General features: G+C 41.1%; 1 protein-coding gene across 1 annotated transcript; it reads left to right on the forward strand.

Moving 5' to 3' along the window:
* The first annotated feature begins 1,470 nt into the window (after positions 1–1,470).
* Positions 1,471–54,354, forward strand: LOC141476635 (homer protein homolog 1-like). The gene is made up of 7 exons (XM_074165416.1): positions 1,471–1,596; positions 6,948–7,040; positions 19,782–19,924; positions 32,999–33,155; positions 41,702–41,812; positions 43,469–43,549; positions 54,166–54,354. The coding sequence occupies exons 1-7, from the start codon at positions 1,495–1,497 to the stop codon at positions 54,352–54,354; spliced, it is 876 nt and encodes a 291-aa protein (XP_074021517.1). The 5' UTR covers positions 1,471–1,494.
* Positions 54,355–72,089: the final 17,735 nt, after the last annotated feature.

A 72,089-nucleotide genomic window follows, 5' to 3' on the forward strand; every position in this document is an offset into this window, starting at 1 on the left:
TTGGGAGAGCTGTAATTGATCTCTTGGATGTTGAAGTTTCTCACTGTCACCATCCTGAGAAAATATTGCTATTCTCTATGCTACTCAAAGAATAAGATTTCTTTATCTTCAACAGAGAAGTTGGTTTGGAGCCTGTGAATTTTATTGCTGCTCTAGGATTCTACAGTAATCACTGGCTCTGAACTGCTGGGTGTAAGGCAGGGGTTATGATTTTGTGGGAGCAGAACAAAGCACGTACACACTGATGTTTAAAAAATTCCAAACTCTGTAGTGTGAGACAGTAGGACCCATATTGACAATAACCTTTGGAGCACAGTAACTGGCATGTAAGAAAGATTCTTCCTGAACTGTTCTGCTCACAGTGTATGCTGTTTTCTGGGAAGCTTTAAGGACATTCTCTTTCACACGGGTGTTACAAAGCACCTACTAACCAGTGTTTTATGAAAAAGGCTGTGAATTATTTAACAACTGTGGCTGAAACTCTTAGTACCATCAGACAGATGAGAAAGCACGCCTGCATTTCACTTCCAATACACATATCTGGTTTTATAGCTAGTCTTTCTTGTTCATGTTGGCTGGTTATAAACTGTAATAACCATCAATTTTTTAGTCAAATGGAACCCAGTGGTGTCATTATAATTCTGACATACTTTAAGTCAACTGGACAGTTCCACATCACAAATTTAGAATATATTAGACAAACTTTAATGTGATGAAAATAATGTTGAAATTCTTGGTAAAACTTTAGTTGGTTTTAGTGGAACCAGCATATAATTGAATAGTTGTAGTTTTTTGTTTACATTAGCAGAAGCCATATGCTGGAAGATGCACTTCTTCCATCCTGTACATAACGAGAACTAGAGAAGAAAAATCTTTTCTAAGAGTAGCTCTTCTTCTGTAGTTGGTGTATGACCCTGTCACTGTTAGCCATGTTTGTGTGTGTATAAAGGAAAAACAGATTCTTGCAATACAGAAACTTTAAAATAAATTGTGCTTCTTGTTTTATTGCATGTTTTCCAGTGAGGATTGCATATGCAACGGGAAGAATGCAACTGTGGAGCTTACAGTGGATCTTGAGAGGCATTGCTTTAGGGGACAGAAATACACTTGTGAGACAAAAAAAGGCTTTGCTAGTTCTTCCATTCTGATCTCATTAGCCTATGTGGATGCTTTAAAGGACATTTTTTTAGACTTGCTAACTATTAAATGACTGCTTGTAATTGCTAACAGGTGTCGTCATCCCCCCCCCCTTTTTGCTCCTTTTAAAGAATGTATGCCAATATATGCTTTCATAATTTTAGCTGTGCTTGAATTAGAAGAAAACTGTTCCCTAGTTGCAAGTTTGTCTCATTCAGTGTACACAGATACTTGTCTATAATAGTGGCATTTTCAATTATTGAGAGTCTTTTAAAAAAAATCAAAACCCCAGAACCCCTTTTTTACAACTATTACTTTTTTTTTCAGGCAATAATAAATAGCACTATAACCCCCAACATGACATTTACTAAAACATCCCAGAAGTTTGGCCAATGGGCAGACAGCAGGGCAAATACAGTCTATGGCTTGGGATTTTCATCTGAACATCATCTTTCAAAAGTAAGTATGACCAATGGCAACTATTCGGCCAGTCAAGCAGCTTAAGAGTATTTGATTCCTGCTGGTTGTATCCTGACTCAGCGCTCACTACTGTTGTTATTTAAAAATAGTTTACAAAAAAATGTTCTGTATCCACCCTTATAATGTAAAAAGACGAGACAATGTTGTTATAACACTTTGTTGCCTATGAATTTTCTTTTAACTGATTGAGGAAAGGAAGGAGATTTAAGCTACCACAGTGTATGCTATTAATGCTTTTTAGGTATTCACTTGTTAGGTTTCATTAAGTTTCTCTTTAAAGTTGTTCTTCCGTTACAGTTTTTCATGATAGAATTTAAAGGAGTAGACTATGTAGTGTTTCTTCTCTGTTTAGATCTCCTAGAAAAAAAATGCTGGTAGTCTTCAGATGCATTTTTGTCTTTTAAGCCACATTTGCTTTCACTTTTCTGCTGTATAGTGCATCAAATTACAGATATTTCAACATGTGCGGGCTTAAAGTAAAGCTAGTGGGAAAAATATTCAATGTAAAAGAAAACTATGTTTTCTTGTTGGCATACAAAAGTTGAAATTTTTACTAAAGAAACTCAGTGCCCTATGAGGCTTCTTTTCTGATCAACTTGTGCAGGAGGGAAGTACACCTTAATCCAAGGAAAGCAGTAACTCCTTTTTCTCAAAGTGATGGTATGGTACCTGTAAGCACCCTTTCTACAGTCCCTGTTGTTATAGATACTACTTGTAGATGAGTCCAGGAACCTGTAAAAGCTGATGTTGTTTTCCTCCAGATGAGGAATTCCATTTTCAGTTTAAAAACATGTTTCTACATTAAGCAGAGAATTTTCATCTTTGAAATATACAGAAGATATGGAAATCCAAATGCAATAAAAAGGAATGTATAATAAATGTTTGAGTAAGGAATAATGGTTGGCTTGTTATTAAAAAAACCCTAAATAAATGAAAAAATCATACTGCCCCTTTTGAGAAAGTAATTATCACTATCCAAGGATAAGCATGGACCTGTCAGAAAACCATTAAAAAGAGAACCAGTACATCTGCTTTATTTGGACAGTGTGATATGCTTGTAAGATTTCTTCCTTTCATAATCCAGTAGCTTTCATTTCTATGAAGCAACACAAACTGAGAAAATTCTGACTGATATTAATATTGAATATATGCATGTGCATTTGTGCACGTCATTGCTTCAGTGAACTTAGAAACTTTGTCATTTATTTAAATTGGTGTGGATGTCCTAGAGGCCCTTGCTTACCAACATAGTAATAATTTTTGTTAATATTTCAAAGGATTTAGCATAAATCCTAATTTAGTTTACCTCTCATATACTAGCTTGTTTTCCTTAATCATGAAATGCTTCTTTGGAGGCAAAGTATCATGCTGTAGTCATGCATAGCCTGTCTTTGCCTGCCTTTCAACACTGGGTTGTCCTTGCCAGTGAAAATAATTTAATTTTTTTCATCTGTCCTTTCCTTCACTCTTTCCTTGCTCTCCCCAAGTGATACTTCCTTCTTAATTACAGTTGTTTCAATCCCATTCTTTCGCTGCCCTCAAACTGATGTGTAAGAGTTTTCAGTATGCCCTTGGCTTAAAACTTTATATTGCTGTTGAAAAAATAATCTGAAAAGCTACAGTAGATATTTTGTCTTAAGTACACGTATGATTAGCAGTTACTCAGATTGCTATGATTTATGAAGAATACACAGATCTGTTGAGAAAAATGCCAAGTCACAGAGCTTTTCAGAAGCTTATGGTGATGAATCTTCAGGACCTTTTCAGCAAACTGTTTCCCTTGTATAATATCTTAATTATCAAATTGTGATTTTAACGTGAATTAAAATTGCTGATCATTGCTACTAAAATTCATAAAGGTGAAACTTTTTGTGTTATTGTAAAATTAGCAAACATTTGATGGAGGGAAAAGAAACTTTTGTTTAGATTACAGTCTATTCAGTCACTGGAGTTGGTAGATATATTGGTCTTGGAATCAGAAAAGCTGAATTAGAAACTCTGGATCTGCTGTGTAGCTTCAGAGAAGTCACATCTATCTCCTCTTTCTTGTCTTGTATCTCTGCTCAGATTACTAACTCCCACTGCTGTGCACTGACATCGTAGTCAGGTTTAATGGAGCGCTCTTTGGTACACCTAGCATTGTAGGACATGAAATCTAATTTAGGGCTCAAGGTACTACTGGATATTAGCAATAGTGCTAACAAATAAACTGTATTAATGGATTTGTTCAAAAACAGGTTGCTTCTAGAAGTTGCCTTAAAAATTGATTCTGGAACTTTTTCTGTACTTTGTTTATAAAAGTCCCTAAGTGAGTAGCCCTGTTGTATGTAATTTGTTTTGCAGTACTGTCTCTGGGCCCCAATGAAATATTTCACATTCCAGGGAGCAGAAGACAGCCGGAAAAAAAAAAAAAACAAACCCCAAAAAACTTAGTCTAGTCTGTGACTGATATCAACAGGTTAATGAAGCAATCAGAGCAGAGATAATAAGTCGTGTCTTCTAATAAACTGGTTATTCTCAGATCATCGTCTGCTTAGCTATGTCACTCTAAACAAGCAAGATGATTTCCAAAGCATCTATCAAGAGTTTGACTTTTGGACTTTTCCTTTTTGGTTCATGTGCCTTTGTCCTCTTAAACTGATTACTAGGGTAGAGCGAAACAACGGTAACCTCTTTCTGGATAATTATTGTGACAGTGAGAATTAGTGGAGCAAGACTATCCGGTATAAAAACAAAGACACTCTGGTGGTTTAGCCCCAGCTGGCACCAAAGAACCACATGGCTGCTCGCTCACTCCTCCCCCCCTCCATGGTGGGATGGGGAGGAGAATCAGAAGAAAAAGGCAAAACTTGTGGGTTGGGATAAAGATGGTTTGACAGAACAGCAGAGGAAAACCAACAACAATAATACTGATAAAAGAATATGTAAAAACAATTAATGCACAATGTAACCGCTCACCGACCAGAACGCGAAATGCCCAGCCCGCTCCTAAGTATCAATTACTGCCCCTCAGCCAGCTTCCCCAGCTGTATACTGAGCATGACTTCACCTGGTATGAAATATCCCCTTGGCCAGCTTGGTAGAGCCATCTGGCTGTGTCCCATCCCAGCTTCTTGTGAAAATTAACCCTATCCCCACTGGAACCAGGACAGGCACTCTAATCAACTTCACACACAAACAGTATAGAAGAAAATTAATTAAACATTTGTTTATCTTCATTAGACCTTTTCTCAATATGTCAGACCACAAATTCACTGCAAGATTGTTCCATCAGGAGTCAGGTAGAAGTCAGTAATACCTAAAAGATGATTCCTATGTTGAAGAATATTCCTTTTACAGGATCAGAATTTCCTAGCACGGTCCCTCTTGCTGCTGTAGTAGGAGGAACAGAACGTTTCATGATATTCAGAGAAAACTGAGGCTAATTTCTCAACCAGAATATAAATCTGTGCTTTTGATAGTATCCTCCTATATGGGAAGAAATATTCCTTGTCAGGACTGCTGTCTGTTTTGTCCCTTTGAATAAGTTGGCCTGATTTATTCCAAATAACTTAAGAGTATGCTAAATGCCAAAAGGACCATCACAGGTACTTGTGAGATTCTCTTGCAGTCTCCCTCCACAATTTTTCCATCTTTTCCTTGAATTATTAAACCTCCAGAGAATCCTTCCTTTCATACCATGAGATCTCATCTTTGTTATTTAGGAATTTTATCAAGAGCTTGCTTTTGCCTGCCTCAAGGAATTCTAGTAAATTTGTGAAAATTTCCTCTACGTTAGCCTAGTTGGCTTTTTCTTAGAATGTTATCTTTTTTTTCTGTCTATTTATTTTATTTATATATATTTCTACCATATATATAGAGAGAGAAAAAAAAGTAGAAAAAATAAAGTGGAAATATATATATTTCTACTTTCTATTTCAGTTTCTACCACTGTGATACAGAAGATCATATTTACTGCCTTGTATGTCTTCAGCTGTTCTAAACCTCAGCATCATGTTTTCTCACCAATCCTCTAGTCCTAAAGCTGATTTAAATAATAGGTTGCCCATCAGATTTTGAGGTCTATCTACAGCTCTTAAATGAGTATCATCCAGTTCTGGTGATCTGTTGCCAATTGTATTATCTGTTCTGATACCTTTGTTGATGCTGAATTAGAATTTCAGGATGGTATATTTTGTCTTTTTCTATATTTAGGAAATACATGCTTTTAAATAACCTGAAAGCTGAAATATAGGATACCAGTGCAGAGAAATGATACTTCCTCAAATACTAATAGCCTACCAGGAGAAGTAGTTTAAAGACAATAAGGTTTTTTAAATCTTGCATAGCAAGTGAAGTTGTGATTGAAAATAGTTGAGAAAATTGTCACACAAAGGTAGCCTTCATCCCTTCTAAATACATGCAGTGCAAAACAATTTCTTTGTATGCTGCTGCTGGAGAGATTTAGCAGCTGTTGGTGAAGTTTCCAATGTTTTCACAAAATCATTTCAGTCTTAAGCTGATCATAATAAGATCATGTTCTGTATAAAAGCAGTAGCAAGCAAAAACAAATGCTTGGCTACTATAGCAATTAGTGTAGTGTCAAGCTACAATTTTTCTCTAGCCAGAGAATCTAGGCCCTCTTCTTAATAAATTGATTTAATCTATCAAGTTTAAGGGTGCATGCATTTTTAAATTGCTGCTTTAGCTATTTTCTGGAAGAGGTATGTGTAGCAGAGAAATCAAGCTTCATATGGCAGTTCAATGTAAAATTCTTTAATTTAGTGTTCAGTATACGTGAGTTTAGTTCAATGAATTTGTTCTTTAACTTGATTGATGTCAATAAACAATCAAGAAATTAACTTGATTCAGTATTCCCACTGCTGCTTTCCTAATTAGCTACTGAAATTATAAATGCTGTTAAAATTTTGGAAGAAATTAGTATTGTTTCAGTCGTGAAAGAACGAAGCCCATTGAAGGCTCTAGGCTAATAGTGACCACAGTAGACTTCATTCGTTGTCAGGAAGACAGTAAAACCTGAATCTGAAAGCAGCTGTGCAAGGCAGCTTATCACTATTATTAGCCATATATAAGGTGGTTTTTTTCACACTATCAGCAATAAATTAAACTTTGCTGCATCATAATTCTCCTGTCATATAAACATTATGTCTGAAAGGTATGTCACTGTGTAACTCTCTTAAATGAGTATCTAATAAGGAGAAAAATTAAAAAATTCTACTGACAGAATTTGACTTTGTAAAATATTAAATACAGCATTCTGTTCTGCATGTAATATAACTACTTCACGCCTATTCTTTATCCTTTTTTTAAAAAGACATATGTACCTTCAGTTTGCAGAAAAATTTCAGGAATTCAAAGAAGCTGCACGACTAGCAAAGGAAAAATCCCAAGAAAAGATGGAGCTAACAAGTACACCCTCTCAAGTGAGTCTTATTGTTTGGTTCAAGCCTAGTGCTTCATAGTCTGTGCTACTTACTGTATTTTACACACATGTATTAAAAATGAACAGGATACTTCACAGTTTCCCTGAATCCTCTCAGCAGTCAACTAGGTGTCAAGAAGTCTAAAAATGCATTAGTATACATTGCAGACGTGTCAAAGGAGCTTGTTTTAATATAAAATTGGCCTTTTGTTTATTCCCATCCCTTTCTTCGAGCTTTCCCCAGAAAATGTTATGAGTAAAGATGGTGAGCAGTTACGTAAGTAAATCTATAGTAAAGACCTTTTGTGTTTTTTCTTATTGTATCTATGAAACTTCAGGCGATACACTGTAAAGGACTTTATATAAGAATCATTACAAGAAAAACTGAAGTTAAAACAGCAAACTGTTTTTACTTATTTCCTCCTGTTCTAGTATTCACTTGGGAAATGTGTTGAAGGAAGATGATTCACATGTGGGTTCTGGAGTTTTATTGCAGTTTGCCATGTTGTAAAAGAAGAGCTTATAAAACACATCTCGAAACATAAACTGGGTTAATATAGGACTAACAGGAAGAGAAATTAATATAGTCATATTTACATTAGTCATGCCTAAAATTAATTTACTTGAAAATGGATACTTTGAAGTTGCTTTGAAAAAAGAATTTGCATGAAACTTTTATGCCTCTCTCCTCCAGTGTTTCTGACTCTGTGTGTAGCTGTTTGCTTTATTTTAAGCACTAGTGAAGACAAAATTAATTCCTTCTTTTGGAGGATGAAGCAACTTTAAAAGTACAGCAGGGATTCCTGAGCTGAGTACCATTAATGCACCTGAGTCTTTTTTTTTTTCAAATGACAGATGCTTTCCCACATCTCTCTCTCCAAGGAGACAAGGGAGAGAGAGAAAGGGACTTATAAGTTCAGGAAAACTAAACTACTTTCATGCAATATTAATAATAAAATAAAAAGGAAATAATGAAATATATGCAATATATACAAGAATATATTAAGATCCCAGGATGACTGGGGAAGTCCCAGACTGGACTCAGCGATGGACAGGAACTGGATTCCGGATCTGGAGTCAGGAATGCACAGATCAGGACCAAACAGATGAACGGAGTCCTCCTCAGATGCTGGCCATTGAAGAAAGAGAGCTGAACCTTTGATCCCTTGGCTTTTATACTGAGCATGATGCAGGTGGGATGGAATACCCTGTTGGTCAGGTTTGGGTCACCTGTCCTGTCTGCTCCTCCCCACAGGTGTGACCTCTCAGTCACAAGCCCATTTATATGTTGCATCTCTTCCTTGATGACCTGAAGTGTCATGGGCCTACCAAGCTAAAAACAGTTCACCTTTATGTTCCCAGTCCAAATCTGTCTGGAAAGTCTTAGCAGCCTGGTCCACTCGCTGATTGTTTGGATCTTCTTCAGTGGTCTGACTAATGGGTACATGGGCATCTACATGGCGTACTTTCACAACTAGTTTCCCTAGCCGGTCAGCAATATCTTGCCATAATTCAGCAGCCCAAATGGGTTTACCTTTGCGCTGCCAGTTGCTCTGCTTCCATTGCTTTAACCACCCCCACAGAGCATTTGCCACCATCCATGAGTCAGTATAGAGATAGGGTATTGGCCACTTTTCTTGTTCAGCAATGTCTAGGGCCATCTGGATAGCTTTTACCTCTGCAAATTGACTTGATTCACCTTCTCCTTCAACAGCTTCTGTGACTTGTTGTGTAGGACTCCACACAGCAGCTTTCCACCTTTGATGTTTTTATACAATAAGACAAGATCCATCAGCGAACAGAGCATACTGTTTCTCATTATCTGAGAGTTCATTATATGGTGAGGCTTCGTCAGCACGTGTCACCACCTCCTCTGGTGCCATTCCCAAGTCTTTGCATTCAGGCCAGTTTGTGATCACTTCTACAATTCCTGGACGATTTGGATTTCCTATTCGAGCTCGCTGTGTGATTAAGGCAACCTATTTACTCTAGGGAGCGTTGGTGGCATGATGAGCAGAAGGAACTTTACCCTTGAACATCCAGCCCAGTACTGGTAATCAGGGCACCAGGAGGAGCTGTACTTCAGTACCAATTACCTCTGAAGCAGCTCTAACTCCTTCATATGCTGCCAAGATCTCTTTCTCAGTTGGGGTATAGTTGGCCTCAGAGCCTTTCTATCCCCAGCTCCAGAATCCTAGGGGTCGACCTCGAGTCTCCCCTGGTGCTTTCTGCCAGAGGCTCCAGGTAGGGCCATTGTCCCTGGCTGCAGTGTAGAGCACATTTTTAATGTCCCATTGTGTTCGGACTGGTCCAAGGGCTACTGCATGCACAATCTCCTGTTTAATTTGCTGAAAGGCCTATCGTTGCTCAGGACCCCATGTAAACTCATTTTTCTTTTGAGTCACTTCATAGAGAGGTTTCACAATTTGACTATAACCTGGAATATGCATTCTCCAGAAACCCACACCACCTAAAAAAGGTTTATGTTTCCTTTTTGTTAGTTGGTGGAGTCATAGCTGTTATTTTGTTAATCACATCCATTGGGATCTGGTGATGACCATCCTGCCATTTAATTCCCAAGAACTGGATGTCTCATGCAGATCCCTTGACCTTACCTGTTTTTACAGAAAAACCTGCTTTCAGAAGAATCTTGATTATTTTCTTACCTTTCTTGAAAACTTCTGCTGTATTACCCCACACAATGATGTCATCAATGTATTGCAGGTGTTCCAGAGCTCCACCCTTCTCCAGTGAATCTGGAACAGTCCATGGCAAATAGTAGGGCTGTGTTTCCACCCCTGGGGCAGTTGATTCCAGGTGTACTGGACACCTCCCCAGGTGAAAGCAGACTGTGGCCTGCACTCTGCTGCTAAAGGAATAGAGAAAAAGGCATTAGCAATGTCCATTGTAGCATACCACTTGGCTGCCTTTGACTCCAGTTCATATTGCAGTTCTAGCATGTCTGGCATGGCAGCACTTCATTCAGGGCACTATAGTCCACTGTTAATCTCCAGTCTCCATCAGACTTTCACACTGGCCATATAGGGCTGTTAAAGGGTGAGCGAGTCTTGCTAATCACTCCTTGGGTCTCCAGCCGATGAATCAGTTTCTGGATGGGAATCAGGGAGTCTCAGTTAGTGGGATACTGTTGTTGGTGCACCATGGCAGTAGCAATTGGCACCTACTGTTCTTTAACCTTCAGCAATCCCACCACAGAAGGGTCATCTGAAAGGCCAGGTAAGGTAGACAGCTGTGTAATGTCCTCAGTCTCTACAGCTGCTATACCAAAAGCCCACCCATACCCTTCCAGGTCTTTGAAATAACCTCTCCTGAGGTAGTCTATGCCAAGGATGCACAGAGCATCTGGGCCAGTGATAATGGGGTGCTTCTCCCATTTATTCCCAGTTAGACTCACTTTGGCCTCCAATACAGACAGTTTTTTAAGACCCACCTGTTATTCCGGAAGTAGTGACAGATTCTGTTCCTTTATGATTCAATGGCAATAGGGTACACTGTGCACCAGTGTCTACCAGGGCTTTATACTTTTGTGGCTCTAACGTGCCAGGCCATCAAATCCACACAGTCCAATAAACTTGGTTGTCCTTCTCCTCCTGGCTGGAGGCAGGGCAACCCTAATGTTGAGAACAACATCTACAATTAGCAGATGAGTTCCTACCTGGACCAGATAACCACTTACTATGGAATGGAGCAGCCACCCTCCTGCAAAAATTCTTTCTTCTATCTTACCTTGCAACTCAAGTAGGTGTGCCTGTAGGACCGGGGAAGGGGTTTTTTTTAATCCCACTTACTCATTGTCCTCTCCATAGTTGGAGAGGCAAAACCACAGGATATTTCAGAGCTAGTTCTGTTTCTCTGGAGTCGGATTCATAGGAGGGCATCTTTTCTTACTGACTGAGACGTGGGTCTGTTGAGGGGAAGAGCGGGATCCTTTCTACATCCCGGACAGTTTTTCAGTTTATCATTGTTAGTCATTTCCTCATTTTGCTCATATATTGTCTTGGTCATTTTCTCCATTTCCTCCATCATTTTCTCTGTTTTCTCAGCCAGTTTTTTCATGGCTGCCACAGTAAGGGGATGAGAGAGACTGTCTTCATACTATTGTACCCTGTTATCCACTTCATTTACAGTTGGTCCATCAGATCCTCCCCAGACCATTGTTGACAAAGTGTGAGAACACACTGATGGTGCACTCTGCACAAGCTTCCTCAACAAAGATTGTTGGCACGGCATTTCACCAGGGTCTATAATTATTTGCCAGTTGCTATAAATCACCTCTTGCACAGCCAGTTCTCTCACGTACTTAATACCTTTCACCAGTACCCCTCCAGCGCGAGGGGAGGAATGAGAGGAGGAACGAGGGGAGGAATGAGAGGAGGAACGAGGGGAGGGCAAGCAGGCTAGGTAGACTAGAAGCCCTCACTCTCCCAAGAAAACATCCAGAGATGGTCTCCACTCGGTCCGAAGCCACAGTCAAAAGGAATGTAGTGACCCAGACTGACCTGCTGCAGAGACATGCAGCTGTCCATGTGACAGGCTGCATGGAATGTCTGAGCCTGTCACTGTTGCAGGAGGACAGCAAAGACAATGCCTGTGTGCGCTGCAACCAGGTAAATGATCTGCTCAACCTGGTGGCTGAGCTTAAGGAGGAAGTGGAGAGATTAAGGACCATATGGGAATGTGAAAGGGATATAGATTGGTGGAGCCACACCCTGCCATCCTTAGGGAAAAAAAAAACTGGTGGAGGCTCCACAGAGGTAGAGGATCCCCTGCCCTCTTGTCATCAGGCAGAAGTAGGGGAACTAGGAGAGGATGGGGGGGGAATGGAAGCAGGTACCTGCTCGGAGCAGCAGGAGAGTCCCCTACAGATCTTCCCCGCCTTCCCAGGTGCCCTTACAGAACAGATACAGGCCTCTGGAGATAGACGATGAGGGAACTGAGGGTGCTGATAAAGCCCCATCCAGGGAATTGCCGAAGCAGCCAGCTCCACGCATTAAGACTGCTTCTGTGAAGAGTAAGAGGAGGGCGATAGCTATAGGTGATTCCCTTCTGAGGGGAACTGAGGGTCCCATATGCCGGCCAGACCCTTCCCACAGGGAGGTCTGCTGCCTCCCTGGGGCCCATGTTAGGGATATAACCAGGAAACTTCCTGGTCTGATACGGCCCTCAGATTACTACCCTCTCTTGATCTTTCAGGTAGACAGTGATGAGTTAGAGAGAAGTCTGAGGGCAATGAAGAAAGATTTCAGGGCCTTGGGACGACTAGTCAAGGGTTTGGGAACACAAATCGTGTTCTCCTCTGTCCCTCCAGTTTTGGGGACTGATGAATGGGTGAACAAGAAGACCAGACAGATCAATGCCTGGCTCCAAAACTGGTGCTACCAGCAGGACTTTGCGCTTTTTGATTGCGGTTTGATTTACAGGACACCGGGTCTGCTTGCGAACAATGGGAAAACCCTATCCCGAAAGGGGAAAAGGGTACTAGGCCAAGAGTTAACAAAGCTCATGGACAGAGCTTTAAACTAGAAGTGAAGGGGGAAGGGGATAAAACCAGGCCCACTGGTAATGAGCCCAGGGGTAAAGGGCCAAGGATGGGGCTGAAATTGGGAGCCCAGCTCAAGTGCATCGACACAAATGCACGTAGCATGGGCAACAAACAGGATGAGCTGGAAGCCATTGTGCAGCAGGACAGCTATGACGTAGTTGCCATCACAGAAATGTGGTGGGATGACGGTCACGACTAGAATGCTGCGATGGATGGCTATAAGCTCTTCAGAAGGAATAGGCAAGGAAGGAGAGACGGAGGTGTGGCTCTGTACATTTGGGAGTGTTTTGACTGTATAGAGCTAGATTCCAGTGACGATGGAGTGTTTATGGGTAAGGATGAAGGGGAAGGCTAACAAGGGGGATTTTGTGCTGGGAGTCTGCTATAGACCACCCAAACAGGACAAGGAGGCAGATGAGGTATTCTATAAGCGGCTGGCTGAAGTCTCGCAATCGCCAGCCCTTGTTCTGGTTGGGGACTTCAACCTACTGGATATCTGCTGGAAATATAACACAGCAGAGAGCAAGGAGACTGGGAGGTTCCTTGAGTGTATGGAAGATAACTTCCTGACACAACTGGTAGGAGAGCCTACCAGGGGAGGCGCTTCACTAGACCTGCTGTTCACAAACAAAGAAGGACTAGTGAGAGATGTGGTGGTTGGAGGCCATCTTGGTCTTAGTGATCATGAAATGGTCAAGTTTTCAATTCTTAGTGAGGTAAGGAAGGGGGTTTGCAAAACCTCCACCTTGGACTTCCGGAGGGCGGACTTTAGCCTGTTCAGAACCCTGGTTGAGAGAGTCCCTTGGGAGATAATCCTGCGGGGCAAAGGGGTCCAGGAAGGCTGGACGCTCTTCAGGAAGGAAATCCTAAAGGCCCAGGAGCAGGCTGTCCCCATGTGTCGCAAGATTAAAGGGCGGGGAAAATGGCTGGCCTGGTTGAACAAAGAGCTTTTGATGGGACTTAGGGAAAAAAGGAAGGTTTACCACCTTTGGAAGAAGGGACAGGCAAGTCAGGAGGAGTACAGAGATCTCGTTAGGTTATACAGAGAAAAAATTAGGAAGGCAAAAACCCAGCTGGAGCTCAACTTGGCCACTGACATAAGGGACAACAAAAACAGTTTTTATAAATACATCAACAATAAAAAGAGAGTCAGGGAGAATCTCCGTCCCTTACTGGATGCGGGGGGAAACATTGTGACCAAGAACGAGGTGAAGGCTGAGATACTTAATGCCTTCTTTGCCTCCATCTTTAATAGTCAGACCAGCTACCCCCAGGGTGTTCAGCCTCCTGAGCTGGAAGATAAGGGTGGGGAGCAGAACAACCCCCCCATAATCCAGGAGGAAGTAGTTAATGATTTGCTTATGCACCTGGACACGCATAAGTCCATGGGGCCGGATGGGATTCACTCAAGGGTACTCAGGGAGCTGGCGGGAGAGCTCACCAAGCCTCTCTCCATCATCTATCAACAATCCTGATCAACAGGAGAGGTACCAGATGACTGGAGGGTGGCCAATGTGACGCCCATCTACAAGAAGGGCCGGAAGGAGGATCTGGGGACACAGCAGGCCTGTCAGCCTGACCTCGGTACCGGGAAAGATCATGGAGAGGATCATCTTGAGTGAGCTCTCACAGCAAGTGCAGGGCAGCCGAGGGATCAGGGCCAGCCAGCATGGCTTTATGAAAGGGAGGTCCTGCTTAACCAACTTGATCTCTTTCTATGACCATGTGACCCGCCTTCTCGATGCGGTGATGACCATCCTGCCATTTAATTCCCAAGAACTGGATCTCTCATGCAGATCCCTTGACCTTACCTGTTTTTACAGAAAAACCTGCTTTCAGAAGAATCTTGATTATTTTCTTACCTTTCTTGAAAACTTCTGAAACAGATGACAGATGCTCTCCCCCACCTCTCTCTCTAAGGAGAGGAGGAGAGATAAAGAGACTTATGAGTTTAGAAGAAACTAAACTACTTTAATGAAAATATTACTATAATAAAAAAAAGAAAATAATTAAATATATACAATATATACAAAACCATATTAAGCTCCAAGGATGACAATCACATCACTGGCAGGCACTGGGGAAAGTCCCAGACCGGACTCGGTGACAGACGGCAACTGAATTCCAGATCTGGATTCAGGATCGCATGGATCGGGATCAAAGGCAGACGAACAGAGTCCTCCTCGGACACTGGCCATTGAAGAAAGAGAGCTGAACCTTTGATCCCTTGGCTTTTATACTGAGCATGATGCAGATGGGATGGAATACCCTGTTGGTCAGGTTTGGGTCACCTGTCCTGTCCGCTTCTCCCCTCAGGTGCGACCCCTCTACGCTTTTCTGCTTCCAACCCTCCAACGTGGCACACAACAATGTTAGCTGACCTTGGTTGTTATATCAATAAGCATAAGCAAGAGCCCCTCTGCATTCCTTGGTATTCACTATAAAGATAGGTCTTATCACTCTGAGAGCAAACAGTTTCTGCACAATATGCTGTTAATTTCAGAGAATTTATTTAGTTAGAAGAGGCTTAACTGAAAAGTAAAATTACCGAACAGGAAATTGGTTCTATTTTACCTTAAACCAGGACAGCCTGCAAGGCACGTAATTCCATTGTTGCCTTTCTCAGTCATTTTACAGCTCTTCTTTTCCTTTGCAGAGAGAGGGAGTAAAAGAGGAAGGAGAGATATTTTCAGTGGCCAGTCAAGACTTTGTAGGAACCTGGCTTTTTTAAGAAGCTTTGAAAGGAAACGCATTGAGAGGTAGTGTGTGAGTAGTGAGCTCTATAACAGTAGCTCAGTTAGCTACAAGCGTCAATCCCTCTGCTGTCTTGGACTTACAGATATCATTCTGCATTAAATTAATAATAGGTAGGAAGATACTGCATATCAAAACTGGAAAATATGCATGTAAAACTTACATAGAACTTGTTACATTTCTCTTGGTACTGCTTTAAAAAATGCATTATTTTTCTCAGGTAATAAACCCATGGATCTTACAGTGACAAGCCACCCATAGTCTATTTTCAGTTACAGGCTTGCCTATGCACTGAAGTGCAACACTTTGATCTGGAGTTCACTGAGCAGCATGAATCAATAGGCTGAAAACTATGTGGTCTGCCCCCCCCCCCCTTTTTTTCTCCCCCCTTTTTTTTAAACTAATGTTACTTATGTTCAAGTACAGAATCAAATAGTGCATGCTGTGGGGTTTGCACCCTCACCCCATCAGTCTTACAACCAACTGGAGAACTGGAGTCTGAACCTCGGTTGTTTTTTTTTTTTTTCTCTAAGCAAGAATCTGTCTTCATTTTTCAGATATTGTGATCCTGGTCATTTCAGATTAAGACTCCTGTTAATTTCTCAAATTGTATGTTGAGTAAATTAAAAAAGTCAAATAAATCAAAATAATCCACCTCTTTCTTCTGTGATTCTGAGACCCTCCTATACTATTAGGAATAGCTATTGCCTGAAAAGTTTTAGTATCACAACATTTCTATAGTGCAAGGAAGGGGGTTTTGGCTAAATCACCATGGTTTTATCATTTTATGGTATCTGAATCAGTAGCGGGCAGCTGTATGCAATTGCCAGTCAGTACTGAACAGAGCTCTATGAAGAACAGTGATGCCAGGGAAGTGTATGGAATACTTAATGAGAAAACAGTATAATACTTAATAAAAAAAAGAAGCTGGAATTGGTTTGGTTTGGTTCGTTCATGGTTTTAGAATCACTTATTCCTTCTTTTCTTCTATTCCATATTTAGTCACCATTAAAAGGTGGCTTGATCTGTGCTGTGAAGTCTGCTTGTTTTACTTTAGAGACTCTTTTGTGAGTGCATGCATTTTGTTTATAAGATTTTGAAATTTAAGGCATCTTTTGAAGAATACCCCTCTGTTATGCTTAGTTTGTATATCGTAGGCAACTGTCATTTTTATACTGCTTGTCATCACAGTCCTAAATACTTATTAGCAGGGCTAAGGCTCCTTTAGACAGTGCAGGTCTCTGAAAAACTCTTAAATAGCAGACTCTCACATTTACTTGTCATGTTGAAAAAAACTAAACCTTAGTCCATGTGTAAGTCCAGGACTGGCAAGTGACTTAAAGTTCAATATCCCCCCAAAACCTATATATGATATAATAATGGCTTTATACCATAGGAGAACTGTTAATCCTTTCTTCTCAAATGTATGAAATACCTATTTGTAGCTGTTATGAGTGGGAAATATCAAACCTTAAAATATGTCATTGGTTTACAGGAAGACTTTTAATTTAAGCACCGTTTTTTTTCCATATAGGGTCTGCACAGTTGGATCTTAGTTAACTTGCTATTCCAGTTAGGAAGGAGGGATGAAAATCTTTTTCAGCTGACCAACTCTGTAAAATTTGAAGTGGATATGTGAAAGTATAAGGATATGGAATAAAAACTTCATTATTTATGAATGTCTCACAAAAATGTTTCTAGAATTCTTTTATTCTCTCTAAATAATATAAAATGTGAATATATTATTTTCAAACAGTTTTGGTCTGTGTAAGTGGTTTTTTTTCTGTTGTATTTGGTGCTTTATTCATAGCCAGTTTCATAATAAACTATTTACCAGGCAGGGATAGTTGTGTGTGAGAGTACTGATTAACCCATATAGAAGAAGAAATACATACTAGAATCTGATGCTTCTCTTGTACATACAGATCAGCCCCTCATGAATTTGCAGGGAGTGAAACTTTAGGTATTACCTAGACTGTGATGTTTGTCTGCATTAATTTTTGGCACTTGAATTTCATTCAAATTAGATGTCTGTTAAAGTACTTTACTGAAAAATAAGCCTAGCTGGAACTTGCACATTTATTTTTCTTCTGATGAAATAATTTTTATGCATTCATATTTAAAATATTTTATAAATCTCTGGCTTTATGTATCTAATAATAGTGCTGTAGGAATTTTAGCTTAAAGATAGAAGCAAGACAGATTTTGTGAGATGTGGTATATGTTTTTTAGAACATCTAGTGTAGTTTGGGAAGAGGAGGAAATAACAGAAACTCTTGGGTCCATAATGCCTTTCATTAATGGCAGTGGAAACTGTTTATCAAATCAGAGGATAATATTAAACAAAACCACATAATTTGTATAAAATAATTCATGTGCCTGATTATCTTGTCAACTCTGCTCTCCTTTGACACTTAATCTCAATTCAGTTTCAGTTCAGTAAAATTGTTCTGTAAAAATCAAGATTTAATTTTGACTTCTGAAGTATTAACACTTAAGACAATAGTTTTGAGTATAAGAGGATTCTTTCCAAAAGTAGGTAACAATTTACATTCATAAAATAAATAATTTACATTATAAATAACAGTTTATATTTGTGTAATAAATCAGTGTAAGCTAATTATTTTCTGCTTTTTAATCAGTAGGAATTTAATATGAAGTGCAGAATGGAGACACTTGTGCATGTGCATTGTATAACTTGATGAATGCTAAATATAATAGAACTTGAAGTCATTATTAAAATGTTTTAATATAACTCCATATTACCCACTAATTCAAGTTGTAGAGTGAGATATGTCTACCACTATGTGAGAAATACAGTAGAATAAAGTCAAAATGTTGACAATTGTTGTGCTGCAAATGCTTAATATAATTTAAAGTTTAATGAAAACGTTGAACGACAATATTTTTGGTTAAGTGACATGAGTGCTTTGTGGAAGGTGATGATGACAGCCAGATCTTATTTTCTTTAAAATAATTGAGTTTTTCCATCTGGTCAATTCTCAAAGTCAATGGCAACATTTCTTATAGATATAGGATCAGATTCAGTACTGGCTTTCAAAAAGCCTTATCCTTGTAAACTAGTTGAAGGCCACAAGTGGAGGCTCAAAATTAGACCCTGATCTTTTAAGATCATGATAATCTTCAGACACTTTGCAGTTTCTTCTGAGATTGCTATTCTTCAGCTTTCTATGCAGTGTCAAAGAGCTGGGAAGAGGAGCTGCTGGCTTTCCAGACACTGTGCTTGTGCTTCAGTTTAATAACATTAAATAGCAGTTTTATCTCTTCTCCATGCAGATGGTAAAAGTCTGTGTGGCCATAGGAGATGCTTAGCTTTTAGAAATACTGTAATTCACCTAGTCCTCTGCTGTATAGACGCCCCTCCATGACGTCCATTGAACTCTATTCATGAAACTCTTCTATCTTAGAGTTAAATGTTACCACTTGATTACTAAAAGCATACTAAGACATTTTAAAGTTGAGATGAGCTACTTAGCTTATATGACTCACTTATCTCCTGCAAAAATCATTACTTGAAAAAGTATATAATAGGAAAGAAAATATTAAAATTAAACCACATACAGGGGCTGAAAAGCCTATAATGTTCTAACTTAGGATGTGGGCTACATCACGTGTGTACTTTGTTTTTTAAAAAGGAAGTACTTTTCAGTGAATAGAAATTGGAAAATAGTGTTTGTTGGCCAAAACATAAATGTACACATTGGCGTGATGAAGGTTGATTAAAACTGCACCAGTGCCTTCTGATAGGAAGACAGCCAATAAGCTTTTCAGGTGTCCGGTTGTGTAGTAGTAGCTGCCTGGGTATAACTGGAGTATTTGCCTTCCCAGATAATACCATGATCAACCAAGAGCTAGGCCAGGCTAACATGTCTACAAAAGTTTTGAGGACTGTGCTGAACAAATTTTCTTTACAGCTGGTTCATAGGTGAAACTGAACGCACCACCAATGGCCCTTCCACTGTTCACTTTGGTTAATACACAAAATGAAAGCTAGATTTTGGAAAAAATATCAGAATTGTTTGCTTCACCGTGTTAGAATATAAAGTAAGAGATAAGAATCCTGAGTGTCAATAGTTGCCTGTTGTGTAGGTGGCTGAGGGCTGAATATAATATCAGGTAAGAGAGAGAGGTCTGTAATAAGCAGGAGGCTGGATACTTGGAAATAAATCATAGATCAGTTGTGTTTTGTGCAAGATAATGTGAATCCTATAGTAATACGCTTCTAAATTAAATTCACATGATGAAATATGACCATGAGGCATGCTGGAAATCTGTGAGCCTCACATTAACACTGCCTAAAGTTCATATCTCATTTAAGAATTAATATTAGTGCTTATATACACATAGCCTTCCTGAGCAGGTCACTTGGTAATTCTAATGTGTCATTTGTTTGTTTTACTTAAGGAATCAGCTGGAGGGGATATTCAGTCTCCTTTAACGCCAGAAAGTATTAATGGGACAGATGACGAGAGAGTGATGCTGGAAGTGACGCAGAACTCAGAACCAAGAGCTGAAACAACCCAGAACGCATTGTCATTTACCCATAGGTACAGATTCCATTCCCACATCCTGATTAAGTGATACTTATCTCCATCCTCATTAAAGGGACCATGTTGTGACTTCCACCTAGCAAACTTAAGAATTAAATTCCGTGATTAAAATAAAAGGATTGGCTTTCAGATTTGCAGTATAATCTTTGTTTTCACCAAAAAAAAGCATGAGGAAATCTCTTTGAATAAGATTTTGGAGGGTATTATTTTATAATCAGTTGAGTGCAAGCCCTTGAACACTGGCTAGTGCAGGTGTCCCTTTAACAGAAAGCATTATTTCAATGTTTGAGATCTTAGTAAAGTTAACTGCTTCTTAGAATATTCCAATTAAATTATTTTTGCACACATTTTCTTTAAATGACTGATATGATTGGATGCTAGCCTTTCACTGATGAGTTGTTGGAAGAAAAGAGACTCTTGCAACACTTTTGCATTTTAAAATTTAAAACAGCCTTTAACTGAACAGTTCTCTGACAGTTGTAAACATTTTTCAACTTTTTTTTGAAGCATGAGAAGTGTAGTTCTGCTTCAGACTAGGAATACTGTACTGTGTTCTTTAAGAAAACTAGGACTTTTAATTTGATGATACAAATAATGAGTTAAGATGGGTATATCTCGCCTATTAGAAATGATTGTAAATGGGACACTCCAGACAGAAAATGCTTTCAGGTACTTTCTGACAGTTTTTTTGTATAGAAAGAAAAGAATCCTTTTGTGTGTGTGTGAGTGTCAAGGAACACTGTCTCAATCAGAGGGAAAAGACCATTTAAAAAAATTTATATTCCAAAAGATTCCAGTTATCTCCCAGGCACCGTTATGTTTTTCAAGTTGATGATATAACTTAGTTTGGAAATCGCTGCTTTGATTGGATTTAATTGTTAGCTGTAATGAAGGCTCTCTAAAACGGCACTATGTAACACATGCATGAAAGAGATGGAAAGTGAAGCCTCCAGGACTGTGTTAGTGCTGGTTAAATGGGCATGTTTTTGTTGAGGCATTTCATAATATTAAATTGGCAACTAGGTAGACATACCTAGTTGCTTGTGCTGGCTGGAAGGGTGCTCTTTGCAGGAAGTCTGTTTGCCCCTGATTTAAAAAAAAGAATAAATAAAAAATTAAACAAAACCTTACACCCCGATCATTTGAGACTCCCTGGTCTTTTCATGTGTCAGGGGTACAGAAAGGGATTGTGCTCCTCCATGTTCCCTGCCCTTTTGATGATGCTGTGTATTGGTGACACTCCATGTGTGATGGAGAGGAGTTGCCACACTGAGCCCTTTCCCTGTGTGCCCTGGTAACTCCTGCCGATTGCTGAGCCTGTTCCGCACCCTGCGTTTCAGCAAAGTTAAAGTTTAGCCAGTGCTTCTGGGTGAGAAGGATAATGCTGAAAGGGCATGTGAGTGTTGTCTTGTGCATGACAATGCTTTTTACGTATTTGCCTTTACTCCTGGAGCTGTTGATCAATCGCTAGGTGCTTTTCAAAAGAAAAGATGGTGTGATCTTCCCTCCAATGAGTTCAGCTTGTAGGGGATACGAGAGTCGCTGAGGATGGCCATGCTTCACTGAAATAACACTACTGTAACAAGTTCATTTCTTCCACAATTAGGAAAACTATATTCTGCTCTGGCATGACAGTACATACTTACCCTGTGAAGGTCCAAAAGGAGTGGTCCTCAGTGTAGGCTGGAGCACAGGGAAAGGCACGTGTGGGGCCACCTGGCAATAGCCCAGGTAGCTTTGGGGCAAAGGTTGAAGCTTCATGGGCAGGATGAGGTGCCACAGCACCGCACAGCGAGGATGGCTGGTGAGGTGGGAACTGTGTTGCTGCCGAGAGAGTTGGCAAGATTAGCTGAGTGCAGGCACCTCTGCGGCAGAGGACAGGGGTAAAGGTTTGAAGGGGGTTGTTGTCAAGACAGTGATCTAGGGAAGAGGTTTTCGTGTCTGTATCAACTGGAAGGGTCTCAAAGGAGTTAACAAGGTCAAAATGAAAGGTGCGGAGGTCATGCTTTAGTCTACATCTTACTACTTGTCACTTTTAATCTTCACACGCTGAAAAATGTTCGATTTCATTTTGTTTTAACACATCCTCTCTGGCCAGATATGTCCTCTTCTGCAAGCATTTTTCCTGTGCTTTGTATGTCTTACTGTAGATAGTTGGGGGCTGTTATTTCAGCAGAGTAAGTGTAGACTATTTTGGTATTTATAGTTATTTTCTCACCCAAAAGCTGAAAAAAAAGCATTACATGTTTATGCGTGCCTGCCCCTAACTTTTACCCATGTCTGCAGGAAGTAGGTTAAAAATTTTTTAGCAACTTTTTTCTCTCCAAATGCCTTTTTATGGTCAACTTTTTTTAGGTGGGGAAAAAATATAATCACAAATTAAAGAATGTGGAAAATATTTTTTATAAAAATAAGATGTCTGAGGAAACTAATATTTAGTTAAGAAAATACACACTTTTAAGTCTTACTTATTTTAAATATTAGATTTTATTAACTAGCTTTTCTTAGAAAAAAGCCTTCCTGGACTGGCCATCGTTCAGAAAATCGGACTCAATCAGAGTCTCAGCCAAGCCATCTGAGGATGTTTACTTCTCTTAGCTTTTAAAAATCTAAACCTGGGGAAGATGGATTTCATCCACTAAGCTCTCTTTACCAGGTCCATCCTTAAATTGTACCTCCTGCCAACATTATGATCTAGAGTTGCGCTTCCTGTTTTCTACGGAGGCAACACAGTTTCTCGTTCCCTGGCATTGCTGCCGTGGCTCCCTGGTGGACTGTTTCATTCACTTGTCCTATTCTCTAGGTGATGGTTCCTATCTAGATAGCATAAGCCCCCAGAAAACCAGAGTAAAAGCTCATTGTTCAAGTAAAAATCCAAAGTTGCTTTATTTTAAGCCATTTCAGAATGTGCCTGAATGTACAAACAGTGTTCAGGCTCCATCTGCAGAAGTTGTGTTATTGAAAATAATTGTGTCATGTTGATTATTTTCTGTTGCATTTTAGTAGGCAGACCCCTTGCAGTGGAAGTTCAATAGCATTGACCTACTTCCTGCAGACATGGGTAAAAGTTAGGGGCAGGCACGCATAAACACAGAAGTGGAATATTTTGTCTGTCAAAAATATGAACTACTTAATATATTCTATTTTTGAGGGAAGAGTTAGCTTGAAGAATAAAACAGGGAATACAGTTAAACAGAGATCAACAGCTCCTGTAATTTTACATCAGGTTTATGCTTTAGGGAAGCTTTCGTAACCTAGTGTCACATCTTTTGAGTTCCTTTAACATCACTGTAGATGCCACTGACATTTTGTAGTACAGGCAGAAATAAGTTTGCTTTGATCAGTGTTTTGATCATATAACAGGGGACTCTGCTGAGATGAATAGAACTTTGGTGAGATGTGGACAACTAGCAATTCATTAGCAGCATCAAAGTATTTCACAGTGACACCAAACAGCCATCAAGTTTTGCCAGTAATGAAGTAGAATATATGAGGGTTTTTTCTTTTATCAGTTCTTAAGCTATTTGGCAAATGAAGGAAGCTGGAGCTGGATGAAGGTGCTGAAATAAAATATCTGGGATGTCTAGGACTGTTTTCTCAAGTACACAATAATGAAACATTACTAGTGGTCCATTCATTGTGAAGAACTTCAATTATAGGGTTGTTGCATCTGCATATTTTACTCTGTGGTACTGCGGTATAATGAATTTTCTGTCTTCCTGTCATGAAATGCAAAAGGTTCCATTTCGAAATTAGAGTAGTGGAAACCGTTCGTCTGGGAGACTGCAACCACATTGGAAATTAGAAAGTAATTTTATTTAAACAACATACCTCAGACAAAAAACCAAAACAAAACCCTAAAATTGAATTGATCTTCATGCTTATATTAAGTTATCTAACTGCAGTTTGTTAAAGGAAAAAAAATAGAAATAAAAGGGTTTTTTTTTCCTTCTCTATGGTAAGAATAGGTGTAGAAATAAGATATGGGTTCATTGTCTGAAGCCAAATTCTTTTTTATTTAGGCAATACATTCAGATTAAATTCACCTGAATTTTAAGAGGCTAGCTAAAATAGTTTCCTACATAAACAAATTGTGATCTGATCACTGTGTATGACTGAGACTTAACATGTTCGCTTTATTTAGGAACTACTCTGAAATTTATAACTAATGTAATTACATGACAACACTGAATGTGTAGCACCTTCTTTCTGTACTCTCTAGAGATTTTAGTATTTTTGTTTAATTCTACTTTAGCAGTTTAGGAGTCATTTGTGCTGGGCTTAATGTTCAGCACAGTGAGAGGCTCAGGAAAGTTGGATTGTAAACATCTTCACATTATGCTGTTTGCCCTACCCTTTTCCTAGCCTAGGTGCCTTGTCAGGGAAAGTGTAACAGAGCTCACAATGTTAGAAAACAAACGTGCTCTAATGGTGCCATGGCACATAGGCATAGCATCATGAAAGGATGGGAGCTCAGCATCTGTTCTGCTGTCTGTGAAATCACAACTAGCAAAACTTACGCACAAATTCATATTCTTGGCATCCCTGTTGGGTTTGTGATGAGTTCTGTAAACTGGAGGGGAGAGAAGCGGGGAGCAAAGCTTTATATTCTTCTTTGAAACTGTTGCTTCAATTAACTGTTGAATTGGGTCTGGTTGAACTGGTCTATAAATTATTTTTTCAACTTTCAGCTGACTTATGAGCCAAATCATGGAATCATTTAGGTTGGAAAAGATCTTTAAGATCATCGAGTCCAACCACAAATCATCTGCCCTATGCATTATTCTGAAAAGAAGCTGAAGGAAACCTAAGATCACTTAGATCCCACAAGTCTAGACTGAGTAAAGAACTAGCAACCGTCAGTGAATTAAGGGAAGGTTCCGTGTTTGGTTTTTTTCTTAAAGAAAAACTGGTGTTTTTTACAATAGGGGAGAGAGAGAAACTTACATAGGGACTGCTGTAGGTCACAGGAAAAGCACCAGTATCAGAGACTTCCCATGTATGAAATTTCTTTTTTTTTTTCTATCCATTTAATCTCCTTGTAGTAAATTTGACTCTAGGATCAACATAGCGCAATAAATTTAGACTTTTCTTGGATTCAGATTTAGTTTAAGCAAGGCAAATTTATTACTTCCATTCTCTTAAAAAGCTGAGAGAAAAAACCACGAGTGGCAGTATCCACTTATAAATGTTGCAACTCACTAGCAAGTTGTTTTGTTCAAACCTATGCAGTCAATATATGGTTTACTGTGATCACATAGTTCATGCGACTTGCTGCTTGTTTTTCAAAGTACTTCTGACAGCTCCATAGATGGTTTAGTTTGGGTTTTATATATAGGCTATTGACTCTAAGTAATTATATGGCTATTACAGGAGACAAAGGAAACTTACTTAAATTTGCCATGCTCTCACATAGCTTCTGTTCTCTTAATGGAATAAAATTATTTTGTTGTCAGCATGTAAACTAACAGTTCATCTCCAATGCTAACTGTGCGATTAATGCATGTCATTCTATTTACTGGGATAAGCAAACTGGCGATTGTAATGCAAAAATGATTTGCACCAGTAGTTATTATTTGATATTGTAAGATAACCTAATGCACTAGCTGGGCAGAGGACAAATAGTCATCATTCAGAATCTTTATGCAACTGCCTAATCACATATAAGTATTTCTGTAGGTCAATCTATAGCATGTTTTTCTGTTCCTGATAGTGGAGTTGTGAGGCCCTGCAGCTGTAACAATTGTTCGGCTAAATTCAGTGTTTGCTATGAAAGTAAGGCAGGAATCAGCATGAAGTGGTCTTAGAGACTGAGATATCCTGTGGTATCACCGACAGAAGGTTAAACTAAGATTTAAAATAAGCGCTTGCAAATCTTTCACATTCAACCCTTTCGTAACAGCTACTGTCTTCAGCAGAGGCACAACACATCCCAGTTTAAGCTATGACAGTACCTAGAAACGCAGACAGAGGTTTGTGCAGAGCATCTCCATCCCTTACATGTAGTGTATGTCAGATTTACAGGGTTGGGAGCAGTCCCTTTAGCTACCTCACTGCTCTATATGTAGTTGCAGTTGCTCAGAGCATTGCTCTGTCTGTCTACTCTGTCGTTGCGAAGTTGAGGATCTCTGCTGAGCTTGGTAGAATCAACCTGTAGATGCAACAGCCTCATGGATCACATCTATATGGCTAAATAAAACAGGCCTTGGCACCGAGGGCCATGATCTGAACCATATCTACATGTTATAGCAATGACACTGGATCTCTTCTGGGCCTATGTAGTGTGCCTGCGGCCATAAGACGCATTTACTGCTTTGTGTGTCCTTTTCCAGTTCTAAATGCCTGCAATGATTTGAGGGCTGCATTGCCACCCACTGGAGTGGTGTTCTCTTTGCACAAAAGCAAGGATGTCCATTGCATGCCCAGAAGTGTTTCAGATGGGCATGGGAGGGAGGATTGCAGATTGCATAAAGCCTGGTAGGGTGATTTTGGAAGACTGTAGAGATGGAAGGGCACTAAACCTGACTATGTGAAAACTATGCTCGGGATCTGTCTGGCAGCTGGTGTGGACCTGAGCAGTTTGGGGAGAGTGCAAACTCCCTAGTCCGTATGGTCTTCAGAAGCTCAGGACTTTTTGGCCCTGCTTTACTTAGTGGTGGAGATATGGTCACTGGGAAAAGAATTGTTCCTTGTCCTTACTGCCACAGCGTGTTTGAAGTTAAAAGACCTCTAGGGCAGTCAAATACTCCCTTCTCCTTTGTTACATTGCTGACAGAGTGTGGATTTTATCAATGTACACATAAACTATTGTTATAGGTAGAATTTTTGAAAGAAACAGAGGGTTCTGCCTAGCCAGGGGCCTCAGCAAAATTAATCCATACTAATTCAGTGTGAATTTACAGTTAAGCTGCTTTAAATTCTTGTGTATACAGATGAGTTCCAGAATGAAAGTGGCTGTAATTCAGAACATTTTAGTGTCAGGGTCACCATGTCCTGGTATCTGACTTGCCAATAACTACATCATCTAATTGCTTTCATAAAGTGATTAAGTGCCATAGGAGCCCAAGTCAATTTTACTTTCTTTGCAGCCAAATACCTAGTCATTTTAGAAAACGGGATGTAAGTTCCTAAATAACTTAGGTTGCTTTTGAAAACAAAAAAAAAATATTTGGTTGGAATATTTGAAACATTCAGCACTATAGCAAGAGCAAGGAATTATGTCTAGTGTTTAATAGTAATTTAATGCACTAAAAAACTTACTTGGTATCAGTTGCGAAAAATATGAGATACATTACAGGTGTGAGAATAAACTACTTCCAATGATATTGATAAGCAATTTCAGTAAAGGAACAAGGGCAAATCTTTTACTTTTTCAGAGTATGTGATAAAATTTTATGTCTGCAAGGTCTCACAGGCATGAGAATAAAATACTTGCAGTGATACTGATAAGCAATTTCAGTAGGGAGCAAGGGCAATTATTTTTTTTTTATTTTTTCAGAGTATGTGATAAAATGTTAGGTCTACAAGGTTTTAATGTTTAGTGCAAAAAAAGCTAGAAATTAATTAGCTATGCTTGCTCTTGCAAAGGGCTAAAAGTTGTAAGACAGTTATCAATTTTGGTTTACGCTATATGGCCTTCATGAAGAGATAACCTAGTGTCTCTTTACTATATAAAATTAAATGACTAAGACAAAACTGAGATCTTCTTAAAAGAATAAAATTAAAATAAAACTTGAGTGTCTTCAGAGAAATCAGGGATTTTCTTAGTGCTACTGTGATAATTCAGGTTAAATACAAGTCTTTTCCATTGTGAAACAGTGCACAAAAGACATGCATAAAGCTGTTGTTAACTGTGTAAGTTTAATGAGAAACAGAGTCTAAATGTCACCTATGTAAACACATCAAGTGTATACTAGCGGACAACACAAGAAGCTTGGAAACTTCATTGTTTCTTGTGGAGAAGAGTGACTCTTTTCTTTGTCCCCCACTTTAACTTGGGTCATGACTGGGATCTAAATCCCTGATTCAAAAGGACCATAGCTGAAGCATGAATTTTGTGTTAATAACCAATCTTCTGCATCCCATGGTGTGCCTTTCAAGAGCTCTTCTATTGCTATTGACTCTTAGTGTTTCAATAAGCAGTGAACACCAACATACTTAGGCATTTTTTTTTTCTCTGGCTTTGTTATCTTCTGCAGGAGTACTGTGCTGGGTTGCCATAGAAAACATTTCTGTGCAATTTTCCTTCCTTAAAAAGAATTTAATTTCCAGTCTTTTCCTCAGTGATAACCTTCCATATTGAAAGGCGGTCTGTGTTTGTGTTGTGGTGGTTTCTATGGGCCCTGTGATTAATTAAGGCTGTATTATGAAATACAGAACATGGATTTAAGTGGAGGAGCTGAATAAAATATAGCCACTGATTTGCATTGCATAGTCTGCCATATAGTGGCAGAAAATTAGCAGTATATTGTACAGAAAACTGTTCATTTTCAGAGCGATAAGGCCAATGTTTATACTTCATGCCAAGGAATGGTGTGCAGAGAGGCTCTTGCTTATACTTATTGCTATAACAACCAAGGTCAGCTAATTTCATTATTTGCCCCGTTAGAGGGTCGGAAATGGAAAAGTGTAGAGGGGTCCCACCTGCGGGAATGAGCAGACAGGACAGGTGACCCAAACCTGACCAACAGGGGTATTCCATCCCATCTGCCCCATGCTCAGTATAAAAGCTGAGGGATCAAAGGGTCAGCCCCCTTCCTGCAATGGCCGACGTCCAGAGAGGACTCTGTCTGTTCATCTGCCTTTGATCCCGATCTATGTGTTCCTGACTCCAGAGCTGGAATCCAGTTCCCATTCGTCACTGAGTCCAGTCTGGGACTTCCCCAGTGCCTGCTGGTGACATCATCCTGGGAGCTTGATACGGTTTTGTATATACTGTATCTATTTTATTATTTCCATTTTATATTATTATTAATATTTCATTAAAGTCGTTCAGTTCCTTCTAAACTTGTAAATCTCTTTATCTCTCCTCCTCCTCTCCTGGGAGTGAGAGGTGGGGGAAAGCATCTGTTGCCCATCAAGCCCTGAGGAAAGGGACTTGGGGGTGCTGATGGACGAGAAGCTGGACATGAGCAGGCAATGTGCTCTCGCAGCCCAAAAGGCCAATCACATCCTGGGCTGCATCAAAAGAAGTGTTGCCAGTAGATCCAGAGAGGTGATTCTGCCACTTTACACTGCTCTGGTGAGACCTCACCTGGAGTACTGTGTACAGGTCTGGAGCCCTCAATATAGAAAGGACATGGACCTGATGGAGCGGGTCCAGAGGAGGGCCACCAAAATGATCAGGGGGCTGGAGCACCTCTCCTATGAGGACAGACTGAGGGAGCTGGGGTTGTTCAGCTTGGAGAAAAGGAGGCTCCGGGGAGACCTCATAGCGGCCTTCCAGTACCTGAGGGGGGCCTACAGGAAGGCTGGGGAGGGTCTGTTTACAAAGGCCTGCAGCGACAGGACGAGGGGCAATGGTTTTAAGCTGGAGAAGGGGAGATTTAGATTGGATATTAGGAAAAAGTTCTTTACCATGAGGGTGGTGGAACACTGGAACAGGTTGCCCAGGGAGGTGGTTGAGGCCCCTTCCCTTGAGATATTCAAGGTGAAGCTCGATGAGGCCCTGGGCAACCTGGTCTAGTTGGGGGTGTCCCTGCTGACTGCGGGGAGGTCGGACTAGATGACCTTTGGAGGTCCCTTCCGGCCTGGACCAATCTATGAATCTATGAATCATTGGCCAGTTCAGCCTAAACTATGACGTGGCGACAATAGGGTTGAGTGCTTATGGGTAAGAATAAGGGGGAGGGCCAGCAAGGCTGATATCACGGTGGGAGTCTGTTATAGACTGCCCAACCAGGATGTAGAGGTAGATGAAATATTCTAGAAGCTGCTGGGAGAAATCTAAGATCACTATCCCTTGTCCTTGTGGGAGACTTCAACCTACCAGATATAAGATGGGCACACAATACAGCTGAGAGGGAACAGTCTAGGAGGTTCCTGGAGTGTGCTGGGGATAACTTCCTGACACAGCTGGTGAGGGAGCCAACTAGGGAAGGAGCCCTGCTGGACCTGCTGTTTGTAATCAGAGAAGGACCTGTGGAGAATGTGATGGTAGGAGGCCGTCTTGGGCATAGTGATCATGAAATGATAGTTTTCGATTCTTAGAGAAGCAAAGAGGGTGGTCAGCCGAACTGCCACCTTGGACTTCCGGAGGGCAGACTTAGGTCTTTTCAGGAGACTGCTTGACAGAGTCCCTTGGGAGGCAGTCCTGAAGGGCAAAGGAGTCCAGGAAGGCTGGACATTCTTCAAGAAGGAAGACTTAAAGACGCAGGAGCAGGCTGTCTCCATGTACCAAAAAATGAACCATCGGGGGAAAAGACCAGCCTGGCTGAATAGGGAGATGTGGTTACAACTTAGGAAAAAAAGGAGAGTTTATGGTCTTTGGAAGAAGGGGCAAGCCCCTCAGGAAGCCTACGAAGATGTTGTAAGGCTATGTAAGGAGAAAATTAGAAGGGCCAAAGCCAAACTAGAACTTAACCTGGCTTCCAATGTTAAGGACAATAAATAATGTTTCTATATATACATTACTAATAAAAGGAGGACTAAGGAGAATCTCCATCCTTTATTAGATGGGGATGGTAACATGATGACAAAGGATAAGGAAAAGACTGAGGTACTTAATGCCTTCTTTGCCTCAGTCTTTAGTAGTAGAATCTGTTGTTCCCTGAGCACCCAGACCCCTGAGCTAGTAGATAGCAGCAGAATGAAGCCCCTATGATCCAAGGGGAAATGGTGAGGGACCTGCTCCAGCACCTAGACATACACAAGTCTATGGGGACAGATGGGATCCACCTGAGAGTACCAAGGGAGCTGGCAGAAGTGCTCACCAAGCCACTTTCCATCATTTATTAGCAGATAATCCGCAAGAAGGGCTGGAAGGAGGATCTGGGGAACTACAGGCCTGTCAGTCTGACCATGGTATCTGGGAAGCTTATGGAACAGATCATTCTAAGTGCCATTATGCAGCACATGAAGGACAACCAGGCGATCAGGCCAAGTCAGCATGGGTTCATGAAAGGCAGGTCCTGCTTAACAAACCAAATCTCCTTCTATGATCAGGTGACCGCTTGGTGGATGAGGGAAAGGCTGTGGATGTTGTTTACCTGGACTTTAGTAAGGCTTTTGATAGGGTTTCCCACAGCATTCTCCTGGAGAAATTGGCTGCCCATGGCTTGGATGGGAATACTCTTTGCTGGGTAAAAAACTGGTTGGAGGGCTTGGCCCATAGGGTGGGGTGGTGAATGGAGTTAAATCCAGTTGGTGGCCAGTCACAAGTGGTGTTCCCCAGGGCTTAATGTTGGGGCCAGTTCTCTTTAATATCTTTATCAATGATCTGGACAAGGGGATTGAGTGCACCCTCAGTAAGTTTGCAGATGACACCAAGTTAGGTGGGAATGTCAACCTGCTTGAAGGTAGAAAGGCATTGCAGAGGGATCTGGACAGGCTGGATCAATGGGCCGAGGCCAATGGGATGAGGTTCAACAAGGCCAAGTGTCGGGTCCTGCACTTGGGTCACAACTCCATGCAGCGTTACAGGCATGGGGAAGAGTGTCTGGAGAGCTGCCTGGCAGAAAAGGACCTGGGGGTGTTGGTCGACTGTTGGATGAACATGAGCCAGCAGTGTGCCCAGGTGGCCGAGAAGGCCAACAGCATCCTGGCCTGTATCAGGAACAGCGTGGCCAGCAGGACTAGGGAAGCGATCACTACCCTGTACTTGATACTGGTGAGACCACACCTCGAGTACTGTGTTCAGTTTTAGGCCCATCACTACAAGAAGGACATTTAGGTATTGGAGCCAAAGACAGGCAACAAAGCTGTTGAAGTGTCTAGAGCCCAGCTCTTATGAGGAGCAGCTGAGGGAACTGGGGTGGTTTAGTCTGGAGAAAAGGAGGCTGAGGGGGGAGACCTTATCGCTCTCTATAACTACCTTAAAGGAGGTTGTAGAAAGGTGAGGGTCGGTCTCTTCTCCCAAGTAGCAAGCAATAGGACAAGAGGAAATGGCCTCAAGTTTTGCCAGGGGAGGTTTAGATTTTATATTATGGAAAATTTTTTCACTGAAAGCATTGCAACAGGCTGCCCAGGGAAGTGGTTGAGTCACCATCCCTGAAAGTATTTAAAAGATGGGTAGTCGTAGTGCTTAGTGATATGGTTTAGTGATGGTTTTTGTCAGTGTTATATTGATGGTTGGACTAGATGATCTGAGAGGTCCCTTCCCACCTAGACAATTCTATGATTCTGTGTTTCCTCAGAGAATAACTAAACTGTAGGCAAGGATTGTTCCTCCATAGGCTACTTCAAGAGACCCCAACATCAGCTTCCTCTTTGCAATATCTCTGTGCTACTCGATCTTTGGTCTCTGCTGATATTACTGAGGAAAGGCACATTAACAGTATTATGGCGTTGAAATTCAAGACTTTTGAATTTGTAAGTAGAAATTAAATATGGTATTTAATAAATAAGGTGTATTTCAGGCATAGAAGATTTACATCAACAACTAAGACAACTAAGCTGTAGTTCCAAAGCACTACATTATCTCTCTTTAATCAAGTTGGTGACAAATATATTTCATAAAGTAGTAGATTAAAAAAGCACTTACAATACGTATATATTAAAATGGTGACTAATCATATACATATTCTAGAATTACACGCTGTTGCTTTTGGGAAGCTGATATGGATTTCATCATCCTTAACATTTTATTAAAAAAAGTATCCTGTTGAACTGGGAGGACAGAGGTTGTTTTCTGATAATGATATATCTATATTAAAAATCTGTTGATGAATATTTTCTGAATGTGAAGTTTTTATGATTTGAACACTTGGATTCTCATTTGGACGTTCAGTCACAGGATTTTTGCATAATTCTATTTTTCCTGGATATTTTAAAAAAAATTATAAGACATTTTAAGAAAAAAAAAGAGAAAGAAGAGATTTGAGGGCTCTGACCGTTCTCATTCTGTCTGTGCAGTTTGACAATCAGCAAGCACTGGGAGGCAGAACTGGCCACACTCAAGGGTAATAATGCTAAGCTCACAGCAGCCCTGCTGGAGTCCACTGCCAATGTAAAACAATGGAAGCAACAGCTTGCTGCATATCAGGAGGAAGCAGAACGTCTTCATAAGCGGGTAAGTTGAGGCAAACGGCCAGGATCCTTGAGGTGGAAGTACTGGTGACTGTATTCACTCATTTTGAAGTAAAATAAGCTTATTGTTCGGGCTTTAGGTTAATCTTTGAGACAGAAATTAATGATGACTTTTAAAAACACAGGGTTCCTCAGTTGGGAAATTCTTTCTTTTGTAGCAGTTCCTTTTCTGCAGAGGGTTTTGTTGCAGGGTTATCTAACCTGTGATACTTGGGACATGTCTGCCAGCTTTCACTCTTCGTTTGCTGCCAGCTATATCACATCTGTTTCAGAACCTTCTCCATAGCATTACACTTTAATCTCTCTTGCATTTAAGCCCATAGAAACTTGACATCAGATCTGTAAGTTAAAGGAACCCTGTTGTAGTTTCCACATATAACAAAGACCAACAGCTGTCTTTCATCCTTGCACCTAAAGAAAACTGATCGTAGAATCAAGCTCATTATACACAATTACAGATCTGCCTCTGCTTTCATACAGGAGGGGCAGGACCCCTTTCCCTTCACTCTAAATTTTGTTTGCAAGAAATTAGAGTAAAATGGGGGCAGAAATGCCAGTGTTTGAGAGAGGAATAAAGTGTGTGCAAGGTTGAAGGCTGCATTATGAGAAAAAATATATAATATTTTTATTTATCTTCTCTTTTCACATGTAACTCTATATTGTATAATTTATTCATCTTTATTCATATGAATTTGTCATCATAGTTTAGGATATATTTTTGTACAAAGTGAAAGCAAGATTAGCATATGTAGAGGGAAGATGTCCTTGATGGAGTTGCATTAGTTTTGTTAACATTAGTTAACTTAGAAAAATATCAAGGAGATGAACTTAGTTGAGAAAATAAAAACAAACAAAAACCCTGTATGCTTTTTTGCATGAAGATCAGTTTCCTGCATATGTTGACAGAAGGGAAAGGTCAAGTAACAAACATGTCAGACAATTTGGTTTTATATGCTCTACTCACTTAAATGAAATAACGTATGGCAATTAGTTAGCCAAATCCTGCAAATTGTGAAGGATTCTTTCAGCCCTGTGCTGGATCTGTCCAACTGGAGGCTAGTAGTCCCAGGAACAAGGATCATATTGATCTGAGGAGGAGAAATTCAACAGGCTGAATCTAACCTGGAGGTCTGGAAGAATAGCAAGAATTCCCTTGAGCTTGAGGAACCTGGGGAAATGGCAGGTTGTTGGGGCTGTCCCATACCTGGACTGACTTGCAGATGAGGATCTTGAAGTCCCAGCCAAATGATTTGATAGGGAAGAATGACAATTTCCATTAGACTGTAACTGCGTGTGCCATAGCTGGCTGGACAAAATGCACAAAGTGTAATTAAAACTGGTGCATTTTGCAAAGTGCTTTCATTTCAAGAAATTGGCAGTTGCTGACAAAATTGCTTTGCTTCAGAAATTTTCCAGTCAAACAAGTTTGTCTAAGGTGTTGAGTTGAATTTGGTACTGTAAGTGCTTGTCTTTCCCCATAGGATAATCATCTAGATAGTCCTATAAACATACTTTTAATCAGATGAAAGGAATCCCATTCTTAGTTCACAGAATCACCAAAAAATTTAGCATGGAGAGGAATTTTGGAGGTTATCTGGTCCAATTCCCCATTGAAATCAGCGCCAGCTTTGAAGTTAGATCCAACTCCAGGGTTGGATCAGGTTGGATCAGGGATGTGAGTCAAGTCTTGAAAAATGGAGAACCCACAGCCTCTCTGGGCAACCTGTTCCAATGTTTGACCACCCTTCTTGTCAAATTATTTTTCCTAATATCTAATTGGAATTTGTCATGCTGCAACTTGCACCTGTTGCCAGTTCAGAAGAAAAATTGGTTTTGATCCAAAAGAACCTTTGTTGAGAAAAGTTGAATAGAAATGCTCCTAGAAAAATTTCAAAGTTTCAAGTTTTATTTCAAACAAAAATTTGGAAATTAATTTGCATGTTCAATTGTAATGTAGTTGTTGTTTTATATGGAAAAGTTGGCTATCACAGCATCTTGCCCACTGGAGAAAAAGAATGTGTGTAGATATGTATGCATTGGAGGGATACGCTCACTTACAAGATCATAGTCTTTTATAAAATAGACCAGCCTCCAAAATGAAGAATGGTACTGCCAACACTAGATGCTATATTTAGTTCAATTTAATAATATATTATGTGGTTTATAATGTAATTGCAGTATTCACACCTTACATGCTTTAGGTTTATATACAAGTTTTGGTGCCTGAGTCATCTGTTTGGAAGCTACAGCAGACTCATATCCTCTCTTAAGTGTGGTGTATATGTGGGGAAGTAATACATGTTGATTAGTAAACTTTGAATTATTATTTTCATCTTTAGTTTCCTCTTATATTAATAGCCTTACAAATAGCCTTATTTATATAAATAGTTTCCTCTTTATATAAAAAAATATTTTTTATTGCTAATACTGTAGTATTAGTTGAATTCTTATGGCACCTTTTTCCACAGTTTGAACTTTGTCATATTTTATTTCTAAATATCCGTTGATTTTACATTATATCTCACCCTTCTATTTTCCATTTTCCTCATTCACTGTGATAAACTGAGCCTTTCCAGATTGTGCAGCATTTCTCGTAAACTTTGCTTTTTAATTTGTTTTAAATTATCTTAAACCCAACAATTTTTGTTCTATAATTGTTTTCAAATTTGACTGAAATAGTTTTTCTGTGTATCACTGTCCTGGTTTGAGCGACACAGGACTAACTTTTCTTCTAATGCTTGGGAAAACTGCAGTTTTAAAAGACTCTGGTGTCTGAATTTGTGAAAATATTTGCTTTATAGCCAGCTAGGCTATGTGGGATTTAAGGTCTCAGTGTTTTCAAGCCTTGCCAGGTGCAGGGATGATGAGGCCTGTGCACTTGACCCAGGCTGGCCAACAGGATTATTTCATACCATGAATGGCACATTCAATACAAATTAAAAAGTTTTCTGAGAAGTTCTCTCTCTCCCTTGATGGCGATGGTCCAGAGAACTTCTTGCCCCAGTGTCGGACCCCTGAGGCCTTCCCTTCCTCCCAAAGCTGTTGCGCTCGCAGTGTCCAACGTTTGTTGTCCACTGCTGGGAGTGCACAGCTTCCTACTGATATAATTGGCTGAGTATAATCCTTGTATATTTTATATTGGTATGGGGATCAATATTGGTTCTTTAGTATTAGTAATGTTAATTATATAGTCTTATCCTATTAAATCTATTTATATTTCAACCCTCGTGTTTCCTTGTTTTCCCTGTTTCCCCTTCCCGGGTGGGGAGGGGTCATCGGGTGATAAAATAATTGTCTAAACGATAAGAAAATTTTGTGGGTTTCTCAAACCATAACAATCACATTGTTTACACTTTTGAAAATACAGAAAAAAAACTAAAATGCCCCTCTCTGATTTTGATTGCATTTTAGAAAATTAATTTCATTTATTATTTCTTTTCTGATTAAGTATGAGATTTCCTCATCCTTCACTTCAGTTTTTCATATTAACCTAGATTTATTTGCTTTCTCTGAGGCCTTTATCTTCCTCCTCCCATTTGTTCTCTGCATTAATAATGCCTAGAGCTGAGAAGAAACTGAGTACACGTTCAGTGTGGATGAGTGCAAAGTTCTCAATAAATTCAAGTTTTGTGCTCTCTTCTGCTATATTGTGAACTTAAGTCAGAAATACTGTACTTTGATATTTTGTCAGACATTATATTTTTTAAAAGTTTACTAAATGAGTCTATAGATTTTTCTCTCTAAAATACAAAGAGATAATAATTATGGGAAGATGTGATGCCCTGTCAAGAGCTTAAATTGAGCTCTTGACCTTCTCTCCTCTAATCTGCTCAGAAGCAGTTTAACAACAAGGATTTCCCTTAAATGGGGTTGGGGAGCACTCCAATACACTTTGCATAGCTTTTCGAAGTCAAAGGGGGTTAATAAATTTAGAACAGCTCAGTAACAGAAAGAAAAATCCTGAAGTGAGCTACTTCAGACAAATAGAATAGCATTGGTACTAACATTAATCCTGATATCATAGAAAGGAAAGGATTGTATGGTGATATGAATTATGGAAAGTAACCCAAAGTTTCATCTTTGTCATGTAAAAAATGAAAATTATAAATTTTTTTCTTGCATGATAACTGCTAAAGTAAATCATCCTATGACACTGAGCAATAACACAGAGTAATAACACCAGTGCATAATAAAAGAGCTGCAGTCCTTGAAGATCATTCATCTGCAGGAAAACAAAACTGAGGTAACAAGAGATGAAGGCAAGTGATCAAGCTCTAGGATATTCCTGAAATAACGGAGAGGTAAATTTTTGAATTCTAGCTTGCTATTTTACCAGGATTTCCTATGAAATAAGTTAAAATTAGCTTATTATGTTCCAGTTCTTTCATTCAATAAATTAAATAAGTATGAGGACATATAGAATCATAGAATCATTTAGGTTGGAAAAGACCCTTAAGATCATCGAGTCCAATCGTAAACCTAATACTGTCAAGTCCACCACTAAACCATGTCCCTAAGTGCCACATATACATGGCTTTTAAATGCCTCCAGGGATGGTGATTCCACCACTTCCCTGGGCAGCCTGTTCCAATGCTTAATAACCCTTTTGGTGAAGAAATTTCTCCTAATATCCAATCTAAACCTCCCCTGGCACAACTTGAGGCCATTTCCTCTTGTCCTATCGCCTGTGACTTAGGAGAAGAGACCAACGCTCACCTTTCTACAACCTCCTTTCAGGTAGTTGTAGAGAGCTATAAGGTCTCCCCTCAGCCTCCTTTTCTCCAGACTAAACAACCCTAGTTCCCTCAGCTGCTCCTCATAAGAGTTGTTCTGTTTGAGCTTAGAACTAACATAATGGCAAATATTCTAAATAATATATGTACAAATCATCCCATAAAAGAAACCTCACAGACACTGCTCACAGATTTAAACAAGCATACACACCTGATATCAAAATGCACAGTAGAAAAAGTTCATTATTCAACTAAATTGCTAGGAAAATGTAGAACAAAGAGAATAGGTCCTCCACCAATGCCTAAAGATGACAACAAAAAGTCACTGCGTGCTAAGAGCAGACTCCTAAAAGGAATAACACATTTCAGAAAACTGTATTATTGAAAATGCCTAACAAAATTCATGATTGTGAATTAATGGATGCAACCAAAAAAAAAAAAAAAGCCAACACATCCCACAGATTTGAGGCCATTTCCTCTCATCCTATCACTATTCTACAACACAGTAAGATCTGGAAAGGCTAATTGTTCTACCTGTGATAGTCAAGTTTTCAGAAGACACGAGGGAATATAGTGACTTTGGGTTTTATTTTTGAAATTACAGTCTTGCCTTTAAAAAGAGTTTATGTTTTAGAGCAGACTGTAATTATCTGCATGAGGTCCGTTATCCTTCTTGCAATGGAACTAGTTTCTAATAAAAAGAAATCCAGAGTAATATTTTAAAAATCCATGAGAAGAGAAACCATTGCGGAGGCTGACCACCTTCTTTGCATGGAATTAGGGGTGACCAAAGAAAAAATATGAACATTTTATTTCAGGGGATATTTTTATGTCGGATGTACATTTTTGCTCCTCCAATATCCATTTCAACTATCATAAATTTCATATTAATTTTGAAATGGTGTTGTTAGTTAGTCTTGACATTAGAGTATCAGCGTATTTCCAAGGACAGGATTTCTGAAATCCAGCATGTACTCTCAGCTCCCTTTCTATACCTGATTCCTAATATAAATAATCCACATCTGGCCTTTATCAAGATTCAACCCTTACATAATACTTGCAGTTTACTAAAAAGACCTCCCCTTTTCAGACAGAGCAGGTGAATCAGGTTATGGTAGTTTTGTTTTCTGAAATCGAAATGTGAATTTGGTTTTCTTTTATGGATGGTGAACTGAAGGCAAGTCCTTTCTGTCTTTTTCTGTTTGCCTTGATTTGTTTTTAGGGTAGATTTGCATTTAGGACCCAAGACTATTTCATTAGGGTTTTTTTTCTGGGAATTCACTTTCACTGAATGTGGGGTGATACAGAAGTGTCATATACAAGATTATAATTTGGAAAAGAAATAAAAACAAACAAACTGCTGTCACTCTGGGAAAGGAAAAAAATGTTTTCACTGAAGGGTCCCTCATCCCCATCTTCACCATCTTTCTAAAAAAAAAAAAAGCAATGCTTTAAGATCCTTTTATCTGCAAGTTATAAAAAACATACACAAACATGCCACAACATTTTTATGTAGTCAAAACTTTGTAGAATAAAATGTATCCTGTAATTCCAAAACTCCATTGGAGAATGAGTAAATTACTGGAGTTAAATCCTCAGGATTAAAGTATGACATATCTGTACCATGTTTGCTATTGCATGTAATTCATGAGGAGGCCAGAGAGCTGGAAAAAATATTTTCTAATTAGATTGCAAAGAAAGGGATGTTGCCTGAAGTTAGTATTAGCATTATCAATTGCAAATAATAATGCATGACTGAAGCTCAAAGCATCAATTTTGGTACACTTCTTATATTTTCAAATATTCCTACTGCAGTTTCATTACTTTCTTCACAAAAATCAAGCAGGTGCTGAATTATTCCTCTTTTATCTCTGAAGGAATGAATAACTGTAGAAAACATTTTGATATTTCCATGGCTTGAGGCATCAGTCCTTTTCAGCAAATTTTTTAATTGTTTTCTCAGTCGAAAAAAGTACTGTAATGTTGATAATGCACAAAACTCCCCCTGCCGCCAGGTTATCATTTTATCTATGGGTAAATCTTGGAAAACTACAATAATTAATTTGCTGTCACAAATGATGTATATGAATAATACTATGTTTTCTGCATTTTCACATTTCTTAGCACCAAAAAATCTTTCCAGAGTTTTTATTCTTGAAAGCTAAGCTAGAATTATTTTTATGATTGGCTTGTTAGTGTGCTGCTTTGCATCTTACTGTCCACCATAAATTATCCCTGGAAGCATTCAAGACCAGGCTGGATGGAGATTTGAGCAACCTGGTCTAGTGGGAGGTGTCCCTGCCCATGGCAGGGGGGTTGGAACTAGATAATCTTTAAGGTCCCTTCCAACTCTAAGCATTCTATGATTCTATGTGAAACTTTATGCAGTTATTCCCAGTTTTGATGAGCCATGCAGCATCATTTCTCTTGTCATTGTGGAAAGCAAAGGGCTCTCTTCTTCTTTGTAGGAGGTTCATCTTGAATTATTGATGGAATAATATTATCACAGTCACAGTTATGATCCATTTAGGGATGTAACTCAACCACGTAAAAATACATAATTAATACTTAAATTCAGTCTTGCATGTGAGCACTCTGCCTGTTCCGCACTGTAGCCTGGGATAGTAGACCTTGGATATTTCATTCTGCAATAAATATAAGGGATAAAAATATCTTTAGGAAACAACAAGTTAATAGCGTCAGGTATATCTATAAAATAGGCTACAGCTAGACTGAAAATATGTTTTAATCTGTCTTGCATTGCTGTAGCAGTTGAAGTAATTTCTGTATGAAATTTAGAAGGAATTTCATGATCTGCTGGCATTGAATTTAAGATGCTGAATAAAAACTATTGTTGTTTGAGATCGGAAGCGTACATATTTATCTCAAGAAAGTGGTTTGAAAAAATGAATCAACCTGCAGCAAACATAGCTCAGATTCATTCCATCAATAATTGCTCGAGAAGGGTTACCACTCAAAATATTTCTGTCTTTCCCACTTCTTTGCCTCTGTCTAACCAAAGTCTTCACTCACGAAGCAGTTATCTGTGTTGAGATTTGGTGCAATCTCCTCTCTTGCTTTCTTTGTACTTTGATTTGGTTTGTTTTCTTTGAGACATTCTTCAGTCTTCTGAAGCTTTGAGCAGTCACTGTCACTGAGCTCACATCAAGTCTGTAACTCCTTGTTGGCCCAAAGCCTCACTCCTCCACTCTTCCCAGCAGCCCAGTGTACACTAGCTGTCTGCTACAATGAAAACTTCTGCCTGGCACCTTCCTCTATTTATAGGCTGTTGACCTTAGGTCAAAATTTCCAGAAAACTCTCAAATGGCCTCTGCAGAGAAGTTCTAGGCTCTGCCAGAACAAGTTGCTTTGCTGTCTTATTTCAGCTGATGTATTTCACACTGAAGTGCAGTTAAGTATAATAATGGCTTAATTATTAAGTATAATAATTAAGTATAATAATGGTATAATACTAGAACAGTTAGCTCATTTAGTCACTAAAAAGGCCTTTCAGAATTGTTTTCCTTTTGTGCAGTCCTTACCTGGATGATAAATGCAAAATAAAGGAGAGGCTAAGAACATTTTTTTTTCTTTTTTAGAAAAAAAATCATTTTATGCAAAACAATTTTTAAAGGAATTTTATGCTAACTTCATAAGAATACCTTCACCATTTTAATCAACATGTCACCCAGAAATAAGGGTATATTTCAAATGCAGCTATTTATGCAAAGGAGTTGCAATACCTTGAATTTTTTGCAATTAATTCTGTATGTGTTGCTTCTACTTATTTCAACAGGTGACTGAGCTAGAGTGTGTGAGCAGTCAAGCCAATGCAGTCCACACACATAAAACAGAATTAAACCAGACAATACAGGAGTTAGAGTCTATGCTGAAGAAAAAAGAAGAGGTATCTGCTAACGTTATTCTTGGCTTTTCTGTTACATCATTTCTAAAGGCTTTCAATATTAAACTTGTGATGGTTGGTAAATACTGTATTATTTCCTATAGATGTTACAATGTAAAATCCATTTTTCAGCTTCTTTGAAATGATTAATATTTTCCGTGTATATAATTACATCAGTCCAATATAGAGATGGGTATCTGAACAACAAAAAAAAAGTATCATTTTTTTTCCTGTTTGCTTTTACCGAGCATCTCTCTGCAAAGGTAAGTCTGCATTGAGGCATATGTAGTTTCTACAGAGCAGTCATCACACTGATGCAGTCTAAATTCACTAAGAAGGGAAGCAGTTGTAAGCACACTTTCCTTTTTCTGGAGAGTAGGATTTGGAGCATGTAATAGATCAATGTCTTTTTCAGGCCAATCTGTTTTTCAGGCTATGTTAATATAGCTGACTTTCCTTAAACGCATGCCAAACACCCAGCCTGTAACTTGATGATATTTATGTTGCTGTCTGCCTTGGGTGGACCAGCTGCAGGAAAATACAAGGAATTGGAGTAGCACCTGCGCTGGCACAGGTCCTAGAGGAAAGCAGATTTGTGCCACAGAATGATCGAGAATCGCCCCTTTATGGATGGGAAAAAGGAGGTAGAATGAGCCATATATGAAGGATTGTTTTCCCCTTGTAAGACCAGATCCCTTGAGCCCTCTGACAGACACAGCGGGCACTGGTGTGCGTGTTCAGAGGGGCAGTGTATCTTGCAGGATTTTGCCCCCAGTGGGGCTGTTGTTAGATGTTTCTGAGGAAGGTGCATGAGACACACAGTAGTTACAGAATATCCTCCCAAAATGGAACAAAGTCTTTTCCAAATTCCCTCATACTTAAGAGATTAGCCTCAGGTTGCAAATGTTTCCCGTTTTGGTGCCCATGCACTTTTGAATTATGCTGAGTTGTTGGATGCAAAGAGATCTTTCTGAAAGAAGTTCTGGGAGGTGACTATGCCTTTCTGAGGAAAAATATTTATTAGTTTTAAGACTGATACCTTTTAGTTTCATTAACTGTTTCTATTCTTGTGTCCTGAAAGTAAGCTAAGAAAAGGTTTCTCTTCCATTAATTATTTTATCTATATTTGTTATTTTTATACCTTATTACTTTCTTCTTGCTAAATTAAAGATACCATTTCTTTTAGATTCTGATTTTACAGAAATCAATGGTCAAAGCAGGCAATTTCTTAATGCTCAATCCTGCTGCTAGTGACATAATAAGCAGCTCAGATGAAAATGGGAGTTTTCACTTGAAACAATGGAGGATAGATTATAATAGAATTTAAAGTATAAAATTGTTTTTCTAATTACAAGGACTTTATTTTCTAGGAAAACATTACTTCAGATCCTTTGTGTGGGAGAGAAAAACTTGGACTTTTATAGCAAGGAAAATGCTTATCCGTATTGTTTATTCACAACAGAATTGCTGTTTTGGAACTGCGATTCGGGAATATTTGAAGCAGGGCTTAAACTTCATGTGCTGTGATGGACAGTAAATAACTGCCAGTTTTGATATCATTGCAATGGCTTGCTCAGGAGAAGCAGCAGCAGCCAGCTTACCTTCACTGAGGCCAAGCCAGGTAATGTGTTGCTAGTGAGGTTGCTTCTTCTCCCCTAGGAAATAGAAAGACTGAAACAAGAAATCAACAGTTCCAGAGAGCTCCAGGCACAGAGGGATTCCCTGACCCAGAAGTTACAGGTGAGCTACAGTGCATCATCTTAATTTAGACAGAAGGGAAAAAGCAGTTCACATCAGCAACTTGTGCTATATTCACTGAAGGTGCCAGATAAATATGTAAGTTACATTGTGTTGTGAAGTGGTGGGTCAGGATGCTCCTTGGGAATTTGTACCAAAATTTCCACCTGTTGTAATTCGTTATTTTTTCCTGAGGGAACAGACCCAAATTTCATTTACAAGTCCACAGAATAAGCTCAGGTGAGCAGATGTGTTTCATTGATACATGTTCTAGGCAATTCTGGTCTCATTTTCACTGCAGTTTCTTCCTATAGGTCTTGTGTGCCACTGAACTGTCAGGCTGTGTATCATCATATTGGGATGAGTTTGTATTCAGCTTTTAAACATGCTTTGAGAAAGTAAAGATTAAAGCATTCTTGTGTAGTACAGACTTCAAAAACACACTCTGACATTTTCTTGGAATTAGAGTCATGGTTTTATTGTTTTTTCTGGGTTGTTTCTTTACTGTGCATAAAGCCAGATACCTCAGCCTACTGAAAGCAGTATGCCCTCAGTATACCCTCACTTGCTGCGTCTGAGCTCCTGTCCTGTCACTGGGCTGACCAGCCAGCACAGACACACATCCCTTGTGAAACCTGTCTTCTGAATGAGGCTGACCCAAAGCTTAGTTGGGCTTAAATTCTGAATTCAGATTTCAGAGTTTTGATAGGACTGGAAACTCAGGCATTAAATAGCTCCAAATCCAAAGTGCTGAAAGGTGACCCTCCCTGTTCTGCAGCTTGACCTAAATCACACTGAAAACAAGCCCTGTCAGGCTAGCCGTAGCTTAAAAATCATTAAGCATATATTCTTTGAAATGCATTATATGAATTGGAACTTCCTTGAATCTCATTTTAACTACAGAATAAATCACATAAGAACAAAATTACTTTATTCATTTTTCCCCATTCTTAAATCAAATTATTTGGAAAAATTATGTTATTATGCTGTTTCTTTAAAGACTGTTTTGAATACACCTGTGTCGTGGTTTTGGCTGAATTTACCAAAACCAGACTGACAGATGGCCCTTCCCCCCCTCTTCCCCCCCAAAAAAGAGAGGAGAGAAAGAGATAAGGAGATTCAGAAGTTTAGAATGAACTAAACTACTTTAATGAAGAATTAATATTAAAATAAAAAAAAAAAAAGAAGAAAATAATGAAATAGATGCAATATATACAAAACCATATCAAGCTCCCAGGATGACAGTCACGTCACCGGCAGGCACTGGGGAAGTCCCAGACTGGACTCAGTGACAAATGGGAACTGGATTCCAGCTCTGGAGTCAGGAACACATAGATCGGGATCAAAGGCAGATGAACAGACAGAGTCCTCTCTGGACGTCGGCCATCGCAGGAAGGGGACTGACCCTTTGATCCCTCAGCTTTTATACTGCGCATGGGGCAGATGGGATGGAATACCCCAGTTGGTCAGGTTTGGGTCACCTGTCCTGTCCGCTCCTCCCCACCGATGTGACCCCTCTACGTTTTTCCATTTCTGACCCTCTAAGGGGGCAAATAACGAAATTGGCTGCCCTTGGTTGTTATGGCAGTAAGTATAAGCAAGGGCCTCCCTGCATACCATTCCTTGGCATGGAGCACAAACATTGGTCTAATCATTCTGAGAACGAGCAGTTTTCTCCACAATATGCCGTTAATTTCAGAGAGTTAGAGGAGGCCGAGCTAAGATGTAAAATTACAGAACAGAAAATTGGTTCGGTTTTACTTCAAACTGGGACAACCTGAGCTTGCCTATTCAAAAAATTGTTACTGCCTTTAGACTAAGCATGGGAGTTTTCAGATGAAAAGGAACTTATCTGAGATACTCAAAAGGAACATTATAATGAAAGTTGTAAATTGTTCTAGCAGTAGCATATGCAATAATTTCAGTGTAAGATGACATGAAAAGTAATAATAAGACGAGAACTAGCTATCCTTAGAATTATGAAAGACTAGTAAGAGATGAAAGATATTTGAGAATTAGAAAATACTAAGGTTTTATTAAAAAATATACTTTATAAAGTCAGTAGCTTCCTTTTGGTATATTTATATCTTTAGTAACCAAATGGATATACCATTTAAAATTTAAAGCTGCGGCTTTAAATTTGAACTAGATCGAGACGGAGAGGGGGCTTCCCGGAGACAGAGAAGCCGAGGGAGAGCGGAGAGACCCGAAACGAGTCGGGAATCTCGCGAGGGAGCCGAGAGGCTGACGTGGCTGGGGGCGGGCCGGGCGAGCCGCGGCAAATTTAAAAGCGGCTCCAGCCGCAGCAGGGGCAGAGCGTGTGTCGGGCGCGCGTGAGCGCAGGCGCAGGAGTATCAGCGCGCAGGCGCAGGAGTATCAGCGCGCAGGCGCACGTGCGCAGAGCGTGAGGGAAGCAGCCAACAGTGGTCGGTCCCCTCTCGGCGCCGGGCAAGAACATGGCCCCGACAGGTGCAAAATGCACCACAAGGAGGAATGTGGGAACTCAGACCGAGCTCCCGCAAAAACACGTGGCTGTGCAGGTCTCCGGCTGCAGTGAATGCCTGAGCCTGGCACTTGTTCCCAAGGGAGCCAGTGACACCGCCTGTGCATGCTGTGATCAAATAAACTACCTGCTCAGGCAGGTGGTTGAACTGAAGGAAGAGGTAGAAAGACTTAGAAGCATCAGAGACAGTGAAAGTGAAATAGATCGGTGGAGCTGTACCCTGAGGTATAGGCATCGGGCAGAGGCTCTACAGGAAGTGGATGGTCTCCTTTCCGCCTGTCACCAGGCAGAAGAGAGGGACTTAAGGGACAATGGAGAATGGAGGCAGGTCCCTCCTCGGAGGGGCAAGCAAAACCCCTCCTGGCCCCCCTCACCTTCCCAGCTGCACTTACAAAATAGGTACGGAGCTTTGGAAATCGAGGGCCAGGCATATGAGGATGGAGATGACGATCTGTGCAGCGAGCTGCCCAGAGCCTGCCACCCACCCCCACGCCTTAGGACTTCCACAACAAAAAAAAAAAAGGAAGGTAACTGTGGTGGGTGACTCCGTTCTGCGAGGAACAGAAGGCCCCATTTGCAGACCAGGTCCATCCCACAGAGAAGTCTGCTGCCTCCCTGGGGCCAGGATTAAGGATATACAGAAAAATCTCCCTACCCTGGTCCAGCCCTCGAATTACTATCTGTTACTAGTATTTCAAGTAGGCGGTGATGAGGCAGCTACCAGTAGTCCGAGGGCAATGAAGAGAGACTTTAGGGCCCTTGGACAGCTGGTTAAGGGATCAGGAGCACAAGTTGTGTTCTCCTCTATCCCACCACTTGCAGGAATTGATGAGGGGCTAAACAGGAAGAGCCAGCAGATTAACTCCTGGCTCCGAGGCTGGTGTAACAGGCAGAACTTTGGTTTCCTTGATCATGGGATGATCTACAGGACACCAGGCCTGCTGGCAACAGGTGGGGCAAGCCTTACCCAAAGGGGAAGAAGAATACTGGGGCAAGAATTAGCAGGGCTCATTGAAAGGGCTTTAAACTAGGTTCGAAGGGGGATGGGGATGAAACCAGGATTACTAAAGAGGAGCCTGGGAGCAAATTACCAGTGCTGATGGGTAAAAGCGCTAGCAAGGTCTTGTGGCCTGTTGTCTCAGTAGAGGTGGGGGATGGTAACCCATGTGGTGATGACACCAAGGATAGTGATAGGCTGGCAACCACAGAAGGGTCTGAGCATGGTCAGGGGGGTGTTGGGGCTCGGCCCCCCATAAAAGTGGCAGGAAAATCAGCCCAGCTAAAGTGCATCTACACAAATGCATGCAGTATGGGCAAAAAACAGGAGGAGCTGGAGGCCATTGTACACCAGGAAAACTATGATATAGTTGCCATCACAGAAACATGGTGGGAAGACTTACACAACTGGAGTTCTGCAATCGATGGCTACCAACTCTTCAGAAGGGATAGACAAGGAAGGAGAGGCGGCGGGGTGGCCCTTTATGTTAAAGACACATTTGAATGCCTAGAACTTAATAATGGGAATGACAGTGTAGAGTGTTTATGGGTTAGAATCAAGGGGAAGATCAACAAGGCGGATATCGTGGTGGGAGTTTATTACAGACCCCCAAACCAGGATGTAGAAATCGATGAAATATTCTATCAGCAACTGGCAGAGCTCTCGCAATCACCCGCCCTTGTTCTTGTGGGGGACTTCAACTTCCCAGATATCTCCTGGGAATACAGCACAGCAGAGAGGGAACAATCCAGGAGGTTCCTAGAGTGTGTGGAGGATAACTTCCTCACGCAGCTGGTAAGTGGGCCTACCAGGGGAAGTGCCCTCCTGGACCTGCTCCTTGTGAACAGGGAAGAACTTGTGGGGGAAGTAAAGGTTGGAGACTGTCTAGGGCACAGTGATCATGAGATGATTGAGTTCTTGATCCTTGGAGAAACAAGGAGAGGGGTTACTAAAACTGCCACCTTAGACTTCCGGAGGGCAAACTTTGACCTGTTCAGAAGACTGCTAGACAAAGTCCCTTGGGAGGCTGCCCTGAAGGATATAGGAGTCCAGGAAGGATGGACATACTTCAAGAAAGAAGTCTTAAAGGCACAGGAGCAGGCTGTCCCCGTGTGCCAAAAAACAAGTAGGCGAGGAAGGAGACCAGCCTGGCTAAATAGGGACCTTTTGCTGGATCTCAGAAACAAAAGGAGAGTCTACAACCTTTGGAAGAGGGGGCAGGCCTCTCATGAACACTATAAAGAGGTAGTGACGCTATGCAGGGAGAAAATTAGGAGAGCCAAAGCGCAGCTAGAGCTCAACCTAGCTACAGCTGTTAAGGATAATAAAAAGTGTTTCTATAAATTCATTAACAACAAAAGGAGGATAAGGGAAAATCTCCCTCCTTTATCGGATGCAGAGGGAAACATAGTCACCAAGGACGAGGAAAAGGCTGAGGTGCTCAACGCCTACTTTGCCTCAGTCTTTAGCAGTGGAACTAGCTGTTCCCTGGACACCCAGCCTCATGAGCTAGGAGACAGGGAGGGGAAGCAGAACGAGGGCATCACAATTAAAGAGGAAGAGATCAGTGACCTGCTACGCCGTTTGGATGCACACAAGTCTATGGGACCGGATGGGCTACACCCAAGAGTGCTGAAAGAGTTGGCAGACGTGCTCGCCAAACCGCTTTCCATCATTTACAGGAAGTCATGGCTAACTGGGGAGGTCCCAATGGACTGGAGGGTGGCAAATGTAACACCCATCTACAGGAAAGGCAAAAAGGAGGATCCAGGAAACTATAGACCTGTCAGCCTGACCTCGATACCAGGGAAGGTCATGGAGCAGGTCATCTTGAGTGCCATCGCAAACCATATAATGGGCAACCAGGGGATCAGGCCTAGTCAGCATGGGTTTATGAAAGGCAGGTCCTGCCAGACGAACCTGATCTCCTTCTATGACAAGATGACCCGATTATTGGATGAAGGAAAGGCTGTGGATATTATCTACCTGGACTTTCAAAAAGCATTTGACACTGTTCCCCATGGAATTCTAGTGGAAAAACTAGCTGCACATGGCCTGGGCGAGCATACTATCTGCTGGATCAAGCATTGGCTGGATGGACGGTCCCAAAGAGTGGTGCTCAATGGAGTTAAATCCAGCTGGCGGCCGGTCACAAGTGGTGTTCCCCAGGGCTCAGTGTTGGGGCCATTTCTGTTTAACATCTTTATTGATGATCTTGATAAGGACATAGAGTGTATCATCTGCAAGTTCGCAGATGACACCAAGTTAAGCGGGAGTGTTGATCTGCATGTGGACAGGGAGGCTCTACAGAGAGACCTAGATAGGTTGGATCGATGGGCCAACATTAATGGTATGAAATTCAACAAGACCAAGTGCCAGGTCCTGCACTTGGGCCACAACAACCCCATGCATCGGTACAGGCTTGGGGAAGTGTGGCTGGAAAGCTGCCTGGCGGAAAAGGACTTGGGGGTTCTAATTGACAAGCAGCTGAATACAAGCCAGCAGTGTGCCCAGGTGGCCAAGAAAGCCAATGGCATCCTGGCTTGTATTAGAAATAGTGTGACCAGCAGAAGTAGGGAGGTGATTGTCCCCCTGTACTCAGCACTGGTGAGGCCACACCTGGAGTATTGTGTCCAGTTTTGGGCACCTCAATACAAGAGAGATATCGAGGTGCTGGAGCGGGTACAGAGGAGGGCAGCGAAGCTGGTGAAGGGCCTGGAGCATAAGTCATATGAAGAACGATTGAGGGAGCTGGGACTGTTTAGTTTGAGGAAGAGGAGACTGAGGGGTGACCTCATCACTCTCTATAACTACTTGAAAGGACATTGTAGAGAGGTTGGTGCTGGTCTCTTCTCACAAGCAAACAGCGATAGAACAAGAGGGAATGGCTTCAAGTTGCAACAGGGTAGGTTTAGACTGGACATTAGGAAGCAATTCTTCACAGTGAGAGTGATCAGACACTGGAATAGGCTGCCCAGGGAGGTGGTTGAGTCACCATCCTTGGATGAGTTTAAGAGTCGTTTAGATGTGGTGTTGGGGGATATGGTGTAGGGAAGAACTTTGTAGAGTAGGGTAGATGGTTGGACTCGATGATCCCAAGGGTCTTTTCCAACCTGAATGATTCTATGATTCTATATTAGGTATGTATTTCCATATGTCACGCTGTAGGTGATCAGTTTCTGAAAATGGTTCTATATGATTCTGTTCAAATAAATATAAAGTTGTCTTAGGATCCAAGTTAAAAGTTGTCTTTCTTCAGCTTAAAGCTTATTACTGACCTGATACATCCTGTCTAAAAGATCTTGAATCTTTGCTTTGCTATAATCTTCCTGCTTTGATAATACCGAGCCACTTCACCCTACATCTGTGACATCAGTGGAATGGTGTTTTCTTCTTTAGCTCCAGATTAACCATCTCACATCGGTTCACTTTTAGTTGACTCATCATCTGTTTTCAGGGTGATTGTCTCCAGGGTCCGTATCTGTTCATCTCACTCTTTTTTCTTCGGCTTTATTTTTTCCCTCTTGTGTTTGAAAATGGATTATGTAAGTCTAAAATATTTTGGAATATAGCCTGTATGAAAATCTATATGCAAAGAAACTATTATTTCAAGGTGTATTACATTTCTGACACACTCATATCAAGGAATGAATTAGAAATTTATCATTGGCAAATTCCAGTGAAGAGCAGTATGTTATCACTGTGAAGGATAAGTATCAGGGCCCTTGCTACTTAATAATTTCATTAGCAAAGTTGAGAAGACCTATCAATGAGTCATGATCAGTGTGACTCACAGTAAGTCAGGATATCTTTATTACTGTGGCTGATTCCTAAATATAGCTGTTGTGTATGGTTTGAATATTTTATTCGGATCCTTGCACTGAATTCCACAAAAGATTATTACAGTGCAAACAACAAACATAACTTGTTAATAATTTATTTCTTTTCTAAAACAAAACAATATATGACAAATGATTCTCCCCGCTGTAAGAAAAGCTTGAAAAAACAGTGGAAAATAAACCTTGTAAAGGGTCTGAATGTATCAGAAGAGTTAGTTTATTGTTAGATGAGTTTAATTGCAAATAAATTTAAATGATACAACTAGGGGAATAGATTACATCACATGGCTACCTCTCCATTTCTTCCCATCAAGAAGCAACAGTTTTGAGGTACACTGACTTGTAATAGGAAACTGCACGAGCTGGACATGAAGTTGTAATGCAATACTATTGCAAAAATCAGTAATGCTAATCTTGGGTAAATATGTGTCAGGATCAAATGTAAAATTTGGGAAGACGTGTTTTTCAGAAATTAAAAGCAACAGCTCATGGCATATTTCAGTTAGTTTTACTTCCCATAAGTCATTAAATATGTTTAGCACAGGTTAGGGAAAATAAAACAGAAGGAAGCATGGGAGAAAGTATATCTGAGGAAGTGTTTGGAGAAGCTAAATGTATATGGATTAGGAAAGAGATATCAAGAACGGACTATAAATAAAGTACACAAGCTGGAAGTTTAAACAAAAGAAGGGAACTCTTCTGGTTTGAAGAGATAAAGGGCAAGGATTAGCAATGGAGAGTTAAAGGGAAACACCTTATGCTGAATATGGATAGAAGTTCCTACATCTAACCTAATGTTTTTGGTTTTATCTGGGTGCTCCCACCTAACAGCTCACAGCAGAACAATTCCTCAGTTTAAGAGCGTCTGAGGATGGCCTGAAAGATGATGTTCAGTGCTAGATACAGGCCAATGGGCTGCTCTTCAGGCCCAGATGTCATGAAACAAAACCATATACATATCCATGGATTTGTTCCAAAGTGATCCCTTTCATCACTTGCCTACTTACAAAAATTAATTATCTCTGGGGTAAGCGCAGTGGCAAGGAGACTTCCTAGAGCACGTGCATTTGGCGAGTGAAGAGGAGCAGTGACAGGAGAAGCAGGAAGCGTGAGAAAACATGGAAAAACAGCAATTGGTTTTGTGTGAGCTAAAGAAAGGACTATATCATTCCTGCAGAGCTGAGAGGACCCAGAATTTCCCTTTTCTTCCTCTACTGCAGTCACTTGGCATCAGAGGGTCTTGAACCCATGCAATCATTACACTGGGTAGTCAGTGCTGTTTGAAGGGCAGGAGTATAGTCAACAAAGGAGGGTCTACAGAGTGTATGGACTGGGTTATAATCAGTTTGCTTGTTTGCTTATAGCAATGGTGGGGTAGTTAATCCTTATATAAGCATTTATGTATTTTAGTTTATATTATTTCTAAAAATACTCTTTTCAGTTAGCTTCTTTTAATGCTTTGGCAACTATATTATTCAGTGTTAAACAGATTAAACTAATTCTTCTCTTGGTCCTGGCAGCAAGGGGTAATTCCTGCTCTCAGCTGTGCTGTTCAAGACCAGTGGCCAAAACTCTGATTTTTAATTTGCTCATTTACAAACAAGAAGTAAGGAAGGTATTCTAATTCAGCTTGGATATAAGCCTTGGATGCACAAGCAACCACAACTATGAGGAGATCCTGTTCCCAAGGCTCTGCCTTCTCTACCTGGGGGTCCCAGAGCTCTCTACTCCCTGCAGAGACTGGGAGTTGACACTGAGCTCTGGCCACATCATCTCATCCTCCAGCCAGGGGTGCAGCAGCCGATTGACGCTGCCATCACACCCGTCACAAATGGAAAGGCCACGAACTTTGACACAAAGATGACATTTTATACCTGTTACTTTTGACTGCCCAAATACATATTCTGTATGGCTCAGGTTGTTACTTATGGTTAGCTGAGATCTCTCCAATGTAAACATGAATGTATTTGTTAGCTTTGAGGGAGACAGAAGAATCATAACAAAAACAGGGGGAGAGTGGGAGGGCAGAAAGAAAACCCATGCTGGGAGGAATGGCTGCTGCCAAATCATCCACCCCATGGCAGTGTGAAACTAGTTGTTGTAAAAACTCAGAGCAGGCCTGTTAAAGCTTTGTGACACAAACCCACTGTAAAGGTAAGTGGTGTTTAAAAATGTTAATGTATATAAATATGAATTCACTATGCACTTTTCCAGAGAATGGCTACGCAGGGTGTATGGTATACTAAATACACTGTCCCTGTGCTACCTTTGAGAGTATTTTTCATAACTGAAATTATGAAATCCAGCAACGAATGAGACAACAATATGCTATTCTAGACCCATGTGCTGCTACATTAGTAATTTGAAAAAAGAAAGGGTATCCAGTTTGCACAAAGCAGAGCAGCCATGACCTCCCTCCCTCACGCACAGGCCAGAGCTGTGAGGGGTCCCAGCAGGCAGTGCTCCCCTCCTGCTGGCTGGCACAAGGGAGCATCTCTTCCTCATGAATGAGAGCTGAGCTTGCTCAGGGTCAGGTCCCCTCAGCTATGTGTAACGTGCTGCTGCTCCATCTTTCCACTTGTATGGGAACAGCTTGTCTGTAACAGCACTGGTGGCTCGCGCACTTTCCCTGCTCCCACAGCTGTATTACTGCAGAGCTTGCAGGTGGGAGCTCTGGGGCACAGTGCAATGAGATAAGACATTCAGCTTGCACTTGCTGGTTTAAATTTGTTAGAATCGATTTCACCTTGACATCAGTCTTGCTAGTTTATGCTTCTGTCTTAATTTTCAGGGTGAAAAGGCCTATAATGTAGGACAGGAGTAAGGTAGTACTCCTTCATCCATAAAGCAGTATTCTGGATGAGCTTCTATATTTAATGGGGGCTGTGTACTTGATCAATTCATGTAGTCTAAATAAGGGAATACTTGAACTTAAGTAAACCTTTGAGAAGCTGTTTTCAGTAGGTTGCATATTTCTGAATGATAGAAGCGATAACTTACCTGAACATCACATCCATAATTCACTGACTAAATTTTATCCCTGTCCAAAAGTTTCTGTCCTTCAGATGAATTACTGAAAAAAATGGAGGAAATGATAGTACATATGCAATCCTAATAACAATTTGGGTTCTGGTTTTGGCTTAGTGGAAACTGTAAAGGGTCACAATATCAAATTGTTTCAAAAACCAGTTGACAAAAATAGCACACGAATACCAGCAGGAGGTTAAACTGCTTTCTCTTTGCAGACAACACTTTAACATGTTATGTATTTTCTCTGAAGGAATTAGAAATTCGAAACAAAGACCTGGAAGGCCAGCTGTCTGATCTAGAGCAACGTCTGGAGAAAAGTCAGAATGAGCAAGAAGCTTTTCGCAATAACTTGAAGACATTTTTAGAAATTCTTGATGGAAAAATATTTGAACTAACAGAGTTACGAGATAACTTGACCAAGTTAATAGAATGCAGCTAAAGAAAATGGGATTTCTGTGTCAATCAGCTTAAAGATGCACTGTCTCTCTTCATAGGACTGTGTTGGGCTCTGCATCAAAGTTGCACAAAATTAGAAAATGCTCCTCTGAGAGGGCTTGTTTTAAATTTGAGTCATATTTCAATGTAAAATTTAGAACTCAGCTTGTAGCTAGTTGAAGAAAAAAAACAACAAACTTGAATTACAAATTACCTCCTTGTACATTATTGGCCATAGATAACTTGAAAGATAGTAACTGAATGCAATTCTTTTCTAATTATCAGTGATGGAAGAATTAACAGTGTCCCAGGTCACATCCACTTTTTGTGATAGACATAATATAGTTTTTCTGCTGTTTTATTTATTTAAGATATTTAATTCCTGTGTTTTGTGCAAGAACTTAGTGATGACAGCCCTGTATTTTGTTTTTCTTAATTTCTCAGGATGCTTTTCACTGTGGAGCAGCAGTGCCGTGATCAATTTATTCTTGCCAGGAGTGAGAGAGAGTTGCATCTTTAATTGAAACAAAGTTGCTATAACTGCTTGTGTAAAGTTCTTCCTTTTGGGGTTTTTCAGTTAGTTGATTGGTTGGGTGGGGTTTTTTGTTTATATATGTGTATATATATACACACACTGGAAGATACTGTATTTCTTTATGGAGCTTTCTCTGGTGTTCTACACTATTGTCCAACATAAGGTTTACTTTTTCATATGAATTCCATGTAATTACAGTGAGATACTATTTACCACTTACCTATATTTTGAAGCCAATCAATGATGGCAGGTGAGTCCCCCAGAATAAAAAAAAAAAAATCAAAAAAACCCTGAGAATTTTAAATATAAACATTTGACATGCACAGATAACAAAAATAGCCAGTTGTTTGTTTTCTGGCCATGATACATATATGGACTATCTATGTTCAATTAACTGTTAACCTGTTCTGCAGGAGACTTTTTCAGAATGTCACATGAATTTCAGGTTTTGTGAATAATGGCTTATGGGGAGCATTGTTTATTACAGATTGCATTAAGGAAATAGAGCTATTGCAAGGGATTACTCATACAGTGAACTTGTCCAACCAAGAAAGCTGTTTCTAGAAGTTTTGTTGTCATAACAAATTGAAATGGAGACATGTTTACTCCTTTATGGGTCTTCATATCACATCTTTATTAAAACTACTCCAGGCAATATTCTGAACTGTTAACTAAATGTTTAAAAACAGGAAATCAAATTCAATTAGCCTCAGTGAGTAGGTTTTAAAGCTGTTTTGACGTAATTTTAACAGACTTTGGACAAACATGCATTTCTTTATATAACAGATTTATTTAAAAAAAAAAAAACCTCTTTGAAAGCTAAGCCAAGTGTCATGTGTCTTGCATCAAAGTACATTTTTGCCATAAATTGCTTGTAATGTTGAAGAGAGCTTTTTTAAAACATATGAATGAGTGTCAGACTTCAAAGTCAAAAGATGCGCTGACTTTTGTTTTCTCCCTAAATTAATTTGAATGTTAAACATGAAATCTAGCTGCTTATTAAATTTGTATAACACAATTTTCTCCACTTAGAGACTGCTATTCAAAACTAGAAAAGATAAGTTTGATTTATGTGTACTGTGTGTATATACCATATAATACACACAGGTTCTCATTTATATCAGAAATACATGCTTTATTTCTAAAATACTGGGTTTTTTTCTTTATCATTAATTTATCAGGTGTCCTATGACTAGTCAGGAAAATGGTTTAGGTCAAATACTAAACCATCATGTATTATACTGTATGTAATGTACACAATGTTTAAGTTTTCTCCATATTTTTAGGGTATTTTCTCAACTATTTTATTTATTAAAAGGGTGGGTGGAGCTTGCTTCAGCATGCTACTGTTTGAAAACTTTGTGGTGAGCTACATGTTTTTCATTCAGTGGATTTTAGACGGTGGTGTATATATCTTCATCAGGTCCAGATGAGCAGATCAACCAGGTTTTAATTTACCTGGGGATGTTTTGGCCTGATTCTCTTGTCACTTGCGCTGCTGTAAACCAGATGTGTCCTTGATGTGATGTCAGCAACAGTTAGTTGGCATAACATCTGTAGAAGTGCAAGTATTTCTATGTATATGTACACACATATGTATATACAGAACATGGAAAAATTTAGATGTGCACATTTTTAATATTTTCCTATTTAAATTAAAATTGGAAATTGATATTTGAGAATTTCTTTTCTCAGTAGTTACACTTCCTTTCCTTTTTTTAAATAATACAAGTACTGAGGGCTGCACCTTTGAATTCCCAAATAGTTGTCAAACATAAATATGGGATAAGGTGAACATACGTGCACATATAAATAAAACCCTATTGTAAAGAGTATTTTTAATGTTTCTTTACAGTAGGTGAGTGTTTAGAAATTGTGACCTAAAGTTCATACTTAGGTGGTTATACCTACTATAGCCTCTCCACTTCTGTTTTAAGATAAAAGCTTGCCTGTTTGAAACATTTTTTTTTCCCAGAGACAGGTATTATGCATTGTATATATCTTTGATGAAACTATGGGAATATGTATACCAGAAAACAGTGTTGAGTACTATAGCCTGAAAACATGACCGTGAACTTGCATAGGAGGGGAGAGAGCAGTCACATCACGTATAACTTGTTATATGGCAACTACAGTCTTGTAAAAAAAAAAAGAAATACCCAACAAAAAAAAAAAAACAAAAACCAAAAGAAAAATCAGAAATACACTTTTTATTTTGAAATACACTTGCTGTATGTGCAAGTGATAGCAGCAGCTACCTTAATCTTTCAGGTGCTACTGGATTTTGCATTACCGTGTTATGTTGTGAAATCCTGACTGACATAAAAGATTTTTGCAAGTATATCTCCATCTGGATAGTTAGTTTTTGGAGTCTCTTGTTCATAATCCATATGCCTCAGTGATCCAGAAATTGCATTTTTCTATGCGGACAAAGTAAAACGTGTGAATTAATCTGTTTGTTACAGACTGGGAATTCCTTTTCCTGGCTAATATATCCATGAAAGAGGTGAACAAAATGAACTGATAATGCAGAAATGCTGTTACAAGGTCTCTAAGAAAATACATTTTCAGGTATAATAAATATATAAAGGGCTAAACCAGATGTAACACAAATAAGTATAGTTTAATGCTATTGGTGGCATTCCCAGGATAATCCCTTTAAAGAAAACCCTGCAAGAATGAACAATGCATCAATTAAAGATTAATATTTTGGGATGTGTCTTTTCAGCTGTCAGTTGTGGAAGGTTTCTGATTTTTGCTCATTTTTCTACCGGTTAGTGACTAACTTCATGTTTATCTTCATTAAGGGGCTAAACCTCAATTTGTTTTATCATCTTTCATATTCTGAGGTGGCTACTGAACAGCGCATTGATTAGGACGTTTATTTCAAAGGCAAAATAAAAGCCTTTTTCAGAAATACCGCATGAAAAGAGCAATGGAAAACAGTTGCAGACTCTCTGCAGAACTGTGGATGTCGAGAAAAGCACTTAATTTAGTTGATTACAGAAATCTTGGATCTTGAGGCCAAATATAAATCTGATTAGAGATTAGAGAAGACTGAGGGGGGATCTGATCAACGCCTACAAATACTTAAAGGGAGGGTGTCAAGAGGATGGGGCCAGTCTTTTTTCAGTGGTGCCCAGTGACAGGACAAAAGGAAATGGGCACAAACCTGAATATAAGAAGTTCCACCTAAACATGAGGAGGAACTTCTTTCCTGTGAGGGTGGCAGAGCACTGGAAGAGGCTGCCCAGGGAGTTGGTAGAGTCTCTTTCTCTGGAGACATTCAAAACCCACCTGGACATGTTCCTGTGCAACCTGCTCTGGGTGGACCTGCTTTGGCAGGGTGTTTGGACTAGATGATCTCCAGAGGTCCCTTCCAACCCCATATCATTCTATGATTCTGTGATTCTGTGTATAGGTCTGAATGTCAAAAGACAATTAAAAACCCCCTACAACCAACCATCAAGAAACTGCCCAAATGCATGTAGTTCAGTCTCAGTAACTGGACATGCTAGTTAAGTGCACAGCTACACGCTGATTTTTTTTCCAGGGAATGGACCTGACTCTGCAAAGCAATGTTCAAATTGTCATGTTTACATTTTCTTAATAATGCTGCATATGTGCACTACCTCTGAATGGTGCTAAGCAGAGACCATATCACAGAATAATAGGTATTTTTTAAAAAAATCTCTATTTTTGCTTAGTAGCATTAGTTCCTTGTTATACTCCACTTAATTCAGACAAGTAGGATAAATTTTCCCTATTACGTTAAATGTTTGGGAATGATGAAGAGTTTTGTGTTAGATCCTGGCGTCAGTTCAGCTCATCTCTACTGTTCTGGTCATGCAACATAGCTGAAAAGCAGATGCAACTATTTATATCAAATGACCTGCAATACCTCTAAATGGTATGGGTTCTCACACCATATGAGGTCTCGTAGCTTGCCTGCTACAACCTCTCAGGGACTTGTAGCTGCTGATACTGCCTCTGAGCTGTTGGCAGCTCATTCTAGGACCAAAGAAACACAAGCGTAATTTATACGCACTTTCTTCCTCATTGTCTGGTCTTGCAAAGCAAAGTTCAGCTGCAACAATACATCTGGCAGTTTGTGTCATTTTCAAATGCAGGCATGGGAAGGAGTAGTAACCATCAAAGATATTTTAGATTTTTTTTGGGAAAATATAGAGTTGTCAAAAATATTGCCTTACATGGACCTTCACAATCAACATGCGCATCCAGATGCTAAGGAGAGAGGAAGACCTACACTGGCAAGGTATGTTTAAGTGTAATCTGCATGTATGGTTTTCCCCCTTTGAGTTAAATTAAATAAGGTCATGCATATATTTGCAAACTTAAGTTTTTCAGAGAGGGAACAAAACCTTTGAAATTCTCTGATCCTGGACTGTATTTTGTTAAATGATGACAGGGATTTTTCTCTAAACAAAACAAAGGAAATGGGAAGCAAAATTATCTTGTACTTCCCCACAAGAGAGATATCACAGCCCTTAACTGTGGATGGAAAATTAAATCTACTTTCTCTGCATCTGAATATACAGTTCTTTTTTATAATTCCAGCAGTGTTTCTCAGGAACCAGAAATATGACTTTAAAAGCAGTGAAAGGCACAACTCTCTCCAACTTTCACTTAGTGAGAGGAGTCGGAATAGTAATGTGCAATTGAGCAACTCAAGTAGTATCTAGTGTTAGCATCCTGCACCAAAGTCCCTACTGCTCAGCTTCACTGCCACACCCTGCTAGCTGTGTGGATGCTAGTCCAATTGTGGCTGCACTTGCTGTCTGTCCCAGAGGTGTCCCCAGAGGGTTTGTTGTCCTTTGTTCAGAAGCTGCTGGTTCATATTGTAGCCCTTTAGCTCCAGAGCATTCTGCACATTTGCTGATTTGTATGCAGAGGGTGAAAACGGAAGGAAAATTTTGTTCAACAGATCTGAGAGAAGCAGAATAATGTGTCAGTTTTATATACGCACCTTTTCCCCACTTATTTGAAAGAAAAAGAAATTCTGAAAGCATTATTTGGAGTGATTATTATTATAATTTGAACCTACAAAGTAAAAACTTTTTTATCTTATTTTTCTTGTATTTTTCCTTTTTTGTGTCTATGTTCTTTTCTCCTGTGTAACATGGAACAGCTAAGCACATGTTTTCAATAAATGTAAGAAAGTGCTAAACTGCTTGTGGAACCAGATACATAAAAATGCAGTGCCCTGCTCACCAGGCAGACACATCAGCAACCCAAATGAGTAGCACATAAAAGATAGCTGTAGATATGGGGTGCTGCCTGTTGTGTCTGAACATTTCTTAGCCTCAGTGGAGGAGTCAGACGAAGCTCAGAGAAGAGGCAACAAGGAAGCATCAGGAAGTATTTTGAATCAAAGCTGGCTAAAACAGTGAGCAATTAAAGTACTTTCAGAAGACAGGAGTCCGTATGCTCTTTATTGATAAGGACTGCATTTCAGAAACAGAAAACTCCTATAATGTGTGTTTAACTCAAGTCAAAAAACAGTAATGCATCAGGATGGGCAAGCTGTTTTCAGAAGAAACTGAGCTGATTTTCCTGCTAAAACAAAGGGATCATATACCAGGCAGAAAAATTTCCCATCAAGCCAGAGGATTTCAGTCATCACCTAGGGTAGGAGACAGGAATTTTTCAAAGGAATTAAAGCAACATTTGGAAGCTTCCTTGAGAGAACCTGAGCAGAGCTCTGTACAGCAGCTGCAATGTGCCTGAGTCAGACTGGGAAATACAGCTACAAGAGTTCCAGTCTGGACTGGCAGGATGGGTAGGTAGCAAACTGTGCTGTAGGTTCAAAGGTTCATAGAATCATAGAATACCAGGTTAGAAGGGACCTCAAGGATCATCTGGTCCAACCTTTCTTGGCAAAAGCACAGTCCAGACAAGATGGCCCAGCACCCTGTCCAGCTGAATCTTAAAAGCCTCCATCTTCTTTGTAGCCACCCTTTAAATACTGGAACATGGTGGTAAGGTCTCCCCTAAGCCTTCTTTTCTCAAGGCTGAACAAACCCAGTTCTCTCAGCCTTTCCTCATATGGCAGGCTTCCCAGCCCTTTGATCATCTTGGTGGCCCTTCTCTGGACCCACTCCAGCGTGTCCACATCTTTTTTGTATAGCAGGGACCAAAAGTGAACACAGTATTCCAGGTGTGGCCTAACAAGTGCTGAGCAGAGTGGGATAATGGCTTCTTTATCTCTGCTCGTGATGCCTTTGTTGATGCAACTCAGCATCCTGTTGGCTTTCTTTGCTGCAGCAGCACACTGTTCACTCATATTGAGCTCGTTGTCCACCAGGACCCCCGGGTCCCTTTCCACAGAAAGCCGGGTAGATCCCATCCTGTGCTGCACTCCTGGATTATGTTTTCCCAGGTGCAAGACCTTATACTTGTCCTTGTTCAACTTAATCAGGTTCTTGTTAGCCCACTCTTCCAGCCTATCCAGGTCTTCCTGCAGGGTGGCTCTCCCTTTGGAAGTGTCCACTTCCTCACTCAGTTTGGTGTTATCGGCAAACTTCATCAGGGTACACTTGATCCCATCATCCAGATCACTTATGAAGATATTAAACAGCATTGGGCCCAATATCAATCCCTGGGGGACCCCACTTGTGACAGTTTGTCAGTTTGAAACGGATCTATTTACCACCACCCTCTGGGTGCGGCCTGTCAGCCAGTTCCCCACCCACCGCACAGACCACTTGTCTAGACCATAACACATCAGTTTCTCTAGGAGGAGGCTGTGGGAAACTCTATTGAAAGCCTTGGAGAAATCCAGGCAGACAATGTCCACTGCTTGCCCCTCATCAACTGAACAGGTTACTTTGTCGTAGAAGGCAATCAAGTTTGTCCAGCATGATTCGCCCTTGGTGAGCCTGTGCTGGCTTTTCACAATCACATGCTTCATTTGACTTGTGATAGCCCCCAGGAGGATTCATTCCATAACTTTCCCAGGGACTGAAGTAAGACTGATGGGCCTATAATTTCCTTGATCCTCCTTTAAGCCCTTCTTGTAGATGGGGGTGACATTAGCCTTCTTCCAGTCTTCTGGGACGTCCCCTGTTCTCCACGACTTCTCAAAATTTATGGAGAGAGGTCTTGCACCAACGTCAGACAGCTCTCTTAACATCCTTAGGTGGATAGCATCAGGGCCCATCGATTTCATAGAATCATAGAATCACCTAGGTTGGAAGGGACCTTTCAGATCATCTAGTCGAACCGTCGATTTGTCGGGGGTCACGCTCCTGTAATAGTTCACACACCAACTCTTCCTTCACTGACAGTGGGTCTGTGTTTGCATCAACCTGGACTGTTGTTCCCAAGGCCTGGTGTATGGGAGCACCCAGCCAAACCGGTTTCAGAGCACAATAGGTGAGATGCAGGGGGTTGTCATCCGACTCAGCTTCATCTCAGCCTTGCCTTGTCTATGCAGAGATAACTTGGGGGGGAGCTGCAAAAACAGCTCAGCCCGGGGTTGTCTCAAGATTGCATCACAATAAGAACCGAAACCGAATGGAGCCTTAACTCCCTTAACAAATAAAATGCCCTGAGTCCCATCCCACCACTAGTCCCATGACTTTGAGTGCTAGACATCACAAAATTGGCAACAGAGACTTGGCCATCGCACCACCAGAGGTAAACATCCCAGATAGTGTAATCCACTCAGGCATAATCCTCCACCCCCACAGAATCAGGAAATATAAACCGCAAGGTTTGAGGAGGAAAATGGGGGTAATCTTCCAACGATACAGCTGGCCTGTAGGAGATTCGTCCCCCCCCTTGTCCAGGACGCTGTACAGGGTAACTTCCCAGGGATTGAGCGACCTTACCTGAGAGAAAGGGTAAGTGATAAAGAAACATACGTATGGTATATGGCATGCTATTAAGATCGTGATTTGTACGCTCTTTTAAGGTATTAATATCTAGCGCGCTTGTGGTTTGTGTTGTTACTTTTCGGGATCACTTGTAGGTTGCAATAGTGTATTCCGTGAATTGATTTTAAATTGCAATGGTGTATTTGCCATTGTACACATAGAACTCGCAATAGTGGCGTATTGGACCTGTGAGTGAAGTCCAAATAAATTGTTAATTTGAACCTCTCAGTGAAGTCCTTTTTCCCGTTTCGTCACAAAAAATGGCGCAGCGAGCAGGGTGTATAATGGACGAGCTATTGCAGAAACATGGTTGTAATCCCTCTCCCGCGGATAGGGAGAAGGCTAAGAGGTTGTGGAAAAGTGAGGGGAAAGTGGTGGAATGGGTAGAGCAGTGTAAGAAGGAACAAAAGAAAAAAGACGGAAAAGGTAAAGGTGTTCTGTGTACTGTTTTTGGAGCATGTTTAGTCTGTGCACAGGAGGAGGCACGGAAATCTGAGGCTGTTAAGAAAATGGGTGTAGCTAACTCGGAAGCAGACCCGGTGACTAATTGTAGTAAAAAGGCGTGTGAATTGCAAGCTGAAGTTGAGGCTACCAAAGCTGCTTTAGAGGAAGAACGAAAGACAAAAGAGGCCTTAAGGGCCCATGAAGGACAATTGGAAGTTGAAAACATGTTTTTGAAAGACGAATTAGCTGCTGAAAGGGAGAGGAATTGGAGGTTACAGGAAAAATTAGATCTTTTGTTGTCAAGTGCTCCGACCCCCTCTCCCACCCAAGTCAGGAACTTAATTATGTGTGCCGACCCTGATACTTGGGATGGGGACATCTGGGGTGACCCAGATGAGGAGCCCGAGGGGACAAGTAATATTGAAATTCGACCCCTCATTAAAACGGAGGTGCAGTCAAATGATAGAAATGATCGGAGATGTACTACAACACGTATCACCCCATGGTCCGGACCTGAGCTTGCCCGAATGCAAGAACAATTTTCACGCAAGCCAGGGGAAAGTGCAACTGAATATTTATGGAATGTTTCGCTAAAAGGAGGCGATCGTATCTTGCTGAGTGAGGAGGACGCAAGAGGTTACTGGGGTCCTGGCGTATTTCTGGATAGGGGTCCAGTAGGGGATCAACCCTTAACACTTAGAGTCGCCCACTGGGCAGGGGGGATAGATTCTAGAGAACGGGGCGAGCCACTGGCTATTAAAACTGCTGGGCTGTCTGGGCTAGCTGAATCTGTACAAAAGGCTGCCTGTATACAAGCCATGTATGAACGTGGTGATGATAAGGGGAAATAACACTCAAGGGTTAATAGTAGAGCCATTGCTTGGCTTAAGCTGTGTATCTATAGCCTAAAGCCATTGCCAAGGTGTTTAGGCAAAGAAAGGATGTGTTGAAACCATAAAGTGGTCACATCGGCCTCGATGGGAGATAAGGGAACAATTGGTATTCTCAGTTGTCCTGACTGACAGAGCAATCCCCGTGGCCTGGAGCAACACATTAACATTAAAAGCGAAAGGTACACAGTGAGGAAGACATGGCCTTCATCCCTGAGACCCCGGCCCACGACCACCAGGAGACACTGCGCATGTGCAGCTGGGAGGAGTTAAAGACGGAGACTATGGAAATGATTTCTCGGAACTCATTGTAATAAAGACCGCCTTTTCGGGGAAAGGTCATGGATATGTATAGGCGCCCCTTGAATATGTAAGATCTGATTGTATAAATCCTAAGCTAACTGCCGCGGTGGGTGTGCACGATTTTGGTGGGGCTACCCCCCACCGTGCTGCCCGGCGCCGAATAAACATACCTACTTTGCAACCCCACAGGTTGTGGAGTCTGCTTTCCGCACGTCAGTTTGGCGAGCCAGGCAGGAGGCACTCTGCTTGGCTGCGGGATCGACTGCGGAGCGGACGCCCCTAGGCGCGCCCCGAGCACTTTCCTTGGAGGAGCCTCCACTCCCAGCCGCTCACCGCGGGAGTAGACAACAACCTCGTGAAGGTGCGGATAAACGGTATGTTTTACAGAGGGGCCAGTAAGTCGTAGGGGATGCCCACGCTTGGCCGGAGCCGCCGGTAAACCGTGCAGAGACGTCTGGCGTGCGGCATAGTCCCCATATGGAAGGAGGGTACCCTGTATGGAAGTAGGGGATTTGCTGACCGATAGAGCGGCCGCTAGCGATCTTGGGGGTAGATCGAGCAAATCCGAGGTCACCGCTGCATCCCAGTATCGGGAGCCAGGAAGGACCTGCTAATGACTGTATAAGAAGCAGGAGAAGGGTAAGCAGGCTTCTCAAAGTTGTGATACAAGTACTTGAATAATATTTGCAGCTGCTGGAGGGATACCAACTGGAGTAATGATTGTATGTTTTATTTGTAAATGCCCGGGTATTTTATGTAAAGAGCATTTGTGTGTGGATGCGTGTGTTTGAGACACAGCGCTGCTGTGAAGCGAGTGGGAGTCCCGATTTGCGGTTCCGTGACTCCGCGAGGAACACGGCCAGAGACGGACAAAGCGCCTGAAACGTCTGTAAAAATTTGTAAATGTCTTGATATATATGTAAGTTGGGCTGCTGTGGTGTTCAGTCAATCTCCTAAGTATCGGGGGTCTGGCTGATCATCAAAGTGGCCGGACAGGGAGAGTCACTCCTTCGGTGGTTTGGGCTCAAACCTTGGGAATATTTAAACGAAGGAGGGGACTGGATAAGAAGGGGAGAGGGACGAATTTATTTAGGAGGAGTGTATTTAACACCTGCCAGACAGACAGTGGCCCTAGACTGGGAACAACCTGTCCCAGATACCTTTCTAAACCCCCATATTGACGGACACGTGGGGGTGATTCCTTGTTTTGTGTGTGGGCTTACTAACAAATTACCTGAAAATTGGCATTCAGCTTGGGTCCTGTTGAAATGTAAATCTTGTGAGAAAAATTGGTATTGTTTATCTAGGAGGTGGAGAGCTGAGTGTCCCAAATGCTCTCCCCTAATCCCACGGTTTTATGATTGGGAAAGGGCCCATCAAGAGTCCAAAATAGTAAAGTTTATATGTGGGAAGAAAACTTTAATCCCAGAAGATTGGTACATTTGGGAAGAAGATTGAGAGAACACTGTAAGGACCTGTGAGGAAAGGTTCACGTGGAAATTAAAACGAAGCACAATAGCTAACAAGAAACAATCTAGAGAGATGGGTAACACTCCGAATAAAGGTATTTTAAAGACAAGCCCCCTTGGTTGTATATTGACACACTGGAGGAACATTGTTGGAACCGGGGGTACAGAGAATAAGAAGACTCTCATTAAATATTGCAATCAATGGTGGCCGATTTATAAGCTGGAAGATGGAGCTAAGTGGCCACTTTATGGGTCAATCGATTATAACACCATCCTGCAATTAATGTTGTCTTTAAGGAGGGAAGGAAAATGGGATGAAGTGTCATATGCAGACACGTTTTTCACGCTCCGAAATCACCCGGAGTGGCAAAGGGACTGTGGAATAGTGCCGCCACAGGACCCTATGGTACTCGCCCTCGAGCAGGAAAATAACAAAGAACTTAAAGGTAAACTGAGGCAGTGTTGCTCGGCATGCAGTATTGGACAAAGGTGCACTAGAGTAAATAAAATCCACCAGGCATCAGAACAAGATCTAACTGATTTGCTTAAGCCTCCCCCTCGATCACAGGAACAGGATGTGGGCTCGGACGGAACCTCCACTCCCCCGGACAGCCCTGTATCCTCCCGTACTAGAAAAAAAGTCTACGCTAACAGTCTTACAGGCACCTCTCCGAGAGGCGGTAGGGCCGGATGGCAGGACGATGCTAATCCAGGTACCTTTTTCCACCACCGATTTAGAGGCATGGAAAAGGGTTGCCAAGGATTACAGGAATGATCCGGTAAGTGTAACCAAACATTTTACAGTTATTATTAGAATATATGACTGAGACAGAAAAACAATTAATTTTAAAAACTGCAGGGGATTTGGCTGAGGATCATTATAAAACTACAGGAGGAGATGTTAAAGAATACCTCCCCCTTCAAATGGGATGCAAACAGGTCTGTGGATATAGAAAACTGCAGGCATACCAGGGCTGGATTTCAAAAGGAATGGAGAGGGCCATTCCCAAAACCATGAATTGGTCAGCATTATATGCAATTAGATAAGGTCCTTCCGAGTCACCATCCGAATTCTTGGATCGACTAAGGGACGTAATGCGCCGTAACACACCGCTGGATCCTGGGTCAGAGGTAGGAATACAACAACTAGTTTCTTTATTCTTAGGCCAGTCTACAGGAGATATTAGGCGCAAGCTGCAAAAGCTGCGTCCCACAGAAGAAAGACTGATGGGGATCTGGGAAATCCACCCTAGCGGATCCACTGGTTATAATGAAGCTAGGGAAGGAGCAAAAGGAGGTGGCATTTCTGATTGATACAGGGACAATGTATTCGGTTTTAAACAAAGCTCTGATGCCCCTGGGAAATGACTATATCATGGTAAAAGGGGCAACTGGCCAAAGTGAAAAGGCATATTTTTGTGAACCTCTGAGATATAAATTGGGAAAACAATGGGGTGTCCACAGATTCCTGTACATGCCCAACTCCCCGAAAGCACTTTTGGGGAGAGATTTGTTGGAACAATTGGGTGCAATAATATAAATTTAAAAAGGGAGAGATTACTCTGGAGGTAAATGACCAGCAGTATATCCAAATAATGAGTTTATCCCTAGCTAGTGTTCCCACAGAAGGAAAAATCAGCGAAGAAATCACAAACCAGGTATACCCCAGGGTATGGGCCACCGATGTGCCCAGGAAAGCAAAAATGCTCCACCTGTTGAGGTCAGACTCAAGGAAGGATGACAGCTGGTAAGAATCAAACAGTATCCTCTGAAGAAGGAGGGCAGGGAGGGAATTCGGCCAGTAATAGAAAAATTTTTACCTGTCCGCAAACCTGACGGGTCATACCGGGTGGTCCAGAACCTCTGGGCTATAAATAAGATAATTGAAGACCTCTATCCGGTAGTGGTGAATCCATACACCTTGCTGACTGTATTGACACCTGAACTAACCTGGCTTACTGTTTTAGACCTGAAGGATGCCTTCTTTTTCCTCCCTCTCCATAAAGCCAGCCAGAAAATATTTGCATTTGAATGGGAAAATCCCAGAAGCAGACGTAAAACTCAGCTTACTTGGACAGTTTTGAACCCCACAAAGGTTCAAAAACATCCCTACTATATTTGGTAACCAACTCACAAAAGATCTTGAGTCCTGGGAAGCCCCGCTTGAGGAGGTGAAACTGTTACAATATGTGGATGATATCCTGATTGCCACCAAGACAAAGGACGCTTGTATGGCCTGGACGGTGAGTCTGCTAAACTTTTTGGGGCTCCAGGGATACCGGGTATCCAAGAAGAAGGCCCAAGTAATGCAGCGTAAGGTGATTTATCTGGGCTATGAAATCAGTGCTGGACAAAGGACTTTGGGACAGTCCTGAAAAGAGACAATATGCCAAACTCCAAGACCGCAAACAGTGAAAGAGTTACAAACTTTCCTGGGGATGACTGGGTGGTGCCGACTAAACCCCTGTAACACCTTGAATGGACAGGCCTTTGAATTGCAAAAAAGGCCCTGATGTTGGCCCCAGCCTTAGGACTCCCAGATGTGAGTAAACCTTTTTTTCTTTTTTCTCACGAGAAGCAGGGGATTGCCCTGGGAATACTAGCACAAGATCTGGGCCCGTATCGACGAGCAGTTGCCTACTTTTGGACGCAACTGCAAAGGGTTGGCCTGGATGCTTGTGAGCGGTCGCAGCTGTAGTACTAAACATCCAGGCAGCCCAAAAATTCACCCTGGGCCAGAAAATGACTGTGTTGGTGTCCCATACAGTATTAGAAGTGAAAGGCAGACACTGGCTCTCCCCACAAAGATCCTTGAGATATCAGGCTATAATGGCAGAACAAGATGATGTGGAGATTGTAGTCACTAACATTGTCAATCCAGCCTCTTTCCTCAGTGGAAACACAGGAGAACCAGTGCATCACGACTGTCTGGAGGCCATCGAAGCAACATATTTGAGCCGTTCGGACCTGAGAGAGTCCTATGGAAAACACGGATAACTGGTTCACGGATGGAATCAGCTATGTCCTAAGCGGTAAAAGGCATGCCGGATATGCCATTACCACCAGTCAGGAAGTAACAGAGTCAGGGCCTTTGCCCATTAATACCTCGGCACAGAAGGCAGAAATAATTGACAGACTCAAAATATGCCTTTGGAGTCATACATGCTCATGGAGCAATCTGGAAGGAAAGAGGATTATTGAACTCACAGGGCAAAAACATCAAGCATGCAGAGGAGATCCTGAAACTGCAGGAGGCAGTCGAACTCCCTGAGACAGTGGCGATCATGCACATTAAGGCACACCAGAAAGCAAACTTGGAGTTGGAAAGAGGAAATGAGCTGGCGGACAGAGAGGCAAAACAGGTAGCCAAAGCAAAGGTAAAAACAGAAGGGGCTTTGATCTCTGACGGGCAAATTGCCCTAGAAGGTAAGCCAGAATATACCAAGGAAGATCAGAAGCTTATCACAGATCTAGAAGGGTCATATAATGAAGAGGGGTGGGCTCTCACCCCACAAGGGAAACTAATCCTTCCCTCTTATCTAGTATGGTCTCTGATAAGGGAATGTCCCGGTTTGAAGTAAAACCGAACCAATTTTCTGTTCTGTAACTTTACATCCTAGCTAGGCCTCCTCTAACTCTCTGAAATTAATGGCATATTGTGGAGAAAACTGCTCGTTCTCAGAATGATAAGATCAATGTTTGCACTCCATGCCAAGGAATGGTATGCAGGGAGGCCCTTGCTTATACTTATTGCTATAACAGCCAAGGTCAGCCAATTTCGTTATTTGCCCCCTTAGAGGGTCGGAAACGGAAAAAACGTAGAGGGGTCACATCGGTGGGGAGGAGTGGACAGGAGAGGTGACCCAAACCTGACCAACAGGGGTATTCCATCCCATCTGCCCCATGCTCAGTATAAAAGCTGAGGGATCAAAGGGTCAGCCCCCTTCCTGCGATGGCCGACGTCCAGAGAGGACTCTGTCTGTTCATCTGCCTTTGATCCCGATCTGTGTGTTCCTGACTCCAGAGCTGGAATCCAGTTCCCATTCGTCACTGAGTCCAGTCTGGGACTTCCCCAGTGCCTGCCGGTGACGTGACTGTCATCCTGGGAGCTTGATACGGTTTTGTACATATTGTATCTATTTCATTATTTTCTTCTTTATTTTTATTTTAATATTAATTCTTCATTAAAGTAGTTTAGTTCATTCTAAACTTCTGAATCTCCTTATCTCTTTCTCCTCCTCTCTCCTCTTTTGGGGGGGGGGGGAAGGGGGGGGAAGGGCCATCTGTCAGTCCGGTTTTGGTAAATTCAGCCAAAACCACGACAGGGAAGAACATAGAAAGAGGCATTGGGGGGCAGAGGCACTATATAAACAACTAATTAGAGAAATTCTAGCTAGAAATTTATACACCACTGTGAGACAAGTGACTCAGCAGTGCGAGCTTTGCCTCCAGACTAATCCCAAAAATACCCCCAAACCAGAAATGGGCTAAATTGGGAAGGGCAACGGGCCTGGGCAACAATGGCAGCAGAACTCCCAAGAAAAGGGGGGTATCGATATTTATTAGTATTAACTGATACCTTTTCAGGTTGGCCAGAACGGACATTGCTCGAATTTGGCAACAGTCAAGGGTACTACACCAAGTATCTCAAGATGATGTTTTACTTGGTTTTTCTTATCTTTGGAAAAAATTAACCTCGTGGCTGCCTGACTTTGCTTGGTTGAAGCAGTTGTTTGTATTATTAATTACAATGATAGTCTTAGGGATTGCAATTTGCACTTTACTTAGATGCTTTATGTGCTGTGCAAAAAGAACCACAAGTGATTACGAACTTTGGAAGAAGCATCATCTTTGACAAAAAGTTGAGTCAGGAAAATATTTTAAGAAATGCTTAGAGAAAGAAAACATGCTGTAGGAGTAAGTAAAAGAATTTACTAATCTCTTAGAAAAGGGGGGATTGATAAGGGGAAATAACACTCAAGGGTTAATAGTAGAGCCATTGCTTGGCTTAAGCTGTGTATCTATAGCCTAAAGCCATTGCCAAGGTGTTTAGGCAAAGAAAGGATGTGTTGAAACCATAAAGTGGTCACATCGGCCTCGATGGGAGATAAGGGAACAATTGGTATTCTCAGTTGTCCTGACTGACAGAGCAATCCCCGTGGCCTGGAGCAACACATTAACATTAAAAGCGAAAGGTACACAGTGAGGAAGACATGGCCTTCATCCCTGAGACCCCGGCCCACGACCACCAGGAGACACTGCGCATGTGCAACGGGGAGGAGTTAAAGGCGGAGACCATGGAAATGATTTCTCGGAACTCATTGTAATAAAGACCGCCTTTTCGGGGAAAGGTCATGGATATGTATAGGCGCCCCTTGAATATGTAAGATCTGATTGTATAAATCCTAAGCTAACTGCCGCGGTGGGTGTGCACGATTTTGGTGGGGCTACCCCCCACCGTGCTGCCCGGCGCCGAATAAACATACCTACTTTGCAACCTCACAGGTTGTGGAGTCCGCTTTCCGCACGTCAGTGAGCAGGGCATTCCCCTTGCCGCTCCAGTAGATCCGGTCCACCTTAAACCATTGATTAGAGGTGTCCCTGATTCCGTAAAAATGTATGTGCAAAACCTAAAGGAAAAGATTGCACAGGCAATTAACCATAATACTCGCAACCCGCACCAGCGGCAGCAGCCTGTTTTGACTTGGGGGGAACTATTACAAGAAATAGTGATTTTTGGTAGAGACATGGGTTGGTTAGAGGAAGGCTCACATTTACAGCGCCGGGTCCGCCAGGCACGGTTTGTTGGGCATAATAATCCTCGTCCTCCCCGACAAACTAATTCTCGCTTTGACCCCCAGCGTAATGAATTGTCGAGAAAGGCTTTAGCATTAGGAATACCCCGATCAATGTTACATGGGCAGTCCACAGAGAATATTCGTATTATGGTGTGAGAAACACCGGCTCACACTTAAAATTTTAAAGAGGACGAAGTCACTGGAGCAAAGGTTTATTGTACGAAGCAGCGCTGAATCGGGTGCATCTCAAAGTAGAGGCACACACATCTTTAGTTTTTTAGATATTTTATACCTTTCTTTCCCGGCCGCCTGAATACCTGTCTCTCTTCTCATTGGCTGAGAAGTTGGAGCTCACATTCTTCCCGACCGCCTAAAGACACAAACCTTTAATTAACAATACAC

This window comes from Numenius arquata, chromosome W, assembly GCF_964106895.1.
Source record: "Numenius arquata chromosome W, bNumArq3.hap1.1, whole genome shotgun sequence".
Lineage (NCBI taxonomy): Eukaryota > Metazoa > Chordata > Aves > Charadriiformes > Scolopacidae > Numenius > Numenius arquata.

Excerpts from the sequence above, each read along its gene's own strand:
- LOC141476635 (XM_074165416.1), top strand. The coding sequence starts at position 1,495 with ATGACATTTACTAAAACATCCCAGAAGTTTGGCCAATGGGCAGACAGC. Across the intron at positions 19,925-32,998 it reads GCATTGTCATTTACCCATAG|TTTGACAATCAGCAAGCACT; the intron begins GTACAGATTCCA and ends CTGTCTGTGCAG. Across the intron at positions 33,156-41,701 it reads CAGAACGTCTTCATAAGCGG|GTGACTGAGCTAGAGTGTGT; the intron begins GTAAGTTGAGGC and ends TTATTTCAACAG.